Below are 50,732 nucleotides of genomic sequence, written 5' to 3' on the forward strand. Positions count from 1 at the left end.
CAGTGGGTCAGCTCATATATGCAGAGTCTGCATATTGGGAGAGATTTATTAATACTGGTGCGTTGTGTGGTGTGACGTGTGCCAGTATCTCTGCCTCATGTCGTGTGTGCTATAGGCTTAAAATATTGTTATTAAATGATTTTCCTTTGGCCAGGGGTCGGCATGGGGGTACTATTAATTTCGGGCACACTTTGAGGAACATGTGGGGGTAGTATTAATGTTGGGGCTCTATTAGTTTCGGGCACACTTTTAGGAACATGTAGGGGCACTATTAAGGTTTGGGCACAATTATTTTGGGGGGCGCTATGTGGACTCTATTAATGTTGAGGGCGCTATGGGAACACTGCTTGGCATTGGAGTACTATGCTTGGGGGAGACAATACTAATTCTGTTAGGTGCACTATGTGGGCACTTAAAGGGTCACAAGTAGATATCACCTATCTATTGGATAGGTGATAACTTTTAGATCGGTGGGGTCTGAGCGCTGGGACCTCACTGATCGCCAGAACGGAGGTCCGGTGTACCCTCCAGGCGCAAGCCCACTACCAGGAGGCATTGAATAAAGCGCAGGTCGGGCATGCGCCCTACATCTCTATTCAAAGTTTCTGGCACTGATGTATAATGCTGAGCGCTCATGCCTGACCTGCGTTCCATTCAACGCCTCCGACAGAAAACACTCAAACCTATAAAGACACATACACATGAAGACAATAAAAAGCACCATTAGAGACTGGAGGCTACAAACAGGACATCCAAACGCACTGCAAGTATATCTTAAACTATTACTAAAAGTAGCCTAGAGTTCATTATTACTTTATCTTTAAAAATAAGGACCCGTCAGCTGTATTTTTTGTTACAAATAAATAACTGGTGATTGTCAATGAAAGGCTCCTTATATATGTGTTTAGGATCCCCGTTTGACATATACGTCGGGAAAAGCTCCCGTTATATACATTAAACTGAGGCTTTGTCACCCATAGACTTTTATGGGATTTGTTAAATGGTAACGTCATGAACTCTCATTTTGTCCTCAGCCGGTAGAATGGGAGCCAACGGGTATGTTTGAAGAATAAACCTGGATCTTTCCCAACGCATACATTAAACATGCAGGGGAAACACAGTGTGAAAGGGGCCTAACTTGTATTTTATTGCTCACTGTGGACTTAGGAGTCCTGTCGATGTAGCTACTTACCTGCAAACGCTGATGCTGCTGCAGAATCAACTGTAGCCTCTGGTGCCGATGTGTCCTCGCTCGTCTGACACGATGCAGGATCTGTGAGTGACGTCACAGCGTGATCTGGCAGAAGCTGGGCGTTCTGAAGAGAAGTGGATGATACTTCTCGTCAGAACGCCCAGCTAGTAAAAGTATTAAAAACGCCCCGATGTACGCACATAATACACGCCCACTTGGACTTTTACTTTTAAACACACCCACTTGGACTTTTGCAAGCCTCATTTGCACAACTACAAAAATGGTCATAACTTGGCCAAAAATGCTCGTTTTTTTAAAATAAAAACGTTACTGTAATCTACATTGCAGCGCCTATCTGCTGCAATAGCAGATAGGGGTTGCAAAATCTGGTGACAGAGCCTCTTTAAGGGTAACAGTTAAAGAGTCTCTGTCACCACATTATAAATCCCCTATCTCCTACATAATGTGATCGGTGCTGTAATGTAGATAACAGCAGTGGTTTTCATTTTGAAAAACAATCAATTTTGAGCAAGTTATGCACAATTTTAGATTTATGCTAATTAGTTTCTTAATAGACAACTGGGCGTGTTTTTACTTTTTTACCAACTGGGCGTAGTGAAGAGAAGTGTATGACGCTGACCAATCAGTGACCAATCAGCGTCATACACTTCTCTCCATTAATTTTTAGCAGTACGCGCAACACAGCGTGATCTCGCGAGATCACGTGTGCTGTCATTCACAGAAACTTTACCGAAGTGTCGGGAGTGTGATATCTATTCACTCCCAAGACACTTCGGTAAAGTTAATGTGGGAGTATGTGACTGCACAGCGTGATCTCGCAAGATCACGCTGTGTTGCGAGTACTACTAAAAATGAATGGAGAGAAGTGTATGATGCTGATTGGTCAGCATCATAGACTTCTCTTTACAGTGCCCAGTTGGTAAAAAAGTAAAAACATGCCCAGTTGTCTATTAAGAAACTAATTAGCATAAGTCTAAAATTGTGCATAACTTGCTCAAAATGTATCATTTTTCAAAATAAAAACCACTGCTGTTCTCTACATTACAGCGCCGATCAGATTATGTAGGAGACAGGGCACTAGAGAACAGCTGAGCCATGAAGCGATTGACCACGCAAACTCACAGTATCCTCTGTTGCATCACTCACTAAAGAGTTACAATCGGTCTCTGGAAGTGACATAAGCACAAGAACTGTGTGTCCGGAGATTCATGAAATGGGTTTCCATGGTCAAGCATCTGCATGCAATCTAAGATCGCCATGCACAATGCCAAGCATCAGCTGGAATGATGTAAAGCACACCGCCACTGGATTCTGGAGCAGGGGAAACGTGTTCTCAGGAGTGATGAATCACATTTCACTATCTGGCAGTCTGATGGATGATTCTGGATTTGGCAGATGCCAGGAGAACGCTACCTACTGGAATGCATAGTGCCAATGGAAAATATTTGGTGAAAGAGCGTTAATGTTTGGGCTTGGACCCTTATTTCCAGTGAAGGGTTAAGTCAATACTACAATATACAGAGGCATTTTAGACAATTGCATGCTTCCAACTATATGGCCACAGATTGGGGCTCGGCCCTTTCCTTTTCCAGCATGACTGTGCCCCTGTGCACAAAGTAAGGTCCATAAAGACATGGTTGGGTGAGTTTGGTGTGGAAGAACTTGGGTGGCCTGCACAGATCCCTGATCTTAACCCCATCGTACATCTTTGGGTTTAATTGGAACGCCAATTTCAGGCAAGACCTTCTCGTCCTACATCAGTGCCTGCCCCTACAAATGAATTGCCACAAATTTTAACAGACACGCTCCAAAATCTTGTGAAAAGGCTTCCCAGAATAGTGGAGGCTGTTGTAGCGGCATTAATTTATCTGTATGTATAATGTTCTATGTATCTATATATATATATATAGTTCCTCCCATCGTTCCATACATGTACGTCCTTGTGCAGTCGTTTAACTGAAAACCAATAATAATTGCAGTGTCAACAAAGGGCAAGGGCTCCCTTTATTATGTCACTATATATATTTGCCAAGGTTCACACTTTTAGGCCCTGTTCATACAGAGTTTCTTGACACGTTTTTTGACGCGGAAACCGCGTCGGAAAACGCAGCAAAAAACAGCCGAAAATGCCTCCCATTGATTTCAATGGGAGGCAGAGGCGTTTTTTTCCCACGAGCAGGAAAAGCCGTCTCGCGGTAAAAAGAAGCGGCATGCCCTATCTTCGGGCGTTTACATCTCTGACCTCCCATTGACATCAATGGGAGGCAGAGATAGTGTATTTCGTGGCATTTTCACAGTCGAAAAACGCGACAAACGGAGTGCAGGCAGATCAAAATCTGACTCAAAATTCCAGACGAAATTTTGAGGCAGAATTTTCTGCCTGCAAAAAACTCTGTGTGAGCCGGGCCTATACTGACAGCCTGAAGCCACCACTTTAGGTCCTGAACCTGTTCAGACCTAGTAGGTTTCTGTCACTGAGAATCTTGAAGACCAAGTTGATGACAAGTCACCATATCTGCATATTTGTATGAATATCTTGTTTGTCAAATTTTTTTTTAGGCAAAAAAAACCTACATTTTTGTTCAGTGTTGATACAGTATTTATTACCAATAACCAAATGTATGGTAATTCACACAAGCTCGGTGTAACGCCAGCGACGGGCCCAGCATCTGCCAGCGGTCCCCGCCGCCGAGTCTTGTGCCTCTCTCTTGTACTTACCCGTAGCCATTGCGACGCGTCCCTCTGACGTCCTGCAGTCCAGCCTTCAGGGATGACATTTCATCCCATGTGACTGCTGCAGCTAGAGATCTGGGTAAGTACAAGATTTATTTTTTTCTGAGTTGCGATTTTTGTGGCGGAATCATAGCTTTTCCACCACAAAAATCGCAACATCTGCTATACGTTGCATGTTTTACCTCCCCATTGAATTCAATGGGGAAAACCCGAAACAGAAAAGCAGCTATTACGCAACATAAATTTCCATGCTGCAGATTAAAAACCTGCACCGTCAATTTGTGAACGTTTTTTCGGCGTTTTTTTTTAAGCATCCTGTAGATGAGATTTGTTCAAATACTGTGATAGGCTGCGGATTTTCCGCAATAAAAATCTGTTGCGAAAAACTCGCAGTATTTACGCTACATGTGAACCTGGCCTTAAGATTCTGGAAAAGTCGCTCATAGATTTGTCCTATTCATTGAGACAGCTTTGGCACCTGAGGGCCGTTGTGCACCCAAAGTTTCCATCTCCCTTGGTTACTATATCCTCAACCAAAGGTGACCTTTAACATATTCTAGCGCATTTCCAGGAAACACTAAGATACCCCCAAGTCTTAGCACACTGTAGTATCCTGTGCTCCAGTTACAAACAAATACAGAGACACCAGAAATAACTATCTATTTATTTATTTATTTACACAATTATATTACTTCTCTCTTCCAAGCCCACCCGTCCCCTCAGGCGCGCGCAGTGCATTTTGGGACTTGTAGTCTCGGTCACGCCCTGCTTCCGTTCACTACAGTCGTTCTTTGAACTACAACTCCCGTGGTCGACTTGCGGCTTCAGTGTCTTGGCAGGTTTGCTGCTTACGTGTCTGCGGAGCCCAGGATGGTAAGGAAGCTATGATACCGGTACCGACAAGATGTGGCTCAGACCGGAGGAAGTTCTCCTGAAGAACGCCCTGAAGCTGTGGGTGACGGAGATATCGAACCCGTACTTCGTGCTGCAGAGGAGAAGGGGATATAGAGAGGAAGGAGGAGGGCTGACAGGTACATTTCCAGCAGCTGCCTGAACCATAATAAGGAGGCTATTACAGCATAGCTCTGACAGGCGTAGCCTATGCATCCTATTATATAGCTCCTATAAGACGCATATTAAAACCTTACTAAGTTGCTTATGCTAAAGAATTGCTTTCTGACGTGTAGTGCTCCAGCTGTTGTAAAACTACAACTTCCAGCATGCCCTGACAGACGCGGCATTTAGGGCATTCTGGGAGTTGTAGTTTTACAACAGTTGGAATACCTTAGCTTGCAAACCACTGTGGTAAAGCAAAGCGCTCGAGAGCGCCACATTGATCGCTATCCAATTAGATAAATGCGGTGCTATTGTTCGCAATGTGCAGTATGATATGCAACCGTGAAAAAATATGCTTCAATCAGAAAAATCATCAAATAATTCCATGGCTCCCTGATTATAACAGAGACTATGTCCACCTTCAGACAACATTTTATTCTATATAGAATTATTCTAATTTTGTTTAAATCAAACTGATCCTGAGATATACCTTGTATTATAGTCCGGAGCTGCATTCACAATTCTGCAGCCTCTTTCACCCGAGAAGAACCTTCATTGTTCTATGAGTGTGTGGATGTTCCCGCAAATGAGATGTTTGACTTTTTGCACTGTGTGATAAAATGATGGGATCTTCCACCTGCATAGACCCAATCATATTAGCCCTCTTGGCCCATTTCATTGCACAAGAGGGTTAGGCCCAGGGGTATAAAAATAGGGGGGTGCAGAGGTAGCAGTCGCACCTGGTGACTCAGGGGGCCCAAAGACCCCTCTGCTACATAAGATTACACCGGTATCATAAATGGCACATGGTGGGTGGATAGAGGGCCCTATATTAGTTTGCATTGTGGCCCTGGGATTTCAAGTTACTCCTCTGGTTTGGCCATGGTAATTTTATACTGCACATGAAAATAAATGGCTTTCTGAATCGGAAAGACTTTATCGGGCGGTTGTACAGTCATGTGATGTAGGTAAAACTAACAGTCCCACTGCATTATTGGAGCTCAGCTAAGCTCTTGGGGGTGTTTGATGGCAAGCTTGTTGACTGTTTCTAATAACAACCAGCAGAATTCTGAATGCAGCTCTGGAATATAATACGGACTAACTACAGATCAGTTCAGGATTAGGCTTTGTTCATATTACCCTCATGGCTGCAGTTCTTAATGGAACCGTTTCAGCGTTAACATTTTTAATATATCCTATTAACTTATTATGGGTCTGTTCGGTTTCTGTTTGTGTCCGACAATAATAGAGCTGCAGACTACACTGCAGAAACGGGGCTTTTGTGAACAGAGTCTAAGGCCCTGTTCACACACGACAAAATGTTCACGCTGATTTGGACACGTTTTCCGCATTGGAATCGGCATGAATTCCATCGGTAGCAGCAAAGACAGATTTTTGAATGCGAAAAGGGTCAACCTCACATTTCTACCATGGGATATTGGCAGAATACGCGTCCGAATTTTCCACTAGAACAAGACCTAAGAAATGTAATATATTTACAAAGTTACCCAATAATATAAACGGTAAAATGTTGTAAAAAAGGGAACCTAGGCGTTTTATTCAGGACTGTTGCTCTTTTTCTGAACGTAATTTTTTTATGGTGTGTATTTTGAGCGGAGCTTCATGTAACAGAATGGAATAGATGTGACACAAGTGAGTAATGGCTGTAACTGAATTGCTAGAAGAAATGGTAAATAGTTAATGGACTGCAGCTAAATGTGCCTAATATTGAATGGCGCCTTTTAGTGGCAATATTTTGTTTTTATTTTGTAGCCGAGACGTCATTATTTATTTTTATCGCCCTTTGTAGAATGAGTGGGACTTGGGGTCGATTTTTCTGGTCTGATCATTCCATTCCATACATGTGGATGGGGTTGTTTCTGCAGCAGGTGCATGGATTTCTGCCAGCACATTCAGATGAATGGAACAGTTGCAGAAATTTCTGCAACAAATCTACCGCATGTGAATATTCCCTAATTGTCATGTGTTTGTGGTGTTTTTCTTTATTGACTTTAGAGGGGAAAAATACAGCCCCGAAAATAGCATGTACAAAAGCGTAGCTGTTTTTTTATATTTGAGCTTTTCTGGGAACATTTCCTTGGAACGCTTCTCAAAACAATGCAGGTATTAACATGAATTTTTGCAGCATTTTTATACAGTATGTGGTAGTGTTTGGCTACTTGCCACATGACTACCAGTCCATGTAAACTTATCCTAAGGTCTCACGAACGCGGCCGTATTACGGAGTCTTAATAGGACACCCATAGAAGTGCATAAGGCCTAAATCTGATTGCAGGGTCTCGACTGCAGGGTGTAGGGCAATGTTTGCTTAGATACATCCTGATATCGGCATGGGTATGCAGGGCCGGCCTTAGGATAGATAGTGCACCGTACAAAGTTATCTTTCGGCGCCACACCCCATCATAAAAAAATGCCCCATAAAAAAGTATAATGACCTATATAATGCCCCTTTAGTGCCCCCATACAGTATAATATTTAATAATATATTATAAACCCTCCAAGGACACAGTATTTTGTCCTCTAATTGTGCCCACACAGTATTGTGCCCCTACACAGTATAATGTCCGCTTAGTGGCCTCCACACAGTCTAATTCCCCCCTTCCCTGGCTGCCACACACAGCCCCCCCCCTTGTAGGTAGTGCCCCCTGTAGATTTGTGCTATACAGCCTCCCTGTAGGCAGTGCCGTAATCCCCCACCTCCCCTCTGTAGACCGTGCCATACATCCCCACCTCCCCCTTGTAGACCGTGATATACATCCCCTTGTAGCTAGTGCCGCACAGCCCCCTTGTAGCTAGTGCCGCACAGCCCCCTTGTAGCTAGTGCCGCACAGCCCCCTTGTAGCTAGTGCCGCACAGCCCCCTTGTAGCTAGTGCCGCACAGCCCCCTTGTAGCTAGTGCCGCACAGCCCCCTTGTAGCTAGTGCCGCACAGCCCCCTTGTAGCTAGTGCCGCACAGCCCCCTTGTAGCTAGTGCCGCACAGCCCCCTTGTAGCTAGTGCCGCACAGCCCCCTTGTAGCTAGTGCCGCACAGCCCCCTTGTAGCTAGTGCCGCACAGCCCCCTTGTAGCTAGTGCCGCACAGCCCCCTTGTAGCTAGTGGCGCACAGCCCCCTTGTAGCTAGTGGCGCACAGCCCCCTTGTAGCTAGTGGCGCACAGCCCCCCTGTAGCTAGTGGCGCACAGCCCCCCTGTAGCTAGTGGCGCACAGCCCCCCTGTAGCTAGTGGCGCACAGCCCCCCTGTAGCTAGTGGCGCACAGCCCCCCTGTAGCTAGTGGCGCACAGCCCCCCTGTAGCTAGTGGCGCACAGCCCCCCTGTAGCTAGTGGCGCACAGCCCCCCTGTAGCTAGTGGCGCACAGCCCCCCTGTAGCTAGTGCCGCACAGCCCCCCTGTAGCTAGTGCCGCACAGCCCTAGGGCTGGGCAATAAATAGAAATCGAAATTCAGCGTAACTAATTGACGACGTCCTCTTGCGAATTTCGGTTTTATCAATAAATCCCCCCCCCCCCCCCGTTTAAATTGTATCTACATCTTCAGGACGCAGATACAGTTGAATCCTATGTATGTATATTATTGTTATCAGGCACTATTGGAGGCAGCTATAGGGCCATTATACTGTGTGGGGACGCACTATAGGGACATTATACTGTGTGGGGCAGTGTCAGGGGGTATATTATATACAGTGGTATACAGCAGGCTCAGGGAATAAATATTAATTCAATGGAATAGCATTCAAATAGGGGGTGTGGCATGCCAAGAGGGGTGTGGCCTAAATAATCGTTCATCAATCGTAATCGAGGTTACATGTTCAATTAATCATGATTTTGATAGGTCATAATTGCCCAGCCCTACACAGCCCCCCTCGTGGATAGTGCCACACGCAGCCCCCCTCATGGGTAGTGCCACACACGGCCCCCTTGCAGATAGAGCCCCCCCTTCCTGTTGATAGCGCCACTGTAGCTCCCGGAAGGAGCAGAGTCCCCCTTTGGCCCAGGATTCCGCTACTAGACGGAGCACTTGATGTCTCTGTTTATAAATGGACAGTGACGTCAGGGGCTTCCCCTAGGTGAATCCCTGGCGCTGTCGGCCATGGGGGGGGCCAGTCCCATCGGATAGCACGAGTGTCCTCACGCAAGGGGTCACCGCTAGCAGCCGCTACATCGCTAGCGACGCCATTGAGAGAAGAAGCGCCTGGTCGGAAAAGCAGCTGCTGAGTCACAAGCAGGGCAAGGGAGCCAGCGCAGCGCCCCCTTGCACCTGCTTGATTGATGCGCCCTGTGCAATGGCACGGGTCGCACACCTCGAAGGCCGGCCCTGTGGGTATGTCCTAAAACTGGGGTCGGCAACCAGCTGGCACACGCGCCTTGATCTCTGGCACGCTCTCCCCGTGTCCAGCGCCGTTGTATGCTGCAGCGCTGAACAGAGGGAGGGACACAGGGGCAGACTGCATGTCCTAGATTGGTGCGTTTTTGAGGATGTTGTCGCCCATTGAAGTCTATGGGTGCGTGAAAAACACGGACAGCACACTGACGAAATCCATGTGCTGTCTGTTTCATGTATCAGTTGGTAAAGAAATGCAAATAGGAAGTGCTAACAGAGGTAACCACGGAAGTGAAAAACTGATGCCACCCGCAAAGCACACTGATGCCATATGCAACGCACGGACATGAACTGCAGGAAATACGGTCCGTTTTTTTGCGCATGTAAATCGAACACGCTCGTGTGAATGTAACCTAAGACGTGACTAGACTTATAACTTACACATAACCTTTTATGTCTAGTCTGCAGCGGTGCTTTTCATCCATGACATTATATGAGCATTTATTGTGTATTAGGGCTCATGCAGATGGCTGTATTATTGATCTGTGTGGTACTGATTCATTATACAACTATATGTGCCCATATTCTGCCTCTATGTGCCCCCAATTTTATACAGCGGGACAGTGATGTTTTTTCTTAGAGATACCGATATAATATACAGTACCGTATAATAGAGGTATTCTCTACTGGAACCGTTATTTCTAGGTAAGAATATGGTGCCTTTTGGCAGGAATTCGCACAAGTGTACAGGCTGCAATGTTGTGTGCACGAGCCTTTACGTCTATACTGGTAAGGCTCTGTTCACATCTGCGTTGGCCCTTCCGTTTTTAACGGATGCGTCAAATTTAACGGAAACGGGTGTAAAAACTGATGCCTCTCTGTAACAAATGGAAGGTAAACTATCAGTTTTCTTTTGTTTTTTACGGAACAGTTAGCCAGATCCGTATAAAAACCTGGAAATTTACCTTCCGTTTGTTTCATTCTGTTATTTGTTATACTCTGTTTTTTAATGGATCCGTCTTTTTCTGTATTAATTTATTTTTCCTTTTTTGGATGTAAGAAGTTAGGTCTTGTTCACATCTGCGTTGGAGGCTCCATTTGGGGCCTTTGTCGCAGACCCGTCTGAGAATACTGGAAACAATAGCACAGCATGCTGCGCTATGGTTTCCGGTAAAACCACTGACACCCTGATGGAAACACAATTGAACCCATTAAAGTCAGTGGGTACCGGTGGCTGCCGGTGGTGCATGTTGTGCAGCAGAATCGGCGCTTGCTGTTTTTCCATTGTCCTCCATCAGAGAAGCAGAACGGAAAGTCAATTGCAGTTGTAAACGAGGCCTATAATGCACATGAGCAGTAGGAAAAACGGATCCGTTAAACAGAATGAATGACGGGTGCAAATGGAAGACCTCCTTTGTCCATTGACTTCAATGTTAAAAAAATAATAATAATTTCTATGTTTCGCTACGCTATTGTTACAAGCAAAAAGACGGAAACCTGATGAAACTGAGCAGTACTATAAACGACTAAGGCTGGGTTTACATGAGCGTGTGCGTGTGATTCTCGCGCAGCCGCCATCATTATGACACTCTGTTATGTTTGTAAACAGAAAAGCACGTGGTGCTTTTCTGTTTTCAATCATACTTTTTACTGCTGTTGCGCGAATCACTCGCGTCACACGGAAGTGCTTCCGTGTGGTGCGCGTGATTTTCAAGCACCCATTGACTTCAATGGGTGCGTGATGCGCGAACAACGCACAAATATAGGACATGTCGTGCAGTTTACGCAGCGGACTCACGCTGCATGAAACTCACGGACTGTCTGGACGGCCCCATAGACTAACATAGGTCCGTGCGAGGCGTGTGAAAATCACGCGCGTTGCACGGACGTATTACATGTTTGTCTAAATAAGCCCTAAGGCTAAAAAAAACAAAACTGTATTGAAATAAATGGGTACTTTGACGGAAACTTTTTTTTTTCCCCTGTAGAAACTGTAATGCTAGTCATTCATTATAAGGGCCTGTTCACATCTGCATCAGTGTTTCCGGTTCTCTGCTACGTAAGAGGAGCAGAACAATGAAAATACCTGAAGTGCTGGTTCCGTAGCATGGCGTCTGTCGCCCTATTAGAAACAATAGTTCAGCACGCTGCGCTATTGTCGTCAGTATTTTGGGCCGGATCTGTGGCAGTGGCCCCTAAACGAGCCTCCAACGCAGATGTGAAAAGACCCTCAGCTAGAATGAGCAACAACTTACTTGACAGTAAAGTTCAGCGCAATGATCAATATTCATGGTGATTTTTCTATTTAGTCAGCCTTTCGTATCACATTTTATTGGCAGCTTTTTTGTTTATAAGTGCTTTACAACTCTGTTCCTTTCCAACTTGGCAGAATGGGTACTTTTGTTTTTATTGATGGCTTCTGGGGGTGGTTCATATTGGAGATACAGACTGGCAATGTTGTGTCTGCAGAGCTGATGAATGGTGGGGAAGTAACATGATTTGGCAGACATTAGCGCCAGCTTTCTCACTCGCATTTTTTTTTTATCAATTACCAACATGAGTCATCTACAGCAAATGCTTTTTTTATGCACAGAGCAAATGATCGTACTGACTCCAAACTGGAATTCCATGTTTTATTAAAATGAAGGCCTGGTTCGGAGCCACTTTAAAGTTTATATTAGGGCTTATGTTTACATGTCGTTGTTTTGTTTTTTGTTTTTTTTCATATTTTATTCAAAACGGCAAGATCCAAGGCAGGAAAGATGTGTATTTAGCTAGAAATTTGCAGCAAAATCCACAGATAAAAATGTCATTACGTCTGAATTTACCCTAAGGGTATATTCACACTCGTCAGATTTGTTGCAAAAATCAGTTCTGTACTTTTAAATGGGGTGGTTTCTGCAGCGTGCGCGTAGATTTCTGTAAACTTCATTCAGATAACTGGGACAGTCATAGAAATTAGTTTTCCGTTTTTGTCAAACTTTTAAAAACAGATGAATTTCATGTGTAGATAATGAAATAGTGCCCTCTATAGATAATGCCGCAGTGCCCACTTTAGATAGTGCCTCACACCCCCCTGTAGATAATGCCACAGTGCCCTGTAGATATTGCCGTGACGCGCCTCCTGTGGATGATGTCTCGTGGCGCGCCCCCTGTGGATAGCGCCACTGAAGCTCCCTCTAGTAATGAAATCCCCGGCCAGAGCATTGCTGACGCTGTGACCGGGGATACCCTTCAGGAGGAGTCCCTGACGCAACTGTCCATATATGGACAGTGATGTCAGGGGTTACCGCTAGGAGCAGAATCTCTGGCCACAGCGTTGCTGACACTGTGGCAGGGGATTCCGCTAAGGTTGTAGCCCCTGACGTCACTGTCCGTACATGGACAGTGGCATCAGGGGCTCCTCCTGGATGGAATCCCTGGCCACAGCTACAGTGGCACTATCTACAGGGGGGTGTCACTAAATTCTGCTCCTGCTGACATCCACCTTCTCGCCGGGTGCTGTCGGAAAAGTGAATGCGGCAGCACCCGGCATTCATCCGTCTACAGTTAATTAAGATCGGATACAGCGCTGGACCTCCTTGGGAGCCGGACCCAAAAACGCTGCAGGTAATGTTTTTGGATCCGGCTCCTGCACAGGTACAGCACCGTTCAGCGCCACAACTTATGTCCCCTATGCCAGAACAGATCCCATAGAAAGCTCTGGGATCCATTTAGCATCCGTTTCCCTCCGGCTTTTGTGCATCACACCGCAGGGAAATTGAAACGGACAACTGATACATGTGAATAGCCCCTTACACCTACCTATTTAGTGTCTCCAAAGGTAGTGCTTCCCCCTGAGGGTATGAACAGACACAGTGCAAACACTGCGGATTTTCCGCAACGCAATAATTGCAGAAAATCCGCAGTGTATTACAGTAGAAGCAGTGTGGGTAAGATTTCAACAAATCTCGTCCCCACACTGCGTGAAAAATGCAGGCGAAAAAAACGCACGTAAATTGACCTGCGGTGCAGATTCTTCAATCGCAGCATGCCAATTAATGCTGCATAATCGCAGCTCTTCTGTCATGGGTTCTCCCATTGTATTCAATGAGGTGCTTAAACCCGCAACAAAGTGGTGTGTGTTACGACATTTGCGGTGGAATCACAGCGATTCCGCCGCAAAAAATCACAAGTAAGGGAAAAAAAAAGTTATACTTACCCAGAGTTTCCTGCAGTCCGGCCTCCCTGGATGACATTGCAGGCCATGTGACCGCTGAAGCCAATCACAGGCTGCTGCGGTCGCATGGCCTGCAAAGTCATCTAGGGAGGCCGGAGTGGACGTCAGAGAAGGGAGGGGGTAAGTATGTGTCAGAATTTACGCCGGAAAAAACGCACCACATCGTGGGATTTCGGACGGCATTTCCTGCGGTGTTCAGGGCAGAGAGGCTGTGCAGTTTGACGGTGTATCCGCCCTGAATACGCAGTGTGTGTTCTTACCCTAAAAGTGAAGGTTACTTGCCTAATTTGCCCACCATGGTCAGTCATGAAAACTGTGTTTTGTACTTTAAAGAAGCACTCCGTTTTTTTTTCCTTTTATCATTACTTACCTATCTGAAGAGAAGAATTGAGATAGAAATGAATAACTAAAGAAGGTAATTGTGTATGTATTTATATGTATGTGTATATATATATATATATATATATATATATATAATTTGAGGTAGGTACGTGATGATAGAAATAAAAAAAAAAAAACAACCTGCAGTTCTTCTTTAATAGTAGATAATTACTTCCGTTTGTTCTTCTAAGAAAAGTTCCCTGTGTTGGTGTCACTGGACCTCCGTATGAATCTCAGAAGGTGATGTTGAGGGTTAATATGGTTCTTTCCTTCTCCTTGGATGGTCTTTAATAATACTTTGCTGTCCTTCGCTTTTCACATGCCGGGCCTCTCTATAGTGTTGCAAATGAAATACTAACTTTATCAGACTTTCTTCTAAAGTTTTCCATAGTCCTAATGATGACGTTGCATTGAGAGTTTGGTTTTATATACTCACTTTTCACCAGTAATGGCCATACTTATTAAAAGGTGAGATGTGTGTTTTGTGTCCTGCTGGTGACAGGAAGATGAGTACAGGGATAACAAGTCTGTGAATAATTCAGCACATTACAGTAACCTGAGCTAACCGTGTTTCCTGCGTGTGTGACCTATAGGTTTTTGCTGAAAGGAATGAAAAAGGACGTTTTTTTTATTATTATTATTATGAAAATTGCTTCAAGTTTTTGAATATGTTCTTGCATGGTTTGGTTTTATTGGTGATAATTACTTATGTAAATGCTCCCTCACATTTAGAAGCACACAAAAGTTTTGCAGACAAATTGGAAAATGAAAAAATTGAATGATCACGGATTTGTTGGGTATTTTCCCCATTCATTTCAATAGGGAAGTTTAAAATCCACAATCAAATCCTAGATTCCTGAAGCAGAATCCGCAGGTGCATATTTAATCGAACAAAAAATAAATAAATAAAAATAGGCAGTATACTCACCATACCAAATCCCTGGCGCTTCTGTGGTCACACTTCCCTGGTTCCCCCACCTTTCTCTGTTCAGTCTCCAGCGATGACGTGTCATCTCGACACGTGACCGCTGAGCCATTCACAGGCTGCAGCGCTCCCATGTGGCAAAACGTCCCTACTGGAGGCTGGTGAACAGAGTCCAGTGGTGAACCAGAGAAGCAGCACTGCAAGAGCGCCAGGGGATTGGGAAGGTGAGTATACTTTACTGCAAAAGGAAGATCTGTAAACAAATCACAGACACTTCTATCTGCTAGATCTCTGCTACGTAGACTTTTATTTAGGTCCCTCTCCGTTTGTCAACAGGAAGGTAAACGTGCAGATTCATGATATAAAGTGGGGAAATGTGCAAGGACAGGGATTGTAAGTCCTGATCTCTGGAGGTTTGCCAGTGCATTGTGTAGCAAACAGACAGGCTTTTAGTTGTTGATTTGAAATCTGTTCTACTTATTTATTCTGCCAATAAATTAGATAATTTTATTTGCCAACTTGTTTATACCCCCAACAGGTCTTCTTGTGGGAACGCTTGATGCTGTTTTAGATTCAACAGCTAAAGTCGCACCATTCAGGATTCTCCACCAAACTCCTGACTCTCAAGTGTATTGGTCCATTGCTTGTGGTGAGTATTCCAGATGTTTCTTATTAAACACAGAATAAACATTATCTGGGGTATTTAACCCCTTAAATACTGTACACCCCTTTGCACTCATTATATTATTGTTTATTAGCTTCCGAACGGCAAAATTAATCCACCTTTTTTTTAAATGGGCTTCATTAAGAATTTCACCATTTTACTGCTGGCTGTGCTGCTGCTTCTGACAAAGATCCGACTGCACCCAGCTCCTGTCAGGGCTGATGTATCTCTAAAACTGAGGGAAAAAGCAGATGGCAATACCAGCAGGGAGGGAGGCATGGACACAGTCTGCAGGGGGAGAGATGACACAGGCAGACCGAGGAGAGAACCTATGGCTGAATCTCCAGGAGGAGAGGGGAGAGATGACACCGGCAGCATCAGTTTAGATAAAGAGGAGAAAACTCACATGGGGAAAGGGGCGAGAGATCACATATACTGGCAGCGTCCGTGTATATTTATGCACTGCTAAGTGAAGGTTATAAAGGAACTGTAGAGTGAGAAAGCAGTACAGGGATAAATCTGTGCTGATACATGCTAGCTAGTGAAGGCGGCAGCAGCAGCCTGGACATAAAGACCTCACACCCAGAATGTATTACTAGGTGGAACTTGCCCACAGAAGAAAAGTCTGCCAGCTGGTTCTAGTTTCAAACTGCATATCAGGGGTCTGAATATGAATGAAGGAATGAAGACATTGCAGCCTGAAACATGGAGCAACTTTTTTTTTTTTTTTTTTTACTCCGTTTTTGATGCTCTAAACTTACAGTTGCAAAAAAAAAGTCATCGGAATTACCTGCATTTATGCATTGTTTACTAATAAAGTTCATGTCTTTCATTGAGCACATTGAGTAAGCATCCCCACTACAGGGAGATCACGTTCGTGAACCCTTGAATTTAATAACCTGTAGATTTACCTTTGGCAGCAATCCCTTCCACCAAACGATACCTGTAGCTGCAAATACGATTTGCACAACATTGAGGAGGAATTTTGAACTATTCCTTTCTACAAATGTGTTTCAGTTCATCGATTTATTCCTGGGATTCCTTGCGTGCACAGCCCTTTTCAGGTCATGCCACAGCATCTCCATCTTCTCATGGTTGGGAATCTGTCTTGGCCATTCCGCCTTTATTCCATGAGCAAAGCACCTGTGAAACCAACACTTCCAATCTCCTCTCCTTAATTGAAACACTTTTTGCCAATTCCTCATGTACTCCATAAAATATATGAAAAGTACAACTGTTTGTGTGTTATTAGTTTAGTTACATTGTGCTTGTCTATCATTTTGACTTGGATAATAATCAGAAAACTTTTATTAGTAATCCATGCAGAAATTCAGGTAATTCCAAAGGGTTTACTTACTTTTGCTTGCAACTACACCTCCAATGGTAAGTTCAAACCTAATGTGAACAGAGCCTAAGCCAGATCAATCCATAGAACATTCACCTTGTTGATAAAGCTGTAGCACAATGTACAGGGGAGAGATACTGGTGAACAGCTCACTTGATGGATCAGTATTAATAGATCTCACACTATAAAGTTCTGTTTGAAAATTACAGCGAACATTAACTTAAAGAGGCTCTGTCACCAGATTTTGCAACCCCTATCTCCTATTGCAGCAGATCGGCGCTGCAATGTAGATAAGAGTAACGTTTTTGTTTTTTTTGTTTTTTTTAAAACGAGCAGTTTTGGCCAAGTTATGACCATTTTTATATTTATGTAAATGAGGCTTTCTAAAGTACAACTGGGCGTGTTTAAAGTTAAGTACAAGTGGGCGTGTATTGTGTATGTACATCTGGGCGTTTTTACTGGGGTCCATATTACGTTTTTATATGGGGGCCTATGATTTTCTTTGTACACGCCTGGTACTATAGTACCTGACCGTGGCCTGGTGTGAATCTAGGGATCCCTTGACACCGCTAACTCATTGAAGGAACTTTTAAGCTGGCGAGTTAGACCACCTGTCCATCTAGGTTGAATAACCAAGCTGCATGTAGTCCTGCAAATAAGCGATTTTCTGTTCCAAAGGTAAAAGCATTTCTCAGAAGAGCCGCTTCAAAGTGGTTGTTCAGGGACAATGATTTGCCTGCAGTAGATGTCGCTCCAGGTTCATTGCCCTGACACAAAAACGGTGTAATGAAAGCCAGGTTACGTGATCTTCGCTCATAGTTTGTCCTGATCTCCTTCCAACCCTCCCACGCTGTAAAGCCGCTCTTGTTTGTGTATATTGGAGAAGTCTAAGCTGCTGTTCGTGTGTGTGTGGGAGGGCTCGATTGGGACTGCGTCTGCTATAGCCACAGGGATGTTCATGTTAATCTCCTCTGTATTACTTTCCATTATTACATGCTGTTCACCTCACTGTACTTCACAGCATATCTGTTTACAGCATGTAATATATGGAGCTTTTTGCATTACATAGGGAAATGTAACACAAAGCTCTCCTGCGATTACACTAAATCTGTCTGACTGGAGTCATCATTTTATTCTTTAGTTATAATGCCTTTGTATTATTTCCTTAGGAGCCAACAGAGATGAGATATTTCAACACTGGCAATGGCTGGAGCAGAACATTATGAAGACTTTGTCAGTATTCGACTCAAGTGATGACATAACTAGCTTTGTTCAAGGCAAAATTAGGGTAAGTACTATTCATATGACTTGAATTCGCATGAGAAAAGGCAAAAAGTTCAACTAAATGGCAAAAAGTACTTCCTGTCTGTAATAGAGGTGAACGGAGTCATTTCAGACTTCAGAAGATTTGTGTTTGCTGAGATAAACCTTAAAGGATATTTACAATTTGGACACTCCAGTCCACATTTATCAAAGCTGTCATAATTTTAGCCATTGTCTAAGTTAAAGGAGTTGTCCAGGCAGGAGGTGGTCTTTATACTGATGACCTATCCACGGGAACCCTGCACCGATCTGCTGTTCCTTCTGCCACCAGGCACCCGAAGCTATGCAGGGTCAGTGCCGGAAGCAGAAGGCTCTGTACACAGTATAGCGGCTGTGCTGGGTTACTGCAGCACGGTCACTATACTGTAGTCTGAGCCATCTGCTTCCGGCACAGACCCTGCATAGCTTCCGGCGCCAAGAGGCAGCCGGAACAGCTAATCGGTATGGAGTCTGGATGTCGGGCCCCCACTGGTCATATACTGATGACCTATCCTGTGGATAGGTCATCAGTTTAAAAAAACACCTGCAAGCCTCGACATCCCCTTTTGAAGGCGCTTTTTTTTGTCTTTTAATTAGTTTTTTTATTAAAACAAAAAAAAGTTTACCTTTTGCGATACAGCGTCTATTTATCCTGTAATACATATAAGCTGTATGTTTCAGTCACAGCCGAATCCATCAGGTTAGTGGTACTGACGGCTTCGTTGTGCGCTGGTACATGCAGGATTTGGCTATTGTCGATCACATCTAAGTTCAAGAACTGCCATGGAGTCAGAACAATACAAACTTAGCTGCCACTGCACTCCAGTAGGTCAGCCCATATATTCTCCTTAATACTTGAAGGCTGCAGTGCTGAAGCGCAGTTTCGGGGGCTTGATTAGTGGGTACAGTAGCCTTTATAGTGTCCTGACATGTAAATGCTGCCCGTACTTTAAATCATGATTTGTTGTCTGAACTCCACTGATCACTTCTCTTAAAGGGGCTCATTGCTGAAGAAGGGAAAAACTCATTCGTAAAAGAAGAGGATCCTGAAAGATTTCGTGAAGCTCTCTTGAAGTTTGAGAAATGCTTTGGCCTCCCAGACAAGGAGAAGCTGGTGACCTATTACTCATGCAGTTACTGGAGAGGAAGAGTCCCGTGCCAGGGTTGGCTATATCTCAGCACCAACTTTTTAAGCTTCTATTCGTTCCTTCTGGGGTCTGAGTGTAAGTTTCTAAGATGATTGTATGTTAACCAAATAGCTGACTGAAAAGAATGAGGTGTACCTCCAGCTAGAAGTGCGGCTGCGTCTCCCAACAAAAGTTTAAAAGTGGTGGCAATGTACATAATGTTTATGTATTTTGTACTGATCTTTATTTGCATCATGTCTTATAAACATTTAGAGCTGCATTCATAGTTCTGCTAGCATCTTGTCAGCACTGCATGCCCTCACGTTTCCCTGTATCTCCTGATCATTCAGTGTTTATATGGAGCATCTGCTGTAATGCATAGTGGAAGATTTAGGTAGTCATGTGTTAAGATTGACGTTTTATACGCAAATGCTGATCCGACCGAAAATGCAATAGCTCAGCATGCTTCATTATTGTTTCCAATAAAATCATGGAGACCCCGACAAATCCCATTAAAGTCAAAGGGTTCCGTCTGCCGCCAGTGGTGGTCATCGTACAACGGAACCGACACTTCTGGTATTTCCATTGTTCTGTTCCTCTGACAGGGAAGAACAACGGAAACACTGATGCAGGTGTGAATTCAGCCTGAGATGTGCCTAATGTATTAAGAGGCGACACCGCTTAATAAATTAGGCGCATCTCTGGCTCCATGGGCCAGAAAGTCAAATCGACGCCAGCTATGGGAATTTATATGTTTCCATTCTATAATCTTGAGGCCTAATGAATATAAAAGGGTTTTAGAAGTGTAACAACATGAACTGACTGCAGTTTTCCTTTAAGGCATAGGTCTTAGAAACCGTAGTTCTTTTATTTGAAAGACCAGAATTACAAGCGTGTACACATTAAATGAAATGTCAGTGATTGTAATATCTCCCTCAGGACACGAGGATTATGATCATGATACCAGATTGTTATAATCCACTGCTTAGCTCAGATGATTATCCTCTCAAGTAACGCTTGGTGTGAGGTTTTTTTTTTGTTTTTACTCCAGTATGAGCTGATTTTGAACTGATGCTATTTTGTATAATCTGAAAAGAATATTTACTATAATTGATTCTATATTTATGTACATGAACAGTAGGAAAATTAACATGAAATTATTTTCATTGATTCTAAATAAAAGTCTGAAGTAAACCAGTAGATGTACGTATGTCCATTTTTAATTTTTTTTCCCTTTTTTTATGCCAGTTAAACTCATCATCTCGTGGGATGAGATCTCCAGATTGGAAAAGACTTCCACGGTTCTCCTCACAGAGAGCATACATGTTTTCTCTCGAGGGGAAGATCATTACTTCTCAATGCTCTTGCACATAAATGAGACCTTTCTTTTGATGGAGCAACTTGCCAGTTATGCTATTAAGAGACTTTTCGACAAAGAGACCTTTGAAAATGACCCGATATTAAATGATCCTCTGCAAATCACAAAGCGGTAAACATCAGACATTTATTACTTGTTTTATACTTTGCATTTGCTCATATGTTCTTTTGCTTTTCTTCAACCTTCTACATGATTTAGACCATTACCTCCTAGAGCCCTTGCACGATAGTTTTTGCTGCATAGTTAGGCCTCATTCACATATTGCAGATTTTCTCAGTATTTTGGCTAAAATCAGGAGTGGATTCAAAGAAGAAAAGAATATAAATCTTGGCCTGGTTTTGGCTTCAAAATTCTGATGTAAAATACTTACCAAATCTACAATGTGTGAATGAAGCCTTATATCATTCTTTGTACTGTCTACTGAATCTTGTTTTTCTGAAGAAAAGCTAGCCAAATACTTCAAAGAGGATTTGTGATATTTTAAAAAGCCCAGTATAACATTTGTATCTCTAAAAATGAATCCCTCATGAACGTCCCAGTCCTTACTAGGCCTATACGAAGAGACTTGTTAGGTTATGTTCACTCTAGAGAGTGCAGACTTTTTTTTCATTTTTTTTTTATTACATTAGTTTTCAAAAATAATACTTTTTAAATAAAAATACGACATGCAAAAAAACAGACACTTTGTCTGTCACTCCAAGTGCTGACATACCATGTGTTCAACCGGTATAGTTGCACAGAGGCCCGGTAGGTGAGGGGGCCCACTACCGCCCTAAAAGTGGCTTCCTATTGTCTATTAGATTGCATGTGAGGGACTGAGCTAATGAATGTCATGGGTCATAATTACTGGTGGACTGTATGTTGGATAGCGAGACTTAAAGGGGTGTTCTATACTGAGCTCTTTAGGAGCAACGTACCTAGTTGTTGTCTGAGTCTGCTCCTGGTACCACTTGTCCAAAAGATATATTCCGTATAGTCAATAACCTGCAGCAACTAGCAGGTGTATGCCGTAGTATTTGCTAGTTTATTTAATATGGCTGAGAGTGGGTTTTCCCTTCTGCTTTAGCAGCTGGAAGGGATTTAGTTATTTGTTTTGCTTGAGCGCCAGCACCTTGTGTTTTTTTTTTTTTGATGCTCTGTAGATATTCCCTTTTTACTGCAGGTTCAAACAGTTCTCTTTCTGAAAACATTGGCAACTTCTTTGTTTTATGCCATCTGTTTTATAGCCTGTAAAACACCTGGTCACAATGTAAAACTCTATTTCAATGCTCCATAATTCTGATCTTTTAGGTCAAATGTCTTTTTTATGGTGAAACCACAATGCCTGTAAAACCTAGTTAGACGCCCGATTTAGTTGCAATTCCTTGGAACGTTTTGTAGCCTTTTTTTATTTTTATGTTTCCACACCATTTATACAACTTGACATGGTTATTGAACGGACGTCCTGTTCACAGATAGGTAGGGTTTGTTCTAGCCGTACATTCTCTTTGAATCTATCTCCATTTGATCTCCTCTATTTGCCGGAGTGGAGAACTGCTGCAAGCATTCGCTCTTCCTCTGGAAGTGTCTGCGCATTAAATAAAAGGCGCATTGATTTAAATTGGCGACTTATAATTCTTTATTTGCAGAAGAAATAAAGACTAGCTTCCCCTGGTGATGGCATCTGATGGCACATTCGTTCAAAGCTGCATCGCGGTAGTTACTGCATAAACAGAATTACTATATTAAAGCCTTTTATAAAGCCTTCTCATTCATTCTGCAGTGTGTGGCTTCATCAGGTTGCCTCGCAAACAAATGTATTTCTTAGTGACCGCTTTTCCAATTCTTGTAGTTGTGCAGAAGTGGTGATCGAAACGTCTGTCTGCTGTACAATACAACGCCAGTCCACCCTGCAAATATGCTCCATGGGGATCTATCCTCTACATATCTCAAGCCGCTTGGACTGGAGGTGACGCTGACAGTCAATACGTGGCATCAGCACGTCCACTGAGTGACCACGCTGGAAACTTTCTTAGCCCATTGCAACTAAACCGAACACAAATCTTATTTTCTAACCTGTAGAGTAAAAGATGAGATTGGATCGGGTACTGTCGGCAACTGCTGCGCATTTTCTGTACAAATGTTTGTTCATAAGATCACTTGTAAAGTTAACATTTGGCTTTAATGTTTTTTTTTGAAACCTCTATAAATAATGTAACTGGAATATTCCTTTCTGTCTACAACAACTGTGGAGACTAATAATTTAACTTGTACGTTTTGATGTTCTCTTTTAGGGGTCTGGAGAGTCGAGCTCACAGTGAACATTTCACCACATACTTTAGACTGCCCAAAGAAGAAATCTTGAAGGAGGTTCATGAGTGTTTCCTTTGGATCCCGTTCTCCCACATCAATGCACTGGGCAAGATGTGTGTTTCTGATAACTACGTTTGTTTTGCAAGCCATGATGGTAGTTTGTACAGCACAATTATTCCATTAAGAGAGGTAATGCAAAGTTCCTGTAAAATCCTCACTGATAGATTGAAACTGCATAGAATTAGAAAACTGCCATATAAGTGTATTTTAACCTTTTGAAGAGAATTTTACAATTTATATATCGATGTTGGTGTAACTTTGTATATACCTTTTTGTATATACATGCATTACTTATCTTGTACTGTAAGTTACCTTGTTTTTGGACTATTAAGATGTACTTATAAATTCTAAAGCTGAGTTTAAAGAGCGTTTTACACAGGACGATTAACAGGCAGATGAGCGTTCGTAAACAGGGGAACGATCAGCAGATGAGTGAGCAAACGCTCAATCATTTGCTGGTCGTATCGTTTAAAAAAAAAAGTAAAAGTTGATCGTTGTCGGCAGCACATCTCCCTGTGTAAACAGGGAGACATGATGTATGGGGACAGGCGACCGGAGTAATGTCTGCTCGCCCCCATCCATAGCGCTGTGTGACAGGAGCAAGCGAGCGCTGATCAACGATGTCTCGTTGATTGGCGCTCGCTGCATCAGCCGAGTGTCAGCCGGTGTAAAAGGGCCATAAATCTGTTTGTCGAATAATCTAAACGGTAGGTGGGCCATTGTTTGATTTCTGACGATTCCTGATCAGATCACTGATGCTTTAGTTCAACAATGAGGATGTTCAAGACCACAGACTACTGTTCTCACATACACCATCAAGGTGGAATAGTGGTGCAGTTGTTAAATGGGTTGTCCAATTTAGAAAACCCATTTTCATGTAACCGGCTAGAGAATTCTGAGTTAATACAGGTGGGCCCATATTGAAAATTCTCATCTCTCGCCCTGGAGGACTTGTCCTGCATTACTCTACATTTGAATGGGCACTGAATAACGCTTAAAGTTTTTTTTTTTGGTTCTTTCAAAATTGAGGTCCTCTCCTTAGGATACGCGAGAAATATTAAATCGGTGGGGGGTTCTGACTTTTGCCACCCCTGCCAATCTGCTGTTTGAAGGGGATTTGGAGTGCGCCGTGTCCCCTTTATTATTTACCAGGTACAGCTTAGCGCTTTTAATAAAGGCTGTGCCTGGTATTACAATTCGCTACAGCCGAGCGTGAATCGGATTGAGCTGTAATACCGGGCACAGACGCTACTAAAAGTTCGGAGCTGGCTTGTACGGAGCAGTGTAAACTATGAAGCTGATCGATTGTGGTGCAGAGAGTTGGACCCCCACCAATCTAATATTAATGGTCTTTGTGTGTAACTATTTTAAAGAAGCATTCCGTTTTGAAAATGTAATTAAGTGAAAGGTACTGAGGTGTATTGGCTAACCGGACACTTTATTTTACTGCTGGACGCTCTATTCTGGGCCACCAATGGGTCACATAATCCCCACTCTGACTCCCTAAAACCTGCCGTGTCTGCTATTGAAACTGGAGGTCATTTGCTCAATGCAAGTCTATAAAGGCCTCGATGTGAGTACCATAGACCTGCATTGAGAAACTGACCTTCTGTCCCTACAGCAGAAGCAGTAGGATTCAGGGGGTCAGAGTGGCGATCATGTGACCCAATGGCAGCCTAGACTTGAGCGGCGCACAGTAAACCAACACACCTCACTACCTTTCACTTAATCACATTTCCAAAGGGTAGGATGGAATTTCGCTGGAGTGCTTCTTCAAAATAGTTACACACATAGTCAGCATCAAAAATTTACTAAAAAGGAGAAAAAACAAAATATATATATATAACATTTTTAAAAAACTGAACATATGACCATTAAAATAAAGAATGATTTCAAATCAATTTACATCTAGAAAGGTACATCTGATGGAGACATTTCTAACAAGCCGGGATTGTGTCAAGATCAAAACCTCATACACTATCAAAAGCTGTATAGTCAAGACCCCCCCCCCCCCAACAAGAAAAATATAAGTTTTATTTATAGAAAGAGAAAGATCCCAGTAAGCCGGAGGTAAACGTTGCCTGTGGAGTGAATAAACGTACCTCTTTTTTCCACTTACTACTTTGGCGTGCTGCCTCAATTCTTTTTTCCTGCTGTTTATCTGAGGGCTCGTAGCCTGAGCCTAGGAGGAGTTACAGCCACTACTGGAGCTGTGCTGCTTTCTTCTTTTTTTTTTTCTTCTACGTTTTATTTATAGATCTCTATACAAAATGTATTTCTCTGTGTCCCTACTGCTTTCCGTCTTCAGTAAATGTTTTCTATCTTCTATCTGCAGGTTTTTGGAATAGAGAAGTCTGATGCGTCCACAAGGGCTGTTACAATCAGTACCAAGGGGAAGAATATTTTCCGTTTCACTGATGTCCGAGACTTTGACTCGTTAGTGGCCAGACTGAGGTCCAAATGTGCAGTGACGAGTCCTCAACACATCGCCCACACTCTGGTAAGTTGTCGCGGACTCTTTTCACTAACAATCCATATAATCTAGTATGTCAAGTAATAAGGTTGCATGTAAGCATCATCTGATTGCGTATTTTTAACATGTACACAGTTTGTTACATTGAGTTAATTGCCTTTTAGGGATTTATGCTAGATATGCAAAATTATTTACAAAACATATACGTGGCTGCAATGATTCCGTGTTTTCGGAATGGAACACGTTTTTATAGATGACCTCCGTTTCCATACACTGACAGTCAGTGCATTGCAGTGCTTGGTTACAGATTACCCCCCTTGTATTACTTCTGAATGTAACTACCTGTATAATATTGAAAACCCTATTGAACACCATTAAAATACGGATTTGGTTTTACCCGCAGTGCGATCACTGCACATTACTACTCCATTCTGGATTTGCTGCATATTACACCACTGCTTAATACTGCATGTATCCTATCATGCCATGGTTTTTATACTCAAACGCTTGACTCACTTATTACCATTTTGCCACTTTTATATGGACTTTCTACATTTGGATGTAAAATTCTATTCCTATGTTTCAGACTGGCTACAATGACAATGCATCCGACTTCCAGTACGAACACCCCATGTTGGATTCTAAAGGCTCCAGTAAAACTGTGAGCACCGAGGCATTAATGACCGTTTTCCATCCTCAAGATGCTGAAAATCTGGATCCTATAATGGTAAGGATAAAGAAAACAGACTTGGTAAACGGAAGACATATACGGAGTGGCTAGACCAGTAAATAGTAGACGTATTGTATAAAAGACGAGTTACCGGTACTTGTTTATGCTTAAGAATATAAGATCTCCAAAAATAATTGCTAACCATCTGTTGTCTCATAATTTATATGAAGCGGTTGCGTGGGAGTATTACCAAGAGCTTGCTTGAACCCACTCTTGCATTCTCTGTTGTTATTTGTACAAACGCAAAGATTGTGCTAACAAAATCCAAAGTACGTCCTCCCACTAGCTGTGTGGTTAGTTATGTATAATCCCATTTTAAAAAAAATAAAAAAAAATTGTATTGATTTATGCTAAAAAAAAAGTTTTATTAATCTTACTAAGGGCAGACAAGTGTGAATTAAAGAAATCCATGGACTGCCTTTTACCATTTGAGTTTTGTATTCTTAGTCAGTATTCGTGGACATATTTGCAGAGGGAAGAGGGACTAGAATATTATTCAAACAGACACAAATTAATATAATGGAAGTTCCCCTTTAAGGTATATGGGGTAACAAGTCTGACTATTTGATGCATATTCAAATGTATTTGTTTACTTTACAAATTCATTTATTTGTTTTTTAAACTCCTATATTAGAGATATTAGTATCCCTTATGTAGGCATTGCTCCTAATATTAGTCTTAACTGCTCAGAACTGAAACGGATGGGGGCATTCCTCCTATTCCTTTAAATACACTGGAGGCATTCCTCCTAATCTGCGTCAAATCTGAGAAAAATAGATGCTACTGCATGGCAAATGTACTATTGCATGGAGGCCATTCATATATGGATGGCAGATGTCCACCAGAGCGAGAGCCGCTGCTTGTTAGTGACTCTCTGTTCTGGCTCATAAAGGGGGGTCCCAGCTGAGGGACCGAGGTCTAAATAGCCTAGTATGTGGGGCCCATCGACAGGGGTTGTCCTGATGGGACAATGCCTTTAAAAATTCTATAGAGATGAGGTCTCAGGGAAGGTATCTACTACTGTATTATTTTGACAGATGGGTGAATTAGTTGTTGTGCACATGCATACGTAATTTAACCAAATATATTATTTCTGAATTTTTTTGCAGTTGAAAGAAAAAATGAAGGAGCAGTCCTGGAATATCCTTTTCTCAGAATGTGGCCGTGGAGTTACCATGTTTCGTACAAGAAGAACTCGTAATTTAGTAGTCCGAGGTATTCCAGAGACTTTGAGAGGAGAGCTCTGGCTTCTTTTCTCAGGTAACTCCTAGCCATATAGTTTTAATTTCTAGTAACCTCTAGATTAGCAAGATTTAATATGATTCTTAAATAAAACTACCGAAATGTGTTAGGGAATAGCGTAATAGCAGGTCTCTAATATATTCATATTTATAGGCTGATATTTTCTGCATCTCTAAAAATCACATTATACCAGGGAATATATATATTTTTTTATGTGAGTCATCTCTAGTGTTAATAATGTCTGCTCCTAATCAGTGATTAATGTTGAGATGGCTGCATGTTGTGATATCTTCTCCAACTGAAAGTTCATCATTCTCATTAATATGGCTTCTCTCACTTTCTTATTATTGGTTGCTAGGTGCTGTTAATGACATGGGGGCTCACCCAGGCTACTACGCTGAAATTGTGGAAAAGTCTCTAGGTACGTGCACATTGGCTACTGATGAGATTGAACGAGATTTGCGCAGATCATTGCCAGAGCATCCTGCCTTTCAGAGTGACACCGGCATCTCTGCATTGAGGAGAGTGCTAACGGCATATGCTTACAGGAACCCCAAAATTGGATATTGTCAGGTTAGCCGATTTCAATTTCTTTGCCATAAGAATTGTAGATGTTTGCACATGTTGTGCAAGGCACTCTGTCCTCTTTATATATAGAAGCCTAGATGATTATTTGTCACTGTGTTCCATGAAGCTAGTTGTTTTATGCCTTCTGTCTGACCTCTCTCTAGAGAACAACGTGTTTATTACAGAATGACTTTGCAATGCTTCTGTGTTCAGTACTGAAGAGATTGCTTATATCTAGTGACCAGTAGCACTATAAAGCTGATCATACACATAGGAATTTAGTCAGCCAGATTGCAGCTGATCAATAGTCTGTGGATCGGTCATTTGGCTACGTGCGAGACTAAGCTGGCTATTCACATTTATGGCATACAATAGTCTTCGGTCGGCCATTGCGATCAATCACGTATAATTTTTAAATAATGGACAGCTCATATGGCCAAAATTATCCGTTTCGGCCAACAATTATCTTATGTATATGGGCAGTTTAAGACTAGAACCGTTCGCTATGGATATAGAGGAATATAGATCTCTGTAGATAGATAATTCATATATTGTATTTTCCACTAATGCATTTGCTGTACATTGAAATTCTGTTCACTTGTATTTTATGTATTTGTATTATTACTTTATTCATTCCACTTTTAGATTAGATCTTCCTTACTCCATTTTGCTTTTTTATCTAAATAGTTTTATCTAAATAGTTTCAAAATTCTGTACTGGTTAAGTAAATCTTATCTTTATAGCATTAGTTAACTTTGAGTTAATCTATCTTTATAACCCAGAACTTTGTTTTTCTGATACAGAGCTCCAAATCCCTGCCTAGACATTGATTTAAAACATATAATTCTTTCTGCCTTCAGCAGCCACTAGAGGGAGCTTAGGAGTTTACTACATACTGTTTTATTATAGTATAAACTGTATGCAGTAAGAGACTAAGCTCCCCCTAGTGGTGGCTGCAGCAGCTGGAATGTTATGTTTTAAATCTATATGCAGGGGAGTTGGTGCTCTGTATCATTAAAGTAAAGCTACGACCACTACAAATCTATATTAAGAAATTAATTGGCACAGAATTTTGGACCTAAAAACGGCATGATAATAAAAGTTGAACATTACTTTTAAGGCATTGTTTAACCCCTATCCGCACGAGTAAGTAACTGTACGTCGTTGCGGGAGGTTACTTCCCGCACGAGGACATACAGTCACTGAGTTTTTTCCGGTGCACACTGTCGGCGACAGTGTGCACCGGTAAACGGGAGGTCAGCTGTCGCCGGGTCACTTTTGGGGGATTTCGACTGTTTAGGTACCACAAGACCTCTTCAAACCTGACATGGTGCCTAAAATATATTCCTAAAAAAAGGAGGACCCAAAATCCACTAGGTGCTCCTTTGCTTATGAGGTCAGTGTTTCAGTCCATTAGGACACTAGGGTCACATGTGGGATATTTCTAAAAACTGCAGAATCTGGGCAATAAATATTGAGTTGCATTTCTCTGGTAAAACCTTCTGTGTTACAGATTTTTTTTTTATTACAAATGAATTTCGGCAAAAAAAATGAAATTTGTCAATTTCACTTCTACTTTGCCTTAAAGAGGCTCTGTCACCAGATTTTCAAACCTCTATCGCGTATTGCAGCAGATCGGCGCTGCAATGTAGATTACAGTAAAGTTTTTTTTTTTTTCAAAAACGAGCATTTTTGGCCAAGTTATGACCATTTTTATATTTATGCAAATGAGCCTTTCTTAAGTACATCTGGGCGTGTTTAAAGTTATGTACAAGTGGGCGTGTATTGTGTGTGTACATCTGGGCGTTTTTACTTGTTTTACTAGCTGGGCGTTGTGAATAGAAGTGGATGATGCTGACGAATCAGCATCATCCACTTCTCTTCGTTACCACCCAGCTTCTGGCAGTGCACAGACACACAGCGTGTTCTCGAGAGATCACGCTGCGACGTCACTTCCTGCCCCAGGTCCTGCATCGTGTCGGACGAGCGAGGACACATCGGCACCAGGCGACAGAGGCTACAGATGATTCTGCAGCAGCATCGGCGTTTGCAGGTAAGTCGATGTAGCCTCTGTCGCCTGGTGCCGACAATACACGCCCACTTGTACATAACTTTAAACACGCCCAGTTGTACTTAAGAAAGGCTCATTTGCATAAATATAAAAATGGTCATAACTTGGCCAAAAATGCTTGTTTTTGGGGGAAAAAAAACGTTACTGTAATCTACATTGCAGCGCGATCTGCTGCAATACGAGATAGGGGTTTGAAAATCTGGTGACAGAGCCTCTTTAATTCCTGCGAAACGCCTAAAGGGTTAAAATACTTTCTGAATGTGGTTTTGAATACCTTGAGGGGTGCAGTTTTCAAAATGGGGTGGTTTATGGGGACTTTCTAATATATAATCCACTTCAGAACTGAACTGGTTCCTGTAAAAAATGGCCTTTTGAAACTTTCTTGAAAATATGAGAAATTGCTGCTAAAGTTCTAAGCTTTGTAACGTCCTAGAAAAATAAAAGGACGTGAAAAAAAACGATGCAAACATAAAGTAGACATATGGGGGATGTTAACTAGTAACTATTTTGTGTGGTATTACTATCTGTTTTACAAGAAAATACATTTAAATTTAGAAAAATGCTAATTTTTGCAGATTGCTTTAAACATTATTCTTGTCCTTTTTTTGTATTTCTGCAGGCAATGAATATCCTTACTTCAGTTCTACTCCTTTATGCTAAAGAAGAGGAGGCGTTTTGGCTTCTAGTGGCGGTTTGTGAAAGGATGCTGCCAGATTACTTCAACAGGAGAATTATTGGTAAACCTAGCGTTTTGTCTAGTAAGGCCTCATGCGTACGGCCGTAGCCGTGTGCACGGTCCGAGGATTATGGCACAGACGCATTTGCGGGCTCTGCTCCCATTATAAAGTATAAGAACACGGTTTGTAAATGAAAAAAATAGGACCTATCCTTTTTTTTGCGGTCCCTATCCACGGCCCGGACACTTAACCGTAAATATACGGGAAGGTGTCCGTGGGCCGTAGAAATAAATGGGTCAGTATTTTTATCTGCAATTACAGATCCGTAATTGTAGATAAAAATGACGGTCGTGTGCATGGGGCCTTAATGTGTGACTGATGTTCATTATTATCCAGTGATTTACATTGGATTACAATGGTTTTCATTTATGCTAGTCATACGTATATAAATATATTTATACAGGTAATTTGGTTTACACATCATTGGCAATGTGTTCTGCTGTATATCAATTTTCTCGGTCTATTGTCAATATTTTCTTAAAGCTATTGGGATTTAATTGAAACCATTTGTTCATAATTTACTATGTGAGTATTTTAAGTGTTCTTAGTTTACAGATGTTCACTTTAGCCACTTAGGCCTCATGCACACGACCGTAGTGTTTTTCTGGTCCGCAAATTCCAGGACCGTGTTCCGTGAAATGTCATCCGCAGTTCATCCGTATGTCCTCCGCAGTTCATCCGTATGTAATCCGCAAAATGCGGATGAAAAAAAAAAAGCCTAGGTAAAACATGATGACGACAGAACTCATTCCCGGTCGTCGCCTAGCAACACTTCCGCAAATCCGCAAAACTGCGGATGACACACGAAGGTGTATCCGCAATTTCCACGGGCCCATTGACTTCTATTGGCATGTCCGCACCGCATTTGCGGCCCATAATAAGACATGTCCGGAATTTCTGCGGCACGGATGTGCGGACATGCGGAGAGCCGTGAAAACACGGATAGTGGGTATGGCCACATAGAAATGAATGGGTCCGCAATTAACCCGTGGATTTGCGGTTGAATTGCGGACGCAAAAACACGGTCGTGTGCATGAGGCCTTACTCTCTTGTGTTCTCCCTTGGATATGTCTTGCACGTGGACATGCATGAGTGCAAAGGGAATAGGGAATACTTCCACCCCAACTCTAGTTTCTATGTGGGTCCAGCTGGACCTGTGCCGGACATATCCATGTGGTTTACTTTGTCTACAAGAAGAAAGCATTAAGACTGAGAGAAATGTTCTGATTCTAGCAGGTAGCAATGTAATATTTGTGGTTATTTTTGACAATACCAATAATAAGAGAATATTTGGAAGAATCACGGGTGGTTTCTTGTGTTCCAGGTGCCTTGGTAGATCAGGCCGTCTTTGAAGAACTCATCAAGGAATATTTACCTCAGTTGAATGATCACATGACAGACATGACATTTTTCTCATCGGTGTCCCTTTCATGGTTCCTCACCCTCTTCATCAGCGTTCTGCCTATTGAAAGTGCGGTCAATGTAGTGGACTGCTTTTTCTATGATGGGATCAAAGCCATCCTCCAGCTGGGACTGACTGTGCTGCACTTTAATATTGACAAACTACTGGGTTGCAAAGATGATGCTGAAGCGGTCACGATCCTCAACCGGTATGCGATCACATGGTTAATGTCCACTGCTACAAGTAACGAATACGAGAACCAACTGACACAGCTGGCGACAGCAACCGGAAAGATCGGGCAAATGCCAGGGCCCACTTTTGTCTGCATTTGGGTCCTGTGTAGCTTCTCTTACACAGAATAATCTACAGGAGAACATCAGGTGTAAATTCTCCAACACAGCGTTCCTGGCACTTCTCTGACACCTGGAGAGTGCCTTTATATAGTTAATGAATTATTTTTCTACCCCTCCTTTCACCTTTCTGCTGGAGCTCGAGCTCAGCACTTTGTATATGGGAGGCAGAACCGCTAGTAGTGACCGCAGTCTGCAATGCTACCAGTGACAGGATTTTCCCTGCCTAAATGCCTCAATATTAGTTGTCTTCTTCAGAGGCATAATGTATTGATATATAGATATAAGCCAGTACAATATAAGTAGAGAAAAAAAATAAGTCTACTAATGGGACAAAAAAAGTAAACCATTTTTCAGTAAAGTTTAATGGTAAAAAAAAAAACCTGCCGTGTGACTAGCCCCTCTCGTTGATTTTTAATGCAGCTGTGTGACGGCCATTAAAAGAAAAGTCTGTCACACAGCCTATTTCTGTCATGTGAATAAGCCCTAACTGTTGTGTATTGTAAATGTTGCAAAACAAACAAACTACCACTCCGCTCAAAAATAACCTCATACAGCTACGTCGACGTAAAAGTAAAAAGTTATAGCTGTTGGAATGGGGGAAGGCAAAAAAAATAAAAAATCTTCTGCCCATCTGAAGAAATACAGCAGCTTAATATCAGTCAGTGAAAGGGTTAAAGGGGCTTTCCCACTGAGCACGTTTATGGGGCCAACAGAAACGGAGTACAGCGCACAGCTGTTTCCGATGGACCCATAGACATTGAATGGAGCCTCTTTGGGTATGTTCCATTTATGTCATTTAAAAAAAAAAATCTGGCAAAGCGCATGCTACGTGTGAACGTTGAATTGGCAGCTTTATTAGTATATGGTATACTGAGTGGTTGAAAAAAGGTTGGGGCATAAGAGGTCCAACTTGTTCAAGGGCCCACATTAACCTGAAGCTCTGCGCCGCAACATGAGAATTAGAGACCTGTCTAGTTGCGAGGGGATTTTGTGCGAAGTTGCAAGGGTAACTTCACACGAGCGTTACATAATCCGTTACTCTGATCTGTTTTTAGATCCGAATAACGGATAAAAATGCATCCGTTTTAAAAATCCCAATGAAATCAATGGGATTTTAAATAGCAGCCGTTCTGTTCGTCAACCATTTTTTGACAGCGATAAAAGTGCAGAGCGCAGGACTTTTTTTCTCTGTTCAAAAAAAATGGATGGGTTATTTTTATCATTGGTGTGAATGTAAAACGGATTATAATCCGTTTGCACCGGTTATTTTGATACCTTCCATTAAGAAATAATGGATGATATTAAACCGGGCAATGCAAATGTGAACATAGCCTTACGGAAGGTTGCAGAACCACTTCTATTTAGAAATCTGTGTGGTCTGCGTTCACTCACCAACACAAAAATGGCTTCTGTTATGTCACTATGACAAGTCAAAAGATGTCTTTCAGTGGATTTCCCCATTTAGTGACAAATTCTTGTATTATTCGGGGCAGTTATCTGTTAAGGAGCGTACTAGCTTTTAGATTTCTCTACCAGGCTGATCTTGGGGGCAGTAGCTGTGGGAAAATTGCGTACATACATTCAGCCATATAGACAGACTACATTTATAGATATGTGTGCTTATACCTCATCTATAGACTAGCAAAACATCTCTGCATGTATGGCCCTGGAGATTAGTCACTAGGGACTGAATGCTAACGCCCCACGTATAAGAGCACTACAGGTGATCTAAAGGGTTAGGTAACTAATAGAAGTGCAGCAAAATTACTTTAATCTGGCATCAATGGGAGTGGGACCTGATAAATGCTGGATTATCAGATTACATTTTTTGGTGATTATCAGACTTCCATTGTCATGCTGTATGTTCTGGTGTTGTGAAACTAGGTTTACACGGTGACTTTGACTGCGACACAGGTTGCATGACCAAAAATCGATTTGTCGCTCTGCCTGCATCGCAGTGATGAAAGCGAATGTGGCCGTGTTGCGACATGCAAGATAACACAACAGTCGCAAGAAATCCAAATTTTTGCAAATGTGTTGTCGTGCAGCCCTCGCCTAAATTGCAGTTCTTTGCTGGTAACAAGTGCTGGATAACCCGATGTTCTGGATTATCAAATGCCAGATTAAAGGAATGTTTTAAAATGTAGTATTTTAAGTTTGTCTCCTAGTTGTTTGTCCTTACAAAGTGACTAGTAAATTTAATTTGAAAATTCCGTTAATGTTTGGTTATGTATCCTAATGATACAGTAAGTGATTATCTGCAGGTTTTTTGACAATGTCATAAATAAAGACAGCCCGCTTCCCTCAAGTGTACAACAAGCCTCTGCTACAGCGGATAGAAAAAGGAACAGCACAAAAGTGGACATCACAGAACTTATCAGGGAGTCAAACGAGGTAGGCTATACTTGTGGCCAGTCTTATGCCAGCCATTCAGATGTGAAACGTTTTGTCAAGTTTAGAGAAGCGGCTTCCTATGGAGTGATATCACATACACCTTATTAGTCTGGGATATTTTAAGCCTATCAGACTGTTTCGAAACAATCATATTTGGACAGCTATATGTATATTATAGATTTATTTGCAATTAATCCTTTTTTTATAACCTTCAGAGGTTTGGAGCCATTCGGTATGAAGATGTGGAAAGCATGCGGACTAGAAACCGCCTGTATGTCATCCAGACTTTAGAAACGACAACAAAGCAAAATGTGGTATGTACTAATCTACTAACAATGCTTGTTAACAATGCTTAGCACCTGAATTTTTATAAATGTCAATTGTTTTTTATTTATTTTTTTTCCTTTTTTATTTTATTTTTTATTTTTTTTTTATGTTTCAGTAGAGATTAAACTTATTTCAATAAATTACTACCTGTGCATATAAAATGCCCAGACATCTCTTGAGGCAAAACTAAGGTATGTACGAAAAGTCAATTCCCTAGGAAAGCTTTGGGGGCCTTACTTAGACCATAGACTGTTGAGATAAAATCGTCAGCCCTGATGATCACAATGCCGGGGCTGAAACAAAGGGAGCCCCCTTCCTTTTTGTTTTATATTTCTTAAAGGCCATATTCAGTATTGATCGCAGCATCCAAAGATGCTCGTACAATTAAGATAGATGTAGGGCAAACGCTCATTTGTCCGACAGTGATTCCTCCCAACTCCTGCATACACATGCACGCTCGGCTGTGCATTCATGTGTATTCATTGGGGAGATTGGAATAGTATGCTGCCAGGCCCCCCTGTCAGTGGCTTATCTCCTTATCTCCTCCAGAAACAAAGGATCGGAATGTAGAAATCCAGCATGCCCTATCCTTCTTTCCATGATATCTGTTGTCGGAAAGTCGGGACTCCCCCATATACAACAGATAGATAGATTCTGTCGAAATCGGTGGGTTCGCCCAACAGTCATCTGATTTGTATGGGCACCTTAATGGATAAACAGCCAGGATCAGGAGTACAACCGTAAATGAAAGCCAGGCTCCCTTTGGTGATTGTACGGGCTGAATCTATCACCAGGACATACTAGCTAGGTATGTACAGTAGTTTTTTTGCAGGTGACTATCTCTTTAATGATCCTGGCTGTAGGAGGGTATCAAGGTTTTCATGAGCTTTCCTTACGCACATTCATATGCTTTCTGTATTCAAAAGTAAAAGGTGCGATTCATTAAAAGATTATCAATAAAGCTGTATTCAGAACTGTCAACAGCAGCTAGTTGGCTTGTTGCCGGTTTCCAGATAGCAAGACATTTTTTTAACTTTTGTTTTCTACACAGCACGGAGTAAAATGTACTAAAAAAAAAAAAAGTCAGAAGTGCCAAAAGCTTGTTTTGAAGGTAGCCAGTGTTATGGAACGTAAGGGCATTTCTTTTTTTTGTAATCTGTTTATAATCCCTAGTGATTGTTTTCCTGACTGCTCTTTATGGAAGGTCACGTGGCATGATTTGGATTGCCTACGTTTAACATCACCTCTTACCTATGTTTTTCCTGTAGGTTAGAGTTGTATCACAGGATGTAAAATTTAGCCCTGCTGATCTGGAGGAACTATATTACATATTTAAGGTAATTTAACGTAATAAACAATGACAATGGTTGGGTTCAGTATAATGTTATTAATTGACAATTAAACAAAGACAAGATAATATGAGACACGGTACTCCAAAATGGTCAGAGTGGCTGGGGAAGTTTTTTGCAAGGTTCTAATAAAGAAGCAGAAAATTTTTACTGTATTGTGTGTCTGGCGCTCGGTCTTATCAGCTCATTGTGTTAGCCGGTTAGATTGTACAGTGAGTAAGAGGCTTCATTCACATCTGTGTCAGGGTTCCCTTCTGGCGTTCTGTCTGAGCTTTCCGTCAGAACGGAACCCTCATTGAAACAAACGGAAACTATAGGTTTCCGTTTGCATCGCCATTGATCGCAATTGTGGAGGATCTTGTGCAACTGGCTTCCATTTCTCTTAGTTGTGCAAGGGTTCCAACATTTTGACGGAATCAGTACTGTAGCCTACTGCGCTATTCATTCCTTCAAAATGACGGAACCCTTAAACAACAGTGACAAACGGAAACCATTTGCACCGGATCCGTCACCTTTGACATCAATGGTGACACAAATGGAAACCTATTGTTTCAGTCAGGGTTCCTTTCATGAGTTTCCCTCACCGAAAGCTCAGATGGAAGCCATGAACAGCCACTACGCAGATGTGAACGAAGCCTTAAGTGTGTGAGAGCTGACCCTTCAGTGAGCAGATAACATGGAAATCCCATACAGCACCTGCTACTTCATTTACTGCCTGCTTGGAACTTTATGTACCTCCCTGTGCCTCCGATTTTATGTAGCATCTTTGAAAAACGTATTGTGGTATGCTTCATCGCATTTCTTATTACACAGGTATTTTCACAGAGGAGCATATAGTGCCATCTCTGAGCACAGAACAGTGGCACACAGTATAGCGGGCCCATAGGGACTCTATGTGCCAGGTCCTTGTCACACAGCATGCCTTGTGCATGGGTGTTTAAGTATTTTGGTGCTGTAGCATTCATGGTGTTCCTGAAGTTTTCCAAGCCTATGTCAACTCTCCTTTTTTTTGACAAGAACACAAATAGCCTGTGTAATATGCAGAGAATATTTCTGATATTGGTCAAAAGCCCCCTTCTTAAGGGCTAGTTCACACAGAGCTTTGTGGCACTGTTTTTGACAAGGAAACCGCGCCAAAAAAAGGCCCAAATCGCCTTCCATTGATTTTAATGGTAGACGAAGGCATTTTTTTTGCGGTTCCGTCTCTGACCTCCCATTTGAAATCAATAGGATGCAGAGAAAGCGTTTTTCGCATCGTGATTTGCTTGTAGAAATTCACTTGCATTTCAGTTATGTGATATCCTTGATATTGATATGATATTAATGTTTTCTTCTAAGAGAGAACATTTCTTGTCTTGTTACTGGAGTGAGAATAACAGCAGCATCCTGAGTCACCTGGATCCAAGCTTGCCATATCTAGAGCAATATCACATAGACTGCCAGCAGTTCCGGACCCTGTACCATCTCCTCAGCCCTTGGGCGTACTCTCCTAGTGTAGACTCCTTCGCATTATGGACTTTCCGTCTATTGGATGAAAATTCTGATGGCCTCATCAATTTTAAAGAGTTTACATTGGCATTCGGTGAGATGATACTCTATATTAATCTAAATTACAGGTGATTGAAGACAGACAAATTGTAACTCATTTAACCCTTCTCTTCTAGATCTCATGGTCAATGGCAGTTTTACTGATCGGCTCAAGCTGCTCTTTAAAATGCATATCCCTCCAGGTATGTCTGTCCATCCATAATTTATGCATTCTGTGGACCGCAGAAAAAAATGAAATGTAGCAAAAGAATTCAGAATGCAGCTTTGATGTATTGCCTTTTATTTTCTAACGAATACTGCGCTGTGACATGTTCAGTACGTTTTAAATCAATGTAATATTTATAGTGTTATTTACATTTTAGCCTTCACTGAAGTGGTATCTCTGAGCCCGTCGGAGGAAGCCAAGCTTTCCAAAGAGGATTTGATGCATTTCAGCCAACTTTATGGTAAATGACCGATAATTGTGATGAATTAGAAGTAAAGTTTAGTATTCTGACCATGCTCTAGATATTGGACTCTCTCCTGTGTAGCGTTGCTCATGACTGCAGTTATTTTAGACTAGTCTTTGTGTAGATGTGATCTATATTTCTTCTACAGTTCTTGCATTGCTTATGATTTAGTTACCAAAACATTTATCTTCTTCATAGACGTGCTGTCATGTGTGCGCTGTCAACACAATTTTTGTAATTTTATTTGCAATATAATCCCATTTAGTAGAATGCAACTGGATTTTGTCAGCCTTCAACAATGACACATGGCTACATCTTTATTTAACCGGCTGCTAAGCAGCTTTCTATAAATATACACTAATATATCTGAAAATAATGAGCACATGGAGCGCTCATATTTTCTAATATAAATCCTTTTAGAGGTGTTGTCCGATGAAAATGAAAAACTATTTATTTTTCTTTTCTGAAATGAAGAAACTTCGTAATATAGTTTCTGTTTCAAATCTGCACGGATCGCAGGTTTTCAGTCCCCGTTGCTTGGACCCGAAGTCTGAAACTGGCGTTTTCGTGGTGACGCGATGATGTGGATGAAGGGGCTGGCTGCCATGCTCAATTAATCAGCCAAGCCAGCAGCCTCCGCTTGTCACGTGTGATTCAGAGACTGAGAAGGGGGCTGGCTTAGCTGATGAATTGAGCCAGGTAGTCCTCCCCTTCATCCGTGTCATCGACAGATAGGAGGGGGAGCTCATTCCACCAGAGCCTGTGTCGACGCATCACCACAAGAACGGCAGCTTCGGATCCACACAAAGCGGACTGACAATCTGCGGTCCGAGCAGGTTTGAAAAAGAAAGTATATTACAAAGTTTCTTTATTTCAGAAAATAAAAATAATAAATAGTTTTTCTTTTTGTCGTACAATACATTTAAAAGTGTAATTTGACTGATCACTTGCGGCAGCAGGATATCCCACAACAATAGCTATAAAAAAAAATTGCATTGAAAAAGTCAAGTTAAACTTTCCTGCCACAGTGTATTTAACACATTAAGGCCTTATTCACAAGAACGTGTCCGTTTTGCGCGCGTAAAAAACGCAGCGTTTTTCTTGAGTTGCAGTTGCACGTGGAATCTGTGTACGGTGCGTGTCTGCATTTTTCACGTGCGTATGTCACGCGTTTTTTACGTCCGCAAAATAAACTGAAGGAGGTGTTTTTCTTTTTCTCATCGTTTCTTTAGCAACTGTTGCGTGAATCACGCGCAGCACACGTATGACGTCCGTGTGCTGTCCGTGATTTTCATGCACCCATTGACTTCAATGGGTGCGTGATGCGCAAAAAACGCACAAGTGTAGGACATGCAGTGAGTTTCGCACGGCGGACACTCTGAGTGAAAAACACTGAATGGCCCCATTGAATTGCATAGGTCCGTGTGAGGGCCGTTGTTTTAAAGCACGTAACACGGACGTGAAATACGCTCGTGTGAATAAGGGCTAAGAGTCAAGTTAAAGATTTCTACATCTATAGTGGTAAGGCCCTTTTACACGGACCAATTATCGGGCAAACTAGCATTCATTGAACACTCATTCCCGACCATTGCCCTGTGTAATCTGGCCACCAAGCAAATGTTCAATGACTGATGTACAAACAAACGTTCAACGACGTATCGTTTCGGCAGCCTAAAATATTGTCGTCGGCTGCACATCTCCCTGTGTAAACAGGGAGATGTGCTGCCGACATGATACAAATGTATGGGGAGGAGCGATCGTCGTAACGAGTGCTCGTCCCTATACTAGCTCCTTGTGAAAGGAGCAAACGAGTGGCGATCAATGAACTGCCTCGTTCATCGGCGCTCGTTTACATGGCCACGTTCTTGTGCTCACGCTGCCTCCCGGCCACTTACTGATTACATGGTCGGGAGTTATGGAAACCGTGTAACTGGCAAAAAAGCGTACCAAGCTGTGGTGCAGTTTTTCGCCCGGAATGTCTGCTGCGAAAAACATCAGCACTAAGCCGGCAAGCTAGCAGACCAGCCTCCTGGGATGACGTTTCATCCATGTGACCACCGCTACAGCCTGGGATTGGCTTCAGCGGCGGTCACATGAGCTGAAGCATCATCCCAGGAGGATGAAACCGATTCCTAGGGAAGTTTTAATTTTTTATTATTTTCTTCTGAGTTCCGTTTTTTGTGGCGGGATCACTGTGAATCTGCCGCAAAAAAACGTAAACTGCTATTTGATGCAGGATTTACATCCCCATTGAATTCATTGGGGAAATTCCGCAACATATAAGCAGCGTTTACGTAAAGACAATTGGCATGCTGCGGAATGAATTTACACACCACAGGTCAATTTCTGAGCGGTATTTACGCAGCGTGTGGATGAGATTTGTTCAATCTCATCCACTTTGCTGTTACTGTATTTGCTGCGGGTTTTCCGCAACTAGTTCCGTTGCAGAAAATTCGCAGTATTTACGCAACGTGTGAACTGGCCCTGAATGTTAAAATCAAATCCCACAAAATCGCCCATGAATCCGTTACTTTAATAATAAGACATTAATTTTCTTCTTGTTGGATATAATAAAACCTTTTTCTCGAACAGTGACCTCTCCTATAGAAAACTCTAGTCCCGACGAGAACACTAAGAGTCCGGAAAAAGGTATTTAGTATATTAAAATATTTTGGACTGATATAGTTTGTTTTGAAAGGTGTCCTTTTTGACTACGGTACCTGTTTAAGCCAATTTATAAAAGGCATTGAAATAAATCATTCCATCTGATATCAGCCAACTATTATATGGCTCCAACCTAACAAACGATCATTTTTGTGGGGACTTGCATCAGGGAAACTTCTAAACATTATGTCTGAATTTATAGGTAAAGGGAAGATTGATATTCAAGCATATCTGAAACAATGGCAAGATGAACTGGTACGTAAGGAGGAAAGTATTAAGGACCTACCCAGAATGAACCAGGTAAGTTACGTTAACCTCTTTCATTATTTTAAAGTGTTTCTCCAATTATAACTTGAAAAGGATATGCTGCAGCATGTAGTGTCATGTACCAATTTGACGTGTTAAAATGACTCATTCCTGCAGTGTTTGTGCCTTTGCTGCGCAGTCCTGCAGTGCTTTGTTCCAGCGCAGGAACTAGCAATGTCTTTTATCTCCATGGAATCTGTAGCAACCAGGAAGCCTCACTATAGTCAATTGAAGCTTTGCAGCAGAGGCTTACTGTTTCCTGCAGATTCCAAGGGATGCAGTGGTATATACCATAACTCTGTGCTGATGACGATTCTGTGATCTGGTAAAGGGAACTTGCTAGCTAATAGTCCTTTTATTACTGCAGCATCGGCAATGATTCAAGCAGTCAGTCTCTCGCTCCCTCTCTTGTGTGAGAGGGGTGTGACAGTAGTCATTGTCACAGCAATGTACTAACAGCAGTTGTTGGGGAAAGTGGAAAGTGTAATGTGAGCTTAGCAGTCTTATAGAAACTGTGACCATGACCGGGCTGCAGCTCCACTGTAGCTGTAACATGACAGACAATGATTATCGCTTCCTGTTACCAAATTAGGGGTAAGGAGAGGTCTTCAGCACAAACCGCAGAGTTGTAATGTAAAGTCTATACAAAGGTACTGTACATGAGGATCTGAGAGCACTGTGAAGCTTTTATTTTTCCCTAGAGGTACGCTTTTTTTACACCTGTGCCTTTTTACAATACTGACTACCTTCTAACACCGGTGATGTCTGATACAATTTGTTGAGGATAGACCGTAAAATACAATTTGAGTTCTTTCGTCTTTGATCATCTTTTTTTTTTTTTTTTTTTTTTTTTTTTTTTTGTTTCATTAAATTAATACTTTCTCCATTTGACTCAAAAAAGACTAATAGAAAAGTTTATTTTATTATAATGTACTTTTTCATCTATTTCATCAGACCCAGTTCATCCAGTTTTCAAAGACATTATACAACTTATTTCGTGGGGACCCTGAAGAAGAAATGTTATACCGTGCCATTGCGGCTGTCACCAGTCTCCTACTTCGTATGGAAGAAGTGGGGAGGAAACTGCAGAATCCAGCTTCACAGGCCCGGGTTCTACCAACAGAGGGAGGTACTAATCTTATTGACAACACTCAGGGGAGCAGCGCTCTGCAAGAGGTGGAAAAGACTGCTTCTCGCCCTTCCAAAGAAGACATTGGATGGTCTTTTGCATTTGAGCAGATCCTGGCCTCACTTCTAAATGAGCCTTCACTTGTCAGGTTTTTTGAAAAACCTACTGATTTCAAAGCCAAGTTAGAAACCGCTAGGACATCTCAAATGCGTGCTAGTAAGAGGGTATAAGGAACCCTCCTCTTCTAATCTTCACCTCACAGACCACTACATAAAATGGCCAATTTATCTTTTAAAGTTTGGTTTCTTTGTTTTTTTCCTCTTATGGGCCACAGTTGATACTTTTTTTTTTTTTTTTTAAATGTTTTTAGGGCTATAATGCAATTTTTGTTACAAAGGAGAAAAGCCTGCACTTCATATCCACTGTATACATGTGCTTTCCAGTTCAGATTGCAGTCCTGCTGTATTATAGTATGTATAAAATAAATGGTCTTGGATTATGCTTACAGAAATAATGCAGATTTTAAATATTTGACATGTAAGGCCGGGGTCACATTTTGTTCACATGGCTTTAATACTTGGCTGCATTTCCACCTATTCCATTTTAGTGAAACTTTTATATACTTCAATGACATACTGTGGCCTGTTATGCAGATAAAGCTGGCAGATCCTACCAATCTGCTCCTGCAGTTAGTGTAAATCCATGTTCTTTGTGATGACTCCTTCATTGATGCCACCTATTGAATCTTAATAAGCTGCCTGTCATAAGAAAAGCAAGCGGTTTGGAGGATCTGCCACCTCTATCTAAGCATTGGGGTCAAGAAGATTCATGTAGTCTAGGATAGATTTACTGTGACGACGTGGAACTACTTTTACATTTTTTGGTAAAACAGGAGGTAGCTTTTTAAAGATTTTTTGCATTCCAATGGATGATATGATCTATAGTTACTGATTGATGTAAAGCTGTGGTCCCCAACCCGTGGCTCTGGATCCACATGTGGCTCGCCACCTTCCGTTTTGGCTCGCAGTAGGAGCTCTCCGTTATCGCCATATGCACTGATTACAATACGACATCCACACTGAAAATATTGTATATTACCTATCCTAACCACTGAACAGTTTTACAGGACACAAAATTTTGGACTTCAATATCATGACTTCTTATTTATAATATGTCCCTTCTTCATTTTTTAAATTGATGTTGATCCCGACCACCTCTCAAAGTTGAATGTGGCTCATAGAGTACAAAAGGTCGGGGCCTCTGATCTAAAGCAGAAGATTCAATTGCTGCATGTAGGGAATTTCACACATATTCAGAATATATATATTTTTTCCTGTCTAATTTGTAAAATTGAACACTCGCGATGAACACATAAATTTCCTGACTGAAGACTGGGATATACACCACTATATAGGCATATGTCATCAATTGGCTCCCAAAGTAAAACTGTATACAGTACAGTATATATTTTTTTTACTGTATGCCTTAGTAAAGAAGAGCGTAGTCTACTATATTATTCTATCCAGCAAAAAAGAAAAAGTTTTCTGATGTATACCAAAAAACATCATTTTGGCATATGCTGAGTAATTGGGGGCCTATTGAAACGTTCGGTGCATGCGCCAGGAGATTTACCGCCACTTACGCTGAACATAGTTCACAAACGCTGTGTGAATACAGTCTTATTGTAGTAAAGATTGTCTATTTGCTTGGAATACACTGGCTGATAACCCTATTTAAAAGAAATCACAAAGGGCAGACCAGATCTTTTTTCCTTTTTTACCATCACTGCTCTATTGTTTAAGCTCAAGGATGGATGGCCACTAAGCTGCCAGTAGAGTAGTGAGAAGCAGCTCGGCGGCAATCATGTCATTCACCATCTCGGCCTCTCATTATTCACATTTTGTCAAAGTATATGTAGATGTGAAACCTCCTCAAACAATTCCCAACCATTCCCCCATATTTTCATTGGACTTGAAAGATAATTGTGTTACCATAGATACAGATTATTAGTACAAACCTCGGTCATCGTTCCATCATCAGGAAGTCCATTACTAGCTTTAAATGGAGGGTAATAGTGGAGAAGTGCAATCATCAAGGATAAAATACATGGGCACACCGAGCTTCCACGTGGCATCGGCCTTTAGTTCCGACAAAGCCATTGTTCATTTACTATAAAAGGTTATTCCCAAATTGAGTAATTTTTTTAAAATGCTTCCGAAACGTAAATAAAATTCTAAATCTAGTGTTGTAAAAATTTTAAAAAAATTCCTTCCCTAACGACCTTTTTTTCCAACTAGATAAAGCAGCTAGTGCTGGTTACCTTTTATAAAAGGGGCTGTGAGCGGCTCGATGTCAATCATGCCGCTCTACTCTGTTAGGGTATGTTCACACAGTGTTTTTCGCAGGCAGAAAATTCTGCCTCAAAATTCCATCTGGAATCTTGTGACAGATTTTTATCTGCCTGCACGCAGTTTGCTGTGTTTTTCGCCCGTGGCCATTGATCCTCGCGGGGAAAAAAATGCCACGAATTACGCTTTCTCTGCCTCCCATTGATGTCAATGGAAGGTCAGAGACGTAGACGACCGAAGATAGGGCATGACGCTTTTTCTTGCAAGACGGTTTTTCCGCTGAAATCAATGGGATGCATTTTCGGCCGTTTTTTGGCGCATTTTCTGACGCTGTTTCCGCGTCAAGAAACTCTGTGTGAACTGGCCTTACTGGCCCCGTCCCTCGCGGCACCAACCCCCCCCCCCTCTCGCGACAGCCTTCCCCCCCCCCTCCGTGTGAACACCTACCTAGTAGGCAGGACCTGGTGCCGACCGCTGATGAATCCACCCGAGAGGTGGCCGGGCCGGCATCTAATGCGCACGCGCATTCATGAGAACACTGACATCCTCTCCTAAGGACGGAGAGGATATAATTGCGCAGGCGCGGCCACCGCTACAGGAAAGCAGTGGTGGCCGGATCCCTAGACAACGAGGCGTAAACTAAGATGCAATGAACAAGACTTTGAGAGGAAATCCCTGGAAAAATACATCATTTAGAAAAATAAAGGTAATTCCAAAAATGTATATCTTTACATGCTTGAGCAAAATAAATGGATTTATAAAGATGGGAACAACCCTTTAAGGTAAAGCTATGCTTTTATGTCCTAATGTATATTTATCAGTTATTTGCCATAGTATTGACTTTCTTTACAAAGAATGTACTTATGTAAACATAGTCATTCCTGTATCGTGTCCTTGTAATGTTCCTGGTGTAATGTAACTGCAATGTCAAACCTTTTGCCTGGTACTGTATCTATTATATTTTATCGTTGCTTTTAGCTGCCAGAAAAAATTTAAATAATGTAATACAAAAAAGTGCACCTATCGCGGACGAAGAGTGGAGACGGCCATAACCATTCTTGGGATTAAAGCATTACAAATATTTAGGTTTGAGATATCCTCTTAGAAATGAGACCTACTTTTGTGATGGCACTAATCACTTTGTAAATGGTAGGTACACTGTGGGTATAATGTCCACAATTAATATAATCTCAGGTTTTGTAGTTTTTCAGTGTTTGGGGAAGAAAATACCTACAATAAAATGCCTCTCATCTGCCATTTAAAGGGACTTGGTAAATTGTAAATGATAAAAATTATGACCGAAAGAGTATTAGCTCTCCTGACATGTCTGTCTTAGAAAATACTTTCAATCATCATAAAATACTAGTTCTGGTGCATTTTCTTAGAATTTTGCATTGTTCCTCTGTTATTCTTCCTGGAAACGTATGGATAAACGGACAACACTGTATTACCATTCCTCTTGTCAATAGCACTGATTGGACACTGTCAGTGTGTGGAGACACGCCCCATAAACATAAAAACAGAGTCCTAATGTTGCCGGCTGCGTGAAAATCACGCAGCCACGCACCATATGCTGATGCCACACGGACCTTTTGCGAGCGCAAAACACAGCGTTTTTTGCGCGCGCAATACGGACACGGTGTGAATAAGGCCTAACACTTAGCTGTTAATCTATTCATACATTTTAAGGAGGAATAATAGAGGAGCAGCACAATGCAGAGTTCTAAGAAAAGTTCTCCAGCATTGTTCTTTCTTGGAGAATACAAGTATCTACTACAATAGACGTGTCAGGAGAGGTGACAGCGCTTGCTGAAGACCTTTAAAAGGAGAATTGAAGATAAAGCTATCATTACCTAGCCTTGGAAAGATACTCTTCAAATCCTCTGCACTTTTGTCAGTGCCTGGGAGCTTTTCCTGGCACAAACTAAACTAGGTGTAGTAAGCAGAATAAAATTGCTTACAGAATATATATATTATATTATCATAATATAAAAGATACATTTATATGATACTCTAGAAAGCTAATGTATACAACAGCAAAAGGCTAATTCAGGTACCGCACCTTGTTTTGAATTAATGTGAAGCTCTATATTTGGGCTACGATCAGTAAGAACAACTTAGCTCTTGATGACATCAGCAAGACAGTGAGTGCTGGTTGTGCCCCCTCTTTGTGTCTTGCAGTTCATGTTGTGACCTGTAGTCCTTCTCTGCCTGCATGGAACTAGAATGCTGATGTCATGCACAAATAAAACTGCCCCCTCCTTGAAGGATCTCTGCTTGTTTTTTTGATGGTTTATAAAACTGTACATGACCTTACTTTGAGGGCACACAACCTTGGATGTTTTTCAAAAGTACAAAGCTAATGCTAAATACCAAATGTAACACTGCATTGATGCTGAAACCCATACACCAGGGATCATATGACACAATCAATGATGGCAAGCACGTAGAACCGTGGTAGAACTAAGAATAACATTGGGACATGTATGGGAAAATGCATAACCTGAGACTTCTCTGTGCCTGACCTTCATCTGAAGAGAATTATATGGATGGATCTAATCCTAAAGAAGCCTATTTCCAGAGCCATATTTAATGTTTTATTGCCATACCAGTGATATCATATGTACAACATATAAAGGTATACAGGGATCAGAGGTCAAAAAAGATAATTAACCCAAAGCTATTTTCATATTGTCCTAAAGTCCGATTCTGGGATTATAAATTGATACTATTCTCTATATAATATTAATTTGTGTATATATTCTGAAATAACTAACTGCGTTACAGCACCACTGTTAATCCACTGTGTTTGTCAAATACTGTTAACTGTTTAATGGAATACAATTTCCATTTTATTTTATTAGTAACTTGAATCTTTTAGGGTGTGTTAGCCGCATGCGGCCGGAAAAAACACTGCCACATGTGGTGGTGAATGGTAGCACTATTTTAAAAGTATTACTGGCAAAATCGTGCAGCCATTCGCCACTGCATGTGGTCTTGGTTTCGGCTGCCGCTCCATGTATTCTCACCATTAGAGTATGTTCAGACTTTGCAGATTTTGCCAGTATTTTTCATGCCAAAACCAGGAATGGTAACTAAACGGAAGATTTAGATAGAGGAAGGATTTATAAATCTGCTCTCCGGGATCCAATTCTGGTTTTGTATTGAAAAAATGCATTCAAAATCTGCTCTGTGGGAACATATCCTTAGCATTGCCTCAGTATACTGATGTATGTGGTATTGATCCCCCAGCCACTCAGAGGTCTGAATTTCTTCACAAATATGCAGTAGTATAAACCGTTTATACAACAGTCAACCAGAATGAGTGTCAAGTAATGTTTGTCTTGTTACTGCCCTGATTCAATTTGCTTTTCTGTTGCGGGTATTCAATAAATGAAGATTACACTACAACATAAATCTGTTTTCTTTTCTTTTTTTCTTTGCATGAGCACTAGACTATTCACAGCTGATCCCAATTCCAAACTGTCTAATGCTATTCTTTTCCGGAGATGAGCGGCACCAGAGGTATCTGTTCTTTCCTCACCCTATTGAAAGAACATGCGCTTTAGGATAAGCTGATCGTTGGGTTATGTCTTCAAAAGAGATTCACTTTCATTGAATTGTCCTGATCTTTATTAGCAGTATGGTCCTTTTATTTATCTGATTTTCCAGACCCTACCCACGCTTCCGATTATATCATCCACCAGTGGCATCCATGGACCGAAAAATGTCGATAAGGGGGTTCGCCACTTTTCAAAATTGACATCTGAGGGGATCTGTGAACTAGGGGACACACACCAGCTCTGAACATAGGGCTCTGTTTGCTTTGTAAATGGCTATCACTTTCCAGCTCTGATCGGAGATGTCAACTCATCAGTGCCAGCTACATGAAGCCATTGAGAGCATGTCCGATCATAGGTAAAGCATTACAGAGTATGTGCGCTATTGTTGAGGCATCGATGGGGCTACCAGCTTACAGTGCCCTGCTTATGCAATCTGATAAATGATACTCATGTCAAAAGCTTGGAAACCCACTTCAATTTATTATATTGTCAATAGGAAGGTAGATCCGCTAGCTAAACCAGTGCACGTAAGGAAATGGAAGCCAAGCAATTACACATGTTTTGCATGTGACGAAAAGAACATGTAAGCACTCATCTGAGTAGTCACTTTGGGTAACATTTTTCTCTTCTTTGTTTTAAATGCTGGCAAATCAACATTCTCCGTCTCTTGATAAGGAACAACTAAGATGCATATTCCTTTAAAGTTATGCAGCAAATGTCTGCTAAAGAAGGGGCTCTCCATATATATATATAATATATACACACACACCATTTTTTTTGGACTATAAGACACACCGAGGTTTTAGACAACAGAAAATAGGAAAAAATTATTTCATACATTACTACTTTTACAAATCGTTAGATCGCTGGTAGAATACAATGCAGGTTATTGTCATGCGGCGACATGGCTTAGCAGAGGCAGACAGAAGGCAGATCTGGGGGCCTTCATTAGGCCCCCGGGCTGCCATGACCAGTATTTGTGCCCCCGATCGTTTCTGTCGGAGGGGGCCGCCCACCCTCGGGTTTTCCCATGACTGACATTTATGACAGATCCACAGGATATGTCAGATGGATGAGGGAGAGCGTATCTTTTTAAACCCATTAGTGACCAGCTAGATTTTATAATTTTTTGCCTTTACACTTCAGCCGCTACACTTTTTTTTGTTGCTACGCTTTTTTGTTGACATGGCTATATGAATCCTTGTTTTATGCAGGAGAAATTTTATTTTTTCTGTACAGTTCAGGGGCACATATAATTTACAGTGTAATTTTAATATTATTTTTTTGCAGTGTGAATACAGAAAAATTTAGAGAATTTATGATAATTTAGAACAGGAACTTGTGTATCAACATGTAACTGTCAGGATTATTGGTGGGAGGCTGGAGCTTTTGTGTGCAAAAAGGTAAGGCCATACTCTGAGACTACATTCACCAGAAAGGGCCTTGATTTACAGCTTCTTCACGTAGTTACATTTATATGCTCTGCATTTTGGCTTTTATTTTATCTTTTATATTTCTTTTTCTGCATTTGCACTTTTTTTTTATAGATATATTTAGATATTTATATATATATATATATATATATATATATATATCCACGACAAGATGAATGTAAATGTTATGCTTAATAAAATCTTTGTTTCTGAACCTTCTCTATTTTCCTGTTGCCCTTTTTAATTAAGTCGTGTATCATCTAAGCCTCTTAACACACAGCCGGTGATCACCATAAAATAAAAGGATTTTAAGTGCAACATTTGGAGTCCAGTATACCCCTTTAAAACAAATGAGGGCTAATGGTACGTTCACACGCCTAACAAAAAACGGCTGTAAATACTGAGCTGTTTTCAAGGACAAACATCCCTGATTTTCAGCCGTTTTTTAACCAACTAGCGTTGTTTTGCGGCATTTTACGGCCGTTTTTGGGCTGCTTCTCTATATGAAAAACTGCTCCAGAAACGGCTCATGAAGTGACATGCAGTTCTTTTTAGGAGGTGTTTTTTTAAAAATGCCCCATGTGAGCAGAACACCATTTTTCCCATTTGAAGTCA

The 50,732-nt window shown here is 41.6% G+C and overlaps 1 protein-coding gene across 1 annotated transcript; it reads left to right on the top strand.

The window, feature by feature from the left end:
• The first annotated feature begins 4,741 nt into the window (after nt 1–4,741).
• TBC1D8B (TBC1 domain family member 8B) lies at nt 4,742–48,547 on the top strand. The gene is made up of 21 exons (XM_075835868.1): nt 4,742–4,977; nt 15,403–15,513; nt 18,043–18,161; nt 19,173–19,398; nt 20,551–20,791; nt 22,954–23,161; nt 25,368–25,532; nt 26,092–26,232; nt 27,345–27,495; nt 27,836–28,050; nt 30,735–30,852; nt 32,177–32,462; nt 34,872–35,001; nt 35,217–35,315; nt 36,597–36,665; nt 38,016–38,259; nt 38,342–38,407; nt 38,588–38,671; nt 41,267–41,323; nt 41,541–41,638; nt 42,599–48,547. The coding sequence occupies exons 1-21, from the start codon at nt 4,851–4,853 to the stop codon at nt 43,001–43,003; spliced, it is 3,360 nt and encodes a 1,119-aa protein (XP_075691983.1). The 5' UTR covers nt 4,742–4,850; the 3' UTR covers nt 43,004–48,547.
• Nucleotides 48,548–50,732: the final 2,185 nt, after the last annotated feature.

Source organism: Rhinoderma darwinii, chromosome 8, assembly GCF_050947455.1.
Source record: "Rhinoderma darwinii isolate aRhiDar2 chromosome 8, aRhiDar2.hap1, whole genome shotgun sequence".
In the NCBI taxonomy this organism is placed as follows: Eukaryota; Metazoa; Chordata; class Amphibia; order Anura; family Rhinodermatidae; genus Rhinoderma; species Rhinoderma darwinii.

Bases quoted from the DNA above. Each gene is read 5' to 3' on its own strand.
- TBC1D8B (XM_075835868.1), top strand. From the start codon at position 4,851: ATGTGGCTCAGACCGGAGGAAGTTCTCCTGAAGAACGCCCTGAAGCTG. The intron at 4,978-15,402 runs GTACATTTCCAG...TACCCCCAACAG, and splicing joins GGAAGGAGGAGGGCTGACAG to GTCTTCTTGTGGGAACGCTT. The intron at 28,051-30,734 runs GTTAGCCGATTT...GTATTTCTGCAG, and splicing joins CCAAAATTGGATATTGTCAG to GCAATGAATATCCTTACTTC.